Source organism: Bubalus bubalis, chromosome 20 (genome assembly GCF_019923935.1).
Source record: "Bubalus bubalis isolate 160015118507 breed Murrah chromosome 20, NDDB_SH_1, whole genome shotgun sequence".
NCBI lineage: Eukaryota > Metazoa > Chordata > Mammalia > Artiodactyla > Bovidae > Bubalus > Bubalus bubalis.
The window spans coordinates 35,882,643-35,951,983 of NC_059176.1; the positions used below are offsets into that span (position 1 = coordinate 35,882,643).

The 69,341-nt window shown below is 53.8% G+C and overlaps 2 protein-coding genes across 21 annotated transcripts; one reads left to right on the forward strand and one right to left on the reverse strand.

Moving 5' to 3' along the window:
- The first annotated feature begins 12,308 nt into the window (after nt 1-12,308).
- On the forward strand, nt 12,309-16,521 carry ISLR (immunoglobulin superfamily containing leucine rich repeat). 2 transcript variants are annotated; one of them, XM_006047366.3, is made up of 3 exons: nt 12,309-12,745; nt 13,641-13,677; nt 14,501-16,521. In XM_006047366.3, the coding sequence occupies exon 3, from the start codon at nt 14,502-14,504 to the stop codon at nt 15,786-15,788; it is 1,287 nt and encodes a 428-aa protein (XP_006047428.1). In that variant the 5' UTR covers nt 12,309-12,745; nt 13,641-13,677; nt 14,501; the 3' UTR covers nt 15,789-16,521. The 2 variants fall into 2 exon arrangements, with proteins under 2 accessions (XP_006047428.1, XP_006047429.1); XM_006047367.3 differs by lacking the exons at nt 12,309-12,745; nt 13,641-13,677 and adding an exon at nt 14,171-14,299.
- A 1,955-nt stretch (nt 16,522-18,476) lies between these two features.
- On the reverse strand, nt 18,477-44,701 carry STRA6 (signaling receptor and transporter of retinol STRA6). Of its 19 annotated transcripts, none has more exons than XM_044932922.1 (19): nt 44,556-44,700; nt 41,244-41,376; nt 36,133-36,199; nt 35,744-35,829; nt 34,405-34,544; nt 33,787-33,810; nt 33,437-33,603; nt 31,961-32,083; nt 29,565-29,632; nt 29,310-29,386; nt 29,128-29,200; nt 28,977-29,038; nt 27,896-28,058; nt 24,056-24,131; nt 22,712-22,845; nt 21,175-21,276; nt 20,355-20,539; nt 19,983-20,132; nt 18,477-19,318 (listed from the first exon to the last, which is right to left on the reverse strand). In XM_044932922.1, exons 2-19 carry the CDS (start codon nt 41,357-41,359, stop codon nt 19,149-19,151), a joined length of 1,983 nt encoding a protein of 660 aa, XP_044788857.1. In that variant the 5' UTR covers nt 41,360-41,376; nt 44,556-44,700; the 3' UTR covers nt 18,477-19,148. The 19 variants fall into 19 exon arrangements, with proteins under 19 accessions (XP_044788857.1, XP_044788860.1, XP_044788859.1 ...); XM_044932925.1 differs by lacking the exon at nt 27,896-28,058 and adding an exon at nt 21,365-21,482 and having other exon boundaries at nt 44,556-44,699; XM_044932924.1 differs by having other exon boundaries at nt 20,355-20,518; nt 44,556-44,698.
- Nucleotides 44,702-69,341: the final 24,640 nt, after the last annotated feature.

The window sequence follows — 69,341 nt, forward strand, 5'->3', positions numbered from 1 at the left end:
CCAGACCACCTGACCTGCCTCTTGAGAAATCTGTATGCAGGTCAGGAAGCAACAGTTAGAACTGGACATGGAACAACAGACTGGTTCCAAATAGGAAAAGGAGTACGTCAAGGCTGTATATTGTCACCCTGCTTATTTAACTTATATGCAGAGTACATCATGAGAAAGGCTGGGCTGGAAGAAGCACAAGCTGGAATCAAGATTGCCGGGAGAAATATCAATAACCTCAGATATGCAGATGACACCACCCTCATGGCAGAAAGTGAAGAGGAACTAAAAAGCCTCTTGATGAAAGTGAAAGAGGAGAGTGAAAAATTTGGCTTAAAACTCAATATTCAGAAAATGAAGATCATGGCATCTGGTCCCATCATTTCATGGGAAATAGATGGGAAAACAGTGGAAACAGTGTTAGACTTTATTTTTCTGGGCTCCAAAATCACTGCAGATGGTGACTGCAGCCATGAAATTAAAGGACAGTTGTTCCTTGGAAGGAAAGTTATGACCAACCTAGATAGCATATTCAAAAGCAGAGATATTACTTTGCCAACAAAGGTCCGTCTAGTCAAGGCTATGGTTTTTCCAATAGTCATGTATGGATGTGAGAGTTGGACTGTGAAGAAAGCTGAGCGCTGAAGAATTGATGCTTTTGAACTGTGGTGTTGGAGAAGACTCTTGAGAGTCCCTTGGACTGCAAGGAGATCCAACCAGTCCATTCTGAAGGAGATCAGCCCTGGGATTTCTTTAGAAGGAATGATGCTGAAGCTGAAACTCCAGTACTTTGGCCACCTCATGAGAAGAGTTGACTCACTGGAAAAGACTCTGATGCTGGGAGGGATTGGGGACAGGAGGAGAAGGGGATGACAGAGGATGAGATGGCTGGATGGCATCACTGACTCGATGGACGTGAGTCTGAGTGAACTCTGGGAGCTGGTGATGGACAGGGAGGCCTGGCGTGCTGCGATTCATGGGGTCGCAAAGAGTCAGACACGACTGAGCAACTGAACTGAACTGAACTGAGGTACAATTTTTGGTAATTTCTGCCTCAAGTAAGAAGGAAAAAAAAGGCTAAAAATGTAACAGGAGGGAAAAGGACAGGGCACAACTTTTGAAAGAATGACATAGCCCAAGACAACATAAACTGATTAGAATCAAATGGGACCAAGATGGCAGACAAGACTAGACCTTGATCCTCAGTCAGCAAGCTAAATGACACACCCAGAGGCGCCATGACAGTTCCATGGCACTATCAAAAGAGCAAGGAGTGGGCAGTGGCCCAATTCCTGAAAACCTCCACCCATTCTCCAAAATAGATGGAATAATGCATATGAAATTACCCAGTCTATAAAAACTAACCACACCACATTTGGCGGCCACATTGTCTCTCTGCCATGGCCCACACTTTGTCTGTGCTCCTCTCTAAACCTGAATAAATCCACTTCTTATCTATCACTTTGTCTCTCAATGAATTCTTTCTGCTATGAGACATCAAGAACCTGAGCTTCATTAAGTCCTGAAACCAGGTACCATGGGTTTTGGCTGGGTTCGAGTCCCAATCTGAGGTAAACAGTTTCAAAAACAGGGGTATAATTAATTTTTTTCAAATCTCCTTCCAGCCCCAAACTGGAAGATTCTTCTCTAAAATTCTTCAGAGGAACCGCCTGGAAGAGATAGGGTTTCAAGGGAGGGTGCTGCTTTTGATGCCGAGCAGTGCCCTGTGTGCTCCTGGGCATGGAGGCTTTTTTATTGTTGTTCTCCATTTCTTATGGGTAAGACTCCAGCTCCCAAGACCTTCTCTCAGTTCCAAAGGTTAGAACATCTGCCAATCAAAGGAGGAACAGCAAGGAAACCACCTGAGGTAAGATTAAAGGACCAGAGACTCCTCAAGATTAGGAGACTGGCTGGACCACCTAAGATCCCAAACACACCCTCCCCTTGTCAACAACCCCATCCTTTTGAAACTTTATGAAAGACTGTTACTGCCTTGATTCCTACTGCCTATTCCTGCCTAAGTACATGCTGCTAAGTTGCTTCAGTCATGTCCGACTCTGTGCGACCCCATAGACGGCAGCCCACCAGGCTCCCCCATCCCTGGGATTCTCCAGGCAAGAACACTGGAGTGGGTTGCCATTTCCTTCTCCAATGCATGAAAGTGAAAAGTGAAAGTGAAGTCGCTCAGTCATGTCTGACTCTTAGCGACCCCCATGGACTGCAGCCTACCAGGCTCCCCTGTCCATGGGATTTTCCAGGCAAGAGTACTGGAGTGGGTTGCCATTGCCTTCTCCAGCCTGACTATATAACCTCTCTCTACTCACTGGGGATAGGGGGTATAGTTCTTATGGCATTGGCCTACTGTGTTACCCCTTTGCCTGGCAAAGTAAAAAAGCCACTCTTTCCTTCTCGTCCATAACTCTGTCTCCTTATTTATGTTTGCCATTGGTTCACAAGGAGCCAAGATTTTGGCAACACTGCCTCTGAGTTCAATGGCCCCATCCTGGCCTTTGGGGTGTCTCCTAATGGTTCATACAACCTAAAGAGGAGTGGGTCAATCCATGTGCCCTCCCAACCCCTCTCTGCCCTCTTCCCACCAGCAACCAGCCTTCCTTCTTGGGAGAGAGGTCTCAAGTGTCCAATAGGAAGCGGTAAGGAGAAGAGCCAGAGAAGATCCCTCATTCTCTGGGATGGGCAGTTGAGTTTTTCTTCATGTGTGAGCCTCATGTAGCGGCAAGATAAACCAACAGACTGGAAGCTTCCTGAAGGCAGTCACTGAACTGGGGCTAGGCACAGGGCTCCAGAAACCATTAATAATGTTTGGAATTCTTCTAAGAAGGATACCCTCAAAATTCTCCAAAGTGATGGGCCTCTTTGGAGTAAAAACTTCCCCAGAATTGATGGTGTTCTAGAGGGAACATTATGATTGAGTATCAGGGAGGAGCTTGAGGCTTCTAAAGGGGTCTTTTGATTAGATGCCCTCTCAGTTCAGTTCAGTCGCTCAGTTGTGTCCGACTTTTGCGACCCCGTGGACTGCAGTACGCCAGGCTTCCCTGTCCATTACCAACTCCCGGAGCTTGCTCAAACTCATGTCCATCAAATCAGTGCCCTCTCAAGCCTGACCTCATTCTGGGCTCTATAACTGAACAAGGCATCAGGGTTTCAAAGGGCTTCCAGCTGCTTGAAAAGCAAAAATAAATAGAAGCTGCTCGTATATCAATAAAGCAAGTCATTAAGGAAAGTAGGGGCTTTTAATATGAGGCAATGTCAGCACAAGGAGACGTATACAAAGCGGGGTCATTTTTAGAATATGGTGAAGGCACGTTACTCTTTTGACAATAGGAATAAAGAAAGCAATTAGAAACTCCATGAAAATCAAAAGCTGTACAAAAAAAGCCATCACCCAAATATAAAGCAAATGAAAATGTGGCAAGCCTTTGAGTGCTTGATGGAGCCGAAGAAAACTGAATACATGTGACCTTGAGCAATTCTTAGCCACCCTTGAAATGGCCTGGGCATCACGACCTCAGATCAGAAGGGAAAGAAATCATCCTTGGGTACATATTCCTTCGCTCAGCAGTGAACTATACTCCTAGTAATATTGGCTTATTGATTTTTCTTAACTTTTAAAGCCAATCTAAAGACAAAATGCAACTGTCATAATTATGACTTCAACACAGCATTTGAATATCATCATTCTTTTCAATGTCACACTGTTACAGACAGGTTGAGAGGTAGATGAGTGTGGGGGAGGGGAAGAGGAGAGAAAGGAGTGGTAAATTTCTCATTTTGTTTAGTGGGAAGGCATTAGATGGTGTCTCCTTCCCTGGTGGCTCAGATGGTAAAGAATCTGCCTGCAATGCAGGAGACCTAGTGTCAGTCCCTGGGTTGGGAAGATCCCCTGGAGGAGGGCATGGCAAACCACTCTAGTATTCTTGCCTGGAGACTCCCCGTGGACAGAGGTGCCCGGCGGGCTCCAGTCCATCGGGTAGCAAAGAGTAGGACACGACTGATCTACAAAGCAAGCACACAGCACCACTCCATGGAGTAGGAAGGAAGGGGTACTATTTAGAGAACAAATGCAACCAGCAGAAGAACCAGGACTATTTTAACTAGCCCTGCACTTTAGAAGGCTCTGCTCTGACTCTAGCCTAGAGTTGCCATGTTTAGTAGAATTTCAGATAACAAATATGATTGTTGTTCTTTTTTTTTTTTTCCAGTATTAGTATGCTCCCATTTACTATTGGGGCCATACTTACACTAAAAAATTATTGCTGTTCAATGGACATCCTGTATTTTATCTAGCAATCCCATCTTGCTCATGCCTCTCAAGGGGACTTTTCCACCTAGAGCCTGCACCCACTTCTAGACCTAGGAATTCTCTGCCCAAATGAACAGCCTGAAACCTACTTCCAGGGCCTCTGTAAGTCTTCTCACCCTAACCACTCCTCCTGAGGGAGAGCTACACCAGGATGTATGTCCCCTGAGGCCTAAGTCAGTTTGAGGGAGGCAGGGGATGTGGACAGAGCTTGGGTGGGGGGACTGGGGCATTCACTTCTCTTTGCATAGGGCCCCTAGTGGTACAGGATGGAGCCTGGGGTGGGAAGAGAAACAGGACAGCTGTCAGCTGGGAGCTGTGGGAGACGGTGGGTGGGCCCTGCCTGCCTGTCTAGTTCTAGGACTCCAAAGAGTACAAGAATTCTAAATTTGAACTTGGCCTTCAAGTGGTTATGAAAGTACATTTTTCAAGGTAGGAAAATAGAACACTTTATGTAGCTTGCAGGATTTACAACTTCTAAATATTTAGACACATGCTATGTGTACCCCCAATGTGCCCTTGTCCCAGGCCCTGCAAACGTTCTGGGCAGGCCTGATGTGTGTAACCACAGCAGAACTAAAAACAGAAACCATCCCAACTTGTCGCCTCTGGGGAGGACAGGGGAGGAAAGGATGGGAGGCAGAGAACTGTAATATTTTATATTAAGCCTCTGTCCATTTGATTTGCTGTTGTACAATTTGCATTCTTTGTTATGGAAAACCATTCAGGTTCCAATCTCCTCCCTCAAATCTTCCTGATTCCCAGCTCACACCCCCTCCTCCCAACACCTACACCCCTACGTGGTACAGCATTCTGTCCTGCCTGGCTCTCTCCCAGAGTTCTCTGCAGCCGAGGCCACCTCGCCAGCTTGGCCAGCCACCTGTCTCCTCTTCTTGTCTTCCCTTGAGAGGCGGCCTTAGGCTGAGGTCAGTACAGCCCTGTGGCCCTGCTTCCCCATGGTCAGTGGCCTCAGCAGGAACTCCTGTCCTCTCTCCATCTCCAGGTGGTGCTCTCACCGGTACCCTCCAGAAAGCCTCTCAAGGTTGGCAGAAGCCTGCTGCCCTGCCCGCAACCTCTTTCTGCAGGTTTGTATGGAGCAGGATTACATGGAAACGGTGCTGCAGCCTGGCCGGTTAATGGGAAACATTAACCTGGAGGGCTTTCCGCTGCTGGCAGGATGCTCCACGCTCCTCCTGGCTGTCACCACCTTTCCCACCCTGCTCTCTCATGGCTCCAGTGCTGCCTGCTCTCTCCTCTCTTCTTTCTCTCTCTGCCCTTGTCTCCCTGTTTCTCCTTTGGTCTGTTTGCATTAGTCTGTAGTCTTCTGCCTACTGCCAAGGATTTCGCCTTCCAGTAAGGCACAGGAACCATTGCTACTCTCCCATTCTGGATCCCAGACCCTGCTTCAGACCTGGTTTTAAAATATTCCTGTCCCACCCTCTAAACCTGCACCTTCATCCAAACCTAGCCTTTCAAACTGACCCCTAACAAACAGCCTTTGGCCTGTTTCAGCACCCTAGAGCTACTTAGGGACAGGTATCCTGACCTATAACTCTGGTCCCAGTCTGGAACATTAGTTCAAAGCCTCATTCATTCACAGCACTCTCCAATCCCACCTCTAGCCTTGGAGAAGGGCTGGGGCTGAAAACTGGACATCTGCTACGTGCTCTGGGTGTGTGGCCAAGGTCTGAATTTCTGAAAATTGTGGGATTGACCTGCAGAAGAACAAAAATAATTCCAATGAAATATGTCCCAGTTGGCGCTGCTGCTGAAAATGGTCCCTGTGAACTAAGGGAAAGGTCAGGAGAGGGCAGTGAGGATGGTGCTAGGAGGTGGGGACCAGAAAGGCCAGCTAGAGAGTGCCCAGTGCCACACACAAGGGAGGGGCTGGTGAGACCATGGGCAGACAGACGAGGGCTGCGGGAAAGGCTTCCTGCTAGGAGCCTAGAGGTCTTTCTTCACTAATTCATTCAACACTATTTATTGAGCACCTACTAAGTGACTGGCCCTTGGCAGGCACTGGGGGTACTGCAGTGAACAGAACCAAGTACCCCCTCATGTGGAGCTCATATTCAGACTAGGAAGATGGAGAAGAATTAGACTCAGGTACGTCAAAGGTGTTAGGAAGAAGGACAGAGAATTCCCTCGTGGTCCAGTGGTTTAGGACTTTCACTATCATGGCCCGGGTTCAATCTGTGGTCAGGGAGCTAAAATCCAGTAAATCCCACAGCCATGCAGCAAAAAAAAAAAAAAAAAGAAGAAGAAGAAGAGGGACAAATAAGGCAAGGTGAGGGGACAGATTCAGAAATTGTAGAAAGTAGGTAAAACCTCTAGACCATTCAGGTATGACCTAAATCAAATCCCTTACGATTATACAGTGGAAGTGAGAAATAGATTTAAGGGACTAAATCTGTTAGACAGAGTGCTTGAAGAACTATGGATGGAGATTCGTGACAATATATAGGAGACAGGGATCAAGACCATCCCCAAGAAAAAGAAATGCAAAAACACAAAATAGCTGTCTGAGGAGGCCTTACAAACAGCTGTGAAAGGAAGAGAAGCAAAATGCAAAGGAGAAAAGGAAAGATATAAGCATCTGAATGCAGAGTTCCAAAGAATAGCAAGGAGGGATAAGAAAGCCTTCCTCAGTGATCACTGCAAAGAAATAAGGAAAACAACAGAATGGGAAAGACTAGAGATCTCTTCAAGAAAATTAGAGATACCAAGGGAACATTTCATGCAAAGATGGGCTCAATAAAGGACAGAAATGGTATGGACCTAAGAGAAGCAGAAGATATTAAGAAGAGGTGGCAAGAATACACAGAAGAACTGTACAAAAAAGAGCTTCACGACCCAGATAATCACAATGGTGTGATCACTGACCTAGAGCCAGACATCATGGAATGTGAAGTCAAGTGGGCCTTAGGAAGCATCACTACAAACAAAGCTAGTGGAGGTGATGGAATTCCAGTTAAGCTACTTCAAATCCTGAAAGATGATGCTGTGAAAGGGCTGTACTCAATATGCCAGCAAATTTGGAAAACTCAGCAGTGGCCACAGGACTGGAAAAGGTCAGTTTCATTCCAATCCCAAAGAAAGGCAATGCCAAAGAATGCTCAGACTAACACACAATTGCACTCGTCTCACACGCTAGTAAAGTAATGCTCAACATTCTCCAAGCCAGACTTCAGCAATATGTGAACTTCCAGATGTTCAAGCTGGTTTTAGAAAAGGCAGAGGAATCAGAGATCAAATTGCCAACATCCGCTGGATCATCAAAAAAGCAAGGGAGTTCCAGAAAAACATCTATTTCTGCTTTATTGACTATGCCAAAGCCTTTGACTGAGTAGATCACCATGATCTGTGGAAAATTCTTCAAGAGATAGGAATACCAGACCACCTGACCTGCCTCTTGAGAAACCTGTATGCAGGTTAGGAAGCAACAGTTAGAACTAGACATGGAACAATAGACCTGATCCAAATTGGGAAAGGAGTATATTGTCACCCTGCACAACTGAGTGACTGAACTAACTGAACTGAACTGAGGGGACAGAGTGACAATATGGTGACTGGGGAAGATCTGGGGAGCTGGTATCTGAAAGTCTCCAGAGATAGAAGAAGTGAGCCCTATAGAGTCCAGTTTGAGAAAAGAGCAATAGCAGGGCCCTAAGGTGGGAGCAGGTGATGTGAGAACTGAACACAGGGAGCAGGGTGGAGGGTGGGACAGATCAGGGAGACACTTTCTGGTTTTAGGGTTTGAGGAAGTGAAACCAAAGAAGAGAAGGAAGAGACCCTCAATTCAGTTCAGTCACTCAGTCGTGTCTGACTCTTTGCGACCCCATGAACCGCAGCACGCCAGGCCTCCCTGTCCATCACCAACTCCCAGAGTCCACCCAAACCCATGTCCATCGAGTCAATGATGCCATCCAACCATCTCATCCTCTGTCGTCCCCTTCTCCTCCTGCCCTCAATCTTTCCCAGCATCATGGTCTTTTCAAATGAGTTGGCTCTTTTCACCAGGTGGCCAAAGTATTGGAGTTTGAGCTTCAACATCAGTCCCTCCAATGAACACCCAGGACTGGTCTCCTTTAGGATGGACTGGTTGGATCTCCTTGCAGTCCAAGGGACTCTCAAGAGTCTTCTCCAACACCACAGTTCAAAAGCATCAATTCTTCCATGCTCAGCTTTCTTTATAGTCCAACTCTCACATCCATACATGACTATTGGAAAAACAATAGCTTTGACTAGATGGATCTTTGTTGGCAAAGTAATGTCTCTGCTTTTTAATATGCTGTCTAGGTTGGTCATAACTATCCTTCCAAGGAGCAACCGTCTTTTAATTTTATGGCTGCAGTCACCATCTGCAGTGATTTTGGAGCCCCCAAAAATAAAGTCTGACACTGTTTCCCCACCTATTTGCCATGAAATGATGGGACCAGATGCCATGATCTTGGTTTTCTGAATGTTGAGCTTTAAGCCAACTTTTACACTCTCCTCTTTCACTTTCATCAAGAGGCTCTTTAGTTTTTCTTCACTTTCTGCCATAAGGGTGGTGTCATCTGCATATCTGAGCTTATTGATATTTCTCCCAGCAATCTTGATTCCAGCTTGTGCTTCATCCAGCCCAGTGTTTCTCATGATGTACTCTGCATGTAAGTTAAATAAGCAGGGTGACAATATACTCCTTTCCCGATTTGGAACCAGTCTGTTGTTCCATGTCTAGTTCTAACTGTTGCTTCCTGACCTGCATACCGTTTTCTCAAGAGGCAAGTCAGGTGGTCTGGTATTCCTATCTCTTGAAGAATTTTCCACAGTTCATGGTGATCCACACAGTCAAAGGCTTTGGCATAGTCAATAAAACAGAAATAGATGTTTTTCTGGAACTCTCTTGCTTTTTTGATGATCCAGCGGATGTTGGCAATTTGATCTCTGATTCCTCTGCCTTTTCTAAAACCAGCTTGAACATCTGGAAGTTCACATATTGCTGAAGCCTGGCTTGGAGAATGTTGAGCATTACTTTACCAGCGTGTGAGATGAGTGCAATTGTGTGTTAGTTTGAGCAGTCTTTGGCATTGTCTTTCTTTGGGTTTGAAATGAAACTGATCTTTTCCAGTCCTGTGGCCACTGCTGAGTTTTCCAAATTTGCTGGCATATTGAGTACAGCCCTTTCACAGCATCATCTTTCAGGATTTGAAATAGCTCAACTGGAATTTCATCACCTCCACTAGCTTTGTTCATAGTGATGCTTTCAAGACCCACTGGACTTCGCATTCCAGGATGTCTGGCTCTAGGTGCGAGACCCTCACACCTGAGCAATGGGGAGGGGTGTGTGGAGAGGAAGGTGGAGGGTGGGAAAGGAAACAGGAGTAGAGTCAGCCGGGGGCCAGGCATGCTCTGTCTGGGCAGGGGCCTCTGGGTGGAGGCGAGAAGATGGGGCCTGGCCTATGCCCCCAGTTACAGCCTCGGGAGCCCCCATGAGGAGCTGACACTCGAGCTATGTACCCCTCATACCTGCAGTGTGCACGTGCCAACAAGCACACATGGAAAACCAGCACAGTGTGTGTAAATAGAAGTGATTGTGCATGAACACACATGTGCATGCAAACTCCTCATGCGAAGGAAGACGTTCATTAGAAATTCTAGAACATCAGGGCTGAAGGACATCAGACTTTCATCTGACTCCCACATGAAAAAGAGAAACTATTCTCGGTGGTCCAGGACTGACTCTCCTTCGGGGGAGACCCACAGGCTTACCCAGGTCCCTCCAGGAGCAGCTGAGCTCCCTCCCAGTTATTCCCACAAGCTGTGTGGAGAGACAGTGAGGTTGGGATCAAGACCCACCGGCCCTCTTGGCATGATGGCAAAGCCCTACCACCACGGCTGCCCACGCATCTGAGTGCCTGCTGTCTCTTCCTCTCAAAGCTGATTTCCGGGCCCACCAGACCCTCTCTCTCCATCTCCTTTGCTGTGTCTTCTTTTCTCTACCTTCACTCTAACCCTGGTTCTTGGTGATTCTGCGTTTTCTTTCACCCCTCCCCCATCTCTCTGTCTCTCTTTCCTTGGTCTCTCAGCTTCCCTCCGGTTCCCTCTCTGCTGGGCTCTATCCCTCTCACTCTATTTTCTTTCTCTCTCTCTCCAGGATCTTTCTTTGCCTTCCAGGAAAAGCTGACGTGGCTCTGGTCACTCAGCGGGAGTGAGGCCTCTTTGGGGTGGGGGCTTCAGGCGGGCTGAGCCGCTGCAGCTGGGGAGGGATTGGCCGACCTGCGGGAAGGAGAAGCTGGAGGGATGGGAGGAGAAAGGGCTGGGCTTCCAAGGAGGGCTGGAGAAGGGAGAGCAGGAAGAAAAACTCTGGGAAGAGGCGAGCACCACCTCCCCTGTTAGGGCGATCAGCTGTTCCAGCTGGCCTGGGACTGTCTGGACTTTAACACCGAAAGCCCCGCATCCCAGGACTGCCGGGCACTCTACCCTGAAGCCCGCAGGAGCCAGAATGGGGCAGGCAGGAAGGGCTTCCAGACCTGACTCCTTCCCTCCCACTCCCCACCTCCCAATTCTCCCTTCCACTGTTGAAGGGCTGCTGGGTATCCAGGGATGGTGCAGAGGTTTGGGGTCTGAGAGATGCTTTCTAGTCCTGGGTCTTTATGCCTGCATCTGTGATCTAGGGACAGTCAGGGTGTCCACACACTCACCAAGGACCCCATCTCCAGGCCCCCAGGGAGCTCCTGGCCTGGGAAGAGAAAGGGGAGCTGACTCCCAGCTGTGTCCTTACCTGCTCACATCATCTCCTGTGGGACAGGCTTTGCAGGAAGAACTTGACAAGATGATGGCATCTGGAGAGCCGAGGGGCTGCCTAGGAGGTGATAAGCCCCACCCTTGGAGGCGCACCACTGCTTCTCAGGCTCTATGGTGGGTGGCCCTACGTGGCCCACTGTGAAGCGCCTTGGAGGACATGAGATGCTTCTTAGTAGAGGCCCACTGCGTTCCAGTGGCCCTTGTCTTGTTGTCCTTCCTGGGAGAGGTGGGTCATGCTGCCCCCTTTTTACCCTCAGGAGGTGATGGGATCTGGGCAGATAGGGGAGGGTTGTCAGTGACTAATGGGTGCAGACTCGGTGGGCAGGATACTCTTGCTTCTTCTGCTATAGCCCCTGTTCCCCCCACACCCCCACCCCCAGCTGTTCTGCACGGGATTCTGAGGGTGGCCTAGCGCTGGGTTACCATCAAGGTCTTTGACAATGTGGAATGAGGTGCAAGGACCCCCAGGAAGGCCGGTAACATGCTCACACACCCAACAGAGTGCAGATCCCCCACGCACGCTCATGCTCATGCTAAGTCGCTCAGTCATGCCCAACTCTGTGCAACCCCATGGACTGTAGCCTACCAGGCTCCTCGGTCCATGGGATTCTCCAGGCAAGGGTACGGGAGTGGGCGGTCATTCCCTCCCAACCTGGGGACTGAACCCATATATCTCATGTCTCCTGCATTGGCAGGCAGGTTCTTTACCACTAGTGCCACCTGGGAAGTGGGTCCCCTACATTGTGTGAGATGGTCTTAAAATGTCCTAAGGAACCCGGTCTGGACCCAGAGTCCCTATCTGTACAAGAGGGTGTGGAGAAGGAAACCTCCAAAGTGCTTTCATTTCTGGCATCTGATGCTCACCCAACTCACCCACTCATTGAGTCAAGAGCTATTTATTGAGCATCTTCTCTTGTGCCAGGGATTAATAACAACTGGGAGAACAAGTAGTCCACCTTCAACAGGCTTCCTCCCTAGTAGAGGGATCTCCCTTTAAACACGTGAGAGTACATTTATGTTGAGTGAATGAACTGAGAAAACCTCTAAAAGGAAAGACAATTCTAAACAAGCAAAACTAACGGGGGTCGGGGGGGTGGGGGAAGCAACTTGAAGAAATAGACAATGCAGATAGAAGGACACTTTTTTAAAGGCTATTATTAGCTTCAGAGAAATAAAATATATATATACATGAAACAAGAAGTGGGTGTAAGTCTCCTCCCCCAGAAGGCACTTAGAGTTGGGACAGTGGAGTTCAGAGAGCGATGCTGCCTCTCCAGACAAGCAGCACCAACGGTGGGGTTTCAGGTCCTTTGGGAGACCCCAGAGAGAATATTACAGAAGGAGCAAGGTCCTCAACCTCACCTGGCTGCCAGGTGGACAGTCCTGGGTGATAGAACCATCTCTGTGCCTGAGTGCCTCAGAATCCCCATCAGAAAGCTGAAGCCCAGCCGAGTCCTGTCCGGAGCTTCCTTTTACCCGACTGGAGAGCAGTCACACCCCTGCCTGCCTCCGCCCTCCTCTCCCAGCTCGGCTCATCCGGAGACATCCCGGGACTTCAAGTGTTTAGGGCAGCCCAGCCTTGGAGCCAGCAGGCAGGCGTGACTTGGGACGGCGGGCTGTTGAGGAGGATGTGTTTTCTTACAAAAACAGGTCTGAAGTTTTGGCTTCTCCCTGAGACTCTGCATCACAGTGGGTGTTTTATACGCTTTGGCCTCAGCTTTTCACTGGAACACACCCACCACCCACACAGACACATGATCACAGAGATGCACATTCATTTCTACACATAAACACACACACACACGCCCAAATATACGAATTAGACTCACGCATATCCACACAAACACACGAAGACTTAACCTCACAACCTGCACGAATACACACACTCAAACATTCCCAAACACACAAATTCACACATACATGATTTCACACCCACATCCACACACACACACACACACACACACACACAAACACATCCACACACAGAGATGTCACAGCCACACTCAGACATGCACACAGTCCCTCACATGGTCCCAACTTGGAGAATGCCCTCTCCTTTTTCTCCTGTTCAAAGTGAGGTTAAAAGTGCCCACCTTCCATGGGATTCAATTTCTCACCCCTCCCTCCCATAAAGTCCTTCTGGCCCCATCTTTTCTTGGGTCCTGTCCAGCTAGTGCTGTGTCTTTAAGGAAGTTGAAGCTGCTAAAAGTGAGTGAGAGAGAGAGAGAGAAGAAAAAAACAAAAAATTTGGCATCTTTTCCCCCTCAAGTTTCTGGTGTCACTTATGAAACACGGGTCCTTGTTGCTGCAGAGAGGCAGTTTTGCTGGAAGGAGGGAGTAGACGGACTGCCTGGGTTCTCTTCCTGCAGCCTTGTCTCAACAGATGGTCTCAGGCACCCTGTCTGGATAAGGGCAGGCCCAGGTGTGCAGACTGAAGGTGGGACAGGGACCAGGCTGCCTCTTCCTCCAGCATCGTCATCTTCCCTTGGCCCTGCAGACTGTCCAGGACTAACTCTTTCTTTGTTGCTTATTGGTTCCATCTTAGAAGAAGCTCTTCTTGACTAAGAAAGAGTAGTTTTAAGGTAAGTCAGCAGCAAAAGGGCTCTAAGGGCCAGTGGGAGGAGAAAGCAGTCTACTGCGCACGGGGACTGGGCACTTTCCTGTTGGTTTGGGGTGCTCGGACAATCCCTTGCTTGGATCTGTTCAGGGGCCACAGATCCCTCTAACAACCACAGCTCTGGAAACCCCAGCAGTATTTGGGTTGAGCCACTGGCCTCCTCCAAGCCAGCTGAGAGGTCCTGGCAGGGGTTTACTTAGGCAGCTGCCTGGTGTAGTTTGGACCGAAAAGGCCAAGGGTGTGAGTCTGTAGAAAGGGTCTGGTGTGTGCTGTGGTCACGGCTGCTAGGAGCGGGAGAGCAGTGGGTGGGGTGCATGGGGGTGGTGAGCGCTGCACAAGGGGCCTTGTCTAGGCCAGGGGGCAGAGCATACCTTTGGGGGGCTCCAGGGGGAGGGGCTGTGGCCAGGATGTGGGAGGGCAGGAGGGAGGCTCTGCCAAATGCTGGGGGAGGAGGCGGCTGGAAAACAGATTTCAAGTCACAAAGTCAGCCGAGGAGCCAGCCGAGGCAGGGAGAGCTCTCGGCTCAGAGAAGGAGCTGGGGTCCTCTTCTGTCCTGTCTTCGCCCCCTCCTGACTGCGTGACCTCGGGCAAGTCCTGGACCTTCTGTGGGCCTCAGTTTCCCCTTCTGTAGAATGAGGGTGGTGAGCTAGGTGGTGTGGGGGTGTCTTATCTGGATTCTGTGGGCAGGGCCTTCTGATGGGGAAGAGCTCTGTGTCAGGGTGCTGAGAGGGACAAGTGCCTTCTGTGGGTCTTTGGGGGTCACCTTGTAGGCATGTCCTTCTCTGCAGGATGCAGGAGCTGCGTCTGCTGTGCCTGCTGGTCCTCGTGGGCCTGGCGCAGGCCTGTCCAGAGCCCTGTGAATGTGGGGAGAAGTACGGCTTCCACATTGCTGACTGTGCCTACCGTGACCTGCAGGCCGTACCATCCGGCTTTCCAGCCAACGTGACCACGCTGAGCCTATCGGCCAACCAGCTGCCAAGCCTGCCGGGGGGCGCCTTTAGGGAGGTGCCCCGGCTGCAGTCGCTGTGGCTGGCCCACAACGAGATCCGCAGTGTGGCCGCGGGTGCCCTGGCCTCTCTGAGCCAACTCAAGAGCCTGGATCTCAGCCACAATCTCATCTCCGACTTTGCCTGGAGCGACCTGCACAGCCTCAGCGCCCTTCAGTTGCTCAAGATGGACAGCAACGAACTGACCTTCATCCCCCGCGATGCCTTCCGCAGCCTTCGTGCCCTGCGCTCGCTGCAGCTCAACCATAACCGCCTGCACACGCTGGCCGAGGGCACCTTTGCCCCGCTCACTGCACTGTCTCACCTGCAGATCAATGACAACCCCTTCGACTGTACCTGTGGCATCGTGTGGTTCAAGACGTGGGCCCTGACCACGGCCGTGTCCATCCCAGAGCAGGACAACATCACCTGCACTTCGCCCCACGTGCTCAAGGGCACGCGGCTGAACCGCCTGCTGCCGCTGCCCTGCTCCGCACCCTCGGTGCAGCTTACCTACCAGCCCAGCCAGGATGGGGCCGAGCTGCGTCCAGGCTTCGTGTTGGCACTGCACTGTGACGTGGATGGGCAGCCGGCCCCTCAGCTCCACTGGCACATCCAGACGCCCGGTGGCACCGTGGAGATCGCTAGCCCCAACGTGGGTGCCGATGGGCGTGCCCTGCCTGGTGTCCTGGCAGCCAGCAGCCGCCCGCGCTTCCAAGCCTTTGCCAATGGCAGCCTGCTCATCCCTGACTTTGGCAAGCTGGAGGAGGGCACCTACAGCTGCCTGGCCACCAACGAGCTGGGCAGCGCGGAGAGCTCGGTAAATGTGGCCCTGGCCACACCAGGTGAGGGTGGTGAGGATGCGCTGGGGCGCAGGTTCCAGGGCAAAGCGGCCGAGGGGAAGGTCTGCTACACGGTCGACAACGAGGTACAGCCGTCGGGTCCGGAGGACAACGTGGTCATCATCTACCTCAGCCGCGCCAGGGGCCCCAAGGCTGCAGCAACAGCAGAAGGGGCCCCTGGGAAGCAGCCCCCTGGGCTGCTTCTGCTGGGCCAGAGCCTCCTCCTCCTCTTCCTCGCTTCCTTCTAGCCCCACCCCTACCTGGGGGCTTGCTGACTCCTGCCCTGACCGATGGCTGTCCCTCACAAGTGGTGCGGGGGCCTGGGGGTAGCAATTCTTGGAGCCTGCATCAGGGACTTCCCACCTTCCTACCTCCCCTTCTCATCCCTTCTGGGACACTCAGCAACCCCACTTCTAGACTTGCTCCAAGCTAGTGACTAGGATGGAACTGAATCCCCTAACTCACCGTCTAGGGTGCTAATTGCTGCTAACCACACTGCACATGCTCCTCTGTCTCGGGGGTAGCATGCCGACCAGGCAATGCCCTAACCACCCAGGGGGAGCCTCACTGATGGACTTCCAGGCACTGGGACTGACAAGCTCTCAAAGGCTATGGTCAGGGCCTGGGGCTTGGGGCTGGGCGGGGAAGTAGCCTGAAGCAGATTGGCACTGGAGATGTAGAATTAGGCACAGAACAAGTGGCTGGCGTGGCTTGGAGGCTCTCTGACCTGCTTGAGCTCCTGCTGACCTTCTGTGTTCTCTAATGACTTGAGGGCTGGGGAGTCTCTGCCCTCAGACAGGACTAGAAGGCCCAGGATGGTGCTCATCTCCAACTCTTCCTCCCTTGGTGTGCCCCTTCATCCTGGATTCCTGCCCTGCCTTCCTCTCCAGGTACACATCTATTGCCTGCCTTCCCCCACAACCTCGGGAGAGACTAGCCAGCCTGGGGGCGGCAGAGAAATAAATAGCATTTCTGATGCTCCCCTGCGTCTGCCTCGAGTTTTGTCTGGATCTAGGCGCCCTGCTGCCTCCGACCCTGCCCCTTTCCAGATTAAAGGGTGCTATGCTCAGGGACAAGAGCCTGTGAGAGCTCTGAAGCCCCTGACCAGAGCCCCCAGAACTGCTGAGCCCAGCAAAGTGGAGACAGGGAGGCCCAGGAACATAGGGTAGCAGCTGTGAGACTTGGAGTCTGGCCAGCCCCCCTTCCCCCTCCTCCTACACACAGTATCTCCCCATCCCCCTGTCAGCCTGCAGCTCCCGCTGAGCTGCTGTCCCCAGAGCACAGGTCGAGGATGACTGCACCTCTGATGGAAAACAGCAGGATGGAGCCAAGCCCCTCGTGCTGTGTCAGCCCCTGTGCTGACCTTGGGCGAGTCACTGCCCATCTCTGGACTTTGGTTTCCTCAGAAAACAAAGGATGGGGTAGGACATGGTAATGTCAAGAGTTCCATTGACTCTGAGTATCTAAGGCCTTATAATCCTAACCCAACATGGACCCCTTGACATCTCTGGCTCTGTTCACCACTGAGCAGGCTTGGCTTCTTGTATGATGTGGACCTAAGACCTGAGTCGGGGGCAGCTGGGGAACATTTGTACCCTGACTGAACTAGCTACTCGCTTGTTTTAAAGTCACCTGGGGCCCCCGTACCCTCAGGGTGAAGCCGGAGTCTCTGGTCAGACATTCCTGGCCCCTCTGACTGGCTCTCTGAAGTCACCCATCCCCACCCCTAGGGGAACAGCTAATTGTTCCTTGAACGCCCTGAGATGTGTAATCCTCTGTATATTTACTTACGCTGCTCCATCTCTCTGGACATCCTCCTGCTTTTCACTTGACTAAGTCAGCTTTTGAGACTCGGCTTAGGTACCACCTCCTCCAGAAATCTTACCTGGATGCTTTTCCCTCACCCCCCAAACTGGACTAGGCCCCCTCCTCTGGCTTACACAGCCCTGAGTGTCCAGTGTCCCAGCCTGATCACACTCTCATGACTCTGTTTCCATATTAAGGACAGACCCTGTCAACCACAGACACAGGGCTAGGAATACATTTTTCAGTGGGCTTCAGTGGGACCATCTCTGCCTCCCTTGCCCTCTTCCTGGGCACCCTTGAATGTGGGTTGGAGCTCCCTGGCCCCGCCTGGCTTCCTGCCAGTTTGAGGCTGTAGTTTGGGTTTGGGAATGTGGTGGGGGGTGGTCTTCACTAGCTGTACAGACATCTCTTGAGGCCCCACTGATCTGGGTGTGTGGGGTGGCCACATTTGTCCCACTCTTGGTAGCCCCAGCCCCACAGTAGTCCCCACCTCAGCCAACCCCCAGCAAGAGAGGGGGACCTCTCAGCAGAGGGGGACCCCCTCAGTGGCCCTTCCCTTTCCAGGCCAGTCTCCTCCCACCTCCGTGTGTGTCTGTGTGTGTGTGTGTATATGTGTGAGTCACTCATTCTTGTCCAACTCTTCACCACCCCATGGACTGTAGCCCACCAGCCTCCTCTGTCCATGGAATTAGAGTGGGTTGCCATTTTCTTCTCCAGGGGATCTTCCCGACCCAGGGGTTGCACCCCGGTCTTCTGCATTGTAGGCAGATTCTTTACCCTCTGAGCCACTAGGGAAGCCCCCCACCCCAACCTCCATACTCTTATTCACATTACTTCCTCCCAAAATCTCTCCTCCTCCCCAAATCCTGCCCATTCTTGAAGACCAAGAATCAGTCCTACTTCCAAAGCCCACACTCGCACAGCTCAGGGGTGGCACCCTGGGTCCCCAGTGTCTCCTCCACCCAAAGGGATGTGGCCATGGGTTCCCCTCTGCCCTCTCCACCCAGCCCAGCATGTGACCAGAATACCCCAACCCCACCCAAGCCCCACAAACACAGTTGATTCACTGAGAGTCCGGGTGGTTTTCCCCACATATCCGCCGCCCCCACCCCCCACCTCAGGAGGACTGCTTCTCAAGCACAAGTTTATTACAGAGAGCACACTAACCTCTTTCATAACCTCTAAGGGCATACCAACTACAAAAATATCAGGTTCTCAAGTGTGGCCAGCTCGGTGTGGGGTCTGGTTGAGCCATGACTTTGTTGTGGGGTAGGAGCCCATGGCTTCCTCCTGGGCTGCCTTGCAAGCCATGAGGGCCCCCAGACGGAGAGGGGCAAAGCTGCAAGAGACAGGAGGCACTGCATCTCATCACGGTGGTGAGGTCCATCTGAAGCTGAGGGGGCCAAGCTGGAAAGCTAGGCTGTCCTGGCCTGAATCGCCAACCCATCAGGAGAAGGCTTCAAGGAAGCCTGGAGGCTGGTGGCAGGGCTGGGCATCAGGAGGGACCTGGACCTGCTTCCTGGGCCAAGAGGCAAAACCACCACTCGCCTTCTCCAGAGCCCTCACTGGCTTCCCAAGGTCAAGAGGGGCAGGCCAGAGCCTTCCCGAGGCTCGAGGCTCATAGTGCTGACAGACTTCCATCCAACCAGAGCAACCCCCGGCTGGTCCCGCTAAATCCCCGGGACCTGCAGGCAGAGCTGGGGCCAAGCAGAGGGCTGCCATGGCCATGGTGATGATGCTGGGAGAGCCAGGGAGGGATGGGCTGGGAGGCAAGGACACGGCAGTGTGGCCTTCCCCCAGCCTCAGGGCTGGGCACCGTTGGGCCGGGCACCTGGCAGGGCTGTCTTCCGGAAGGCCTGCAGAGCTGGGTTGTGCAGCAGCGTGTACGCCAGACCCCAGCGAGCCCTGCCTTGGCGGGCCCTGGGCCCTGCTCCCTTGCCCACCAGGTCCTTGGTCTGTAGCAGCTGAATCCCTGAGAAGAGGCCTTCTGTGAGTCACTCAACAAACACCCAGCCAAACCCCGCCCTCCCTCTGCCACCCCAGCACCAAGATGGGGGCAGAATCTGAAAATCGCAAATGTAGAGTGGGGGAGGCTAACGAGACAGGGGCTCCGGATGCTATTTCACAGGGTGGGAAGCTAGGAGAAGTGTGGGGCTGCAGAAGGGGTTTGTTCAAGCTCAGGTGGTCATCCTCTGGATGGCCGGTAGGAGAGGGAGAGGAGGAGCTCTGTGGAGGCAGGGCTGGGACAAGGGACTGGAACCAGCTCAGTGTCCCCCTCCCTACTACACCTAGGCTGCAGGGCAGGGGGAGACAGACTGCTTAGGAGAGTAGGGGTGGCCTGGGTGGTGGGGGTGACAGAGCCCCTTGGCAAGACAGCGGTCTCATTCCCCAAGTGAGAACTAAGTGTGTGCACACACATGTGACAGACGGTGTGTATATGTTAGTATCAAGGAAAAAGTTACCCTGAGATGGACCAGGAAAATTCTCACTTCTTCTCTCCCACAGGCAGCCCAGAGAGGAAGTAAGCATTTTCCTGGCCCTCTCTCCCTTGCCTGTGTTGGAGAGGGGGGCGTGCCTTTCTCCTGGGAGAAGCCAGGTGGGTTCCACTTCCCCCCATCCCCAGTGGAAGGGCGCACCTTCCTCTTCCTCCCCCAATCTGAGGCCATCCTGGGGGGTTGCGCGGGGCAGGGGCCTCTGAGTCCGCAGGAGCAGGGCACAGAAGGCCGTCGCAGCTGGGTGTGACTGGCTGGCCTCCATCCTCAAGAAGTTGCAGTATGTGTGATAGCCTGGGTGGGGGTGCAGCGCTAGTCGGGGAGGGCCCAGACAGCCCATAATACAGACCCGGGGAGTGTCCTGCACACCCTGCATGCGAGCGCGTGGCCCTCTGCACATACCCACGGCTCAGGGTTACGGACATCCTCCAAGGAGACTAGGTCAGGGCAGAGCCCCCCTCCCTGCTTGGCCAGCCTGAGCATCCCCCACCTTCAGCTCCTGCCCAGTGACCTTACCGGGGTCAAGAGTGGCAGCTCTAAGCGGCAGCAGGCTGAGGTCCATCCGGCCAAGGTGGACGGCGTTGTAGAGGGCAGAGAGGAGCACTCGCCAGGCGGCCACCATGACGCCCACCAGCATGTTGACGGGGAAGAGAAGGAAGGTGGCTGCATAGAGTGCTCTTCTGCGGGCCGGGAGAGGAGGGCTGAGGCAGGTCCCCACACAGAGGCCCTTCCTCAGGGTCAGTGTCAGACTGAGATGACCACAGCTGCTGTGTATTTACTGAGTACACCTCTGTGCACCCGCCCTGTGCCTTATGTCTGCTCTCTTAACCCAGCTCATCCATTCCCCCAATCTGGGAGGCCCAGACAGATGGGGTGACTTAGCTAAGACTGTCTAGCTGGTCAGTGGAAGATTTGGGGCTTCACTCCAGGTCCGCATGGATCTTTCTATGATCCTGGTGTCTCCCACCTCCCTCCTCTGGGTCCCTTGTCCACAACTCTAAGCCTCTCCTGGGGCCAGGTTCTCCCACAGCCTAGCAGAAAAAATGACATGGCTATTAACCTCCTTCCTGCAAAGGGGAGAGCAGGGCTGATCCCCAAGACAGGGAAACTCAAGGGGGTATTTCTGGCCCTGTGACAGGTAAACAGAGGCATTTTGAACTAAGCTGGGCCACCGCCGCCTCTCTCTGTGGATAAGGCGAGCTCTTTCTACCACCCACTGGGGTTCCCTGTTAGAGAAAGGGGGAAGACGGCAGTGGAGGGAGAAGGGGACAGAAAGGAAGACAGGGAAGAGGTGGCTGAGGGCCTGAGGGAGCCACGAGCCCTGGAGCCAGCTCACCGGTTGGTCAGCCCCGGGCGTCCATGGTGAGTGTCCAGGAAGGCCCAGTGGGCCGCCGCGTTCTGCAGGGTCACAGCCAGGACCAAGGTCAGCCAGAAGGGCCTGTGGGAGGTGAGGGGATGGGGAGGGTGTCACTGTTAGTGGCCCTTGGGGAAGGGGTCTCAGAACCCTCAGCCCCTTCCTCACTCACCACGAGGACTTCAGGTAATGGAGGAGCAGGAGGTTCCTGCCGTGAAGCATGGGCATGAATACCAGGAAGGCCAGGGTCAAGGTCCCCAGGAAGAAGAGGATCTGCTGTACCAGGAGTCCTGCCAGCAGCGGGAGGAGGGGCACAGGCATCAGCCCACCTCCTCCATTCCCAGACACTCAAAGCTTTGGCATCGGGTAGACCTGGTTTCAGATCCCTGCTCTGCTGCTGTTTAGCTGTGCCTCCTTGAGCAAGTTACTTAACCTCTCTGAGCCTTGGTTTCTTCCTCTGTAAAAAGGAGAGAGCGGCCCCTACCCAGGAGGGCCGTGCTGAGGAGGCAGTGAGACAAAATCTGTGGCCACTCTTGGAAAACCACAAAGTGCTTTGCAAGTGTTATTTTTCCCCCAATTGCTCCTGCATCCTTGAGGACAAGACAGTATTTGAAATTAATGTTTACATTCCTACTGGCCAGAGCCTGGCCCATGGTAGGCACCTGAAAGCTGTCTATTGAAATGATGGGCTAATTGTTGACCTAGGATGTGTACAAAAGGGCTTCAGAGGCTTAAAGTTTACCAATTCAAGGACTCATGACTTTCAGTGTTAATAGTCCCTCTACCCCTTTATCATCTTTTCCCACCTTACCCAGAGAGGTGAGGACTGAAAGAAGCAGCAGGAAGGGAAATCAGGTCCTTGCTGGCTTCAGCCCACTCACATTTGAGAGGACTTTACTCACTGCAGTGCCCAAGGGAAGAATCAGAAACTTGGAGCACGGAAGGGTCCTTGAAGTCCATCTAGTCCAGTTCTCTCAGAGTAGGACCCCCTTTGCAGCCCCCAATAATGGCCACATAACCATGCTAGTGGAGGATGGGGAAGCCTGGCGTGATACAGTCCACGGGGTTGCAGAGAGTCGAATGTGACTTAGTGACTGGACAATATCAGTCTTGCTTGAATACTCCCAGTGACAGGGATCTCATTACCTACTGAGAGCCCATCATGATATAGCCCTCCCTTACAAGAGCAGGAATGTGCCTCCTTCAATTTTCCAGCCCTGGGTCACCCTCTATCCTAACACCTGGTAGCACCCAGGAGCCAACCTAGTGATGGATGTTCTTTTACCAAGGGCTCCTGCACCTATCCCCTCCCTCTTATCCCACCTGTGCGGACTCCCTGAGGGCAGGGGAGGCAAGGTGGCTCCTTCCTTTTGCTTTTACCCCAGAGCCAGCTCCAGCACAGGCAGACCCGCAGGGGCAGCCAAGACTTGCAGTGCATTCCCTCCCCTACTCGGGCCAGCGTCTGGGGTTGGATGGAGGTCAGTACTGAGGTCAGGTGGAGCAGGCGAGGGGGGCTCACCAAGGCAGGTAAAAGCAGTCTGGTAGGCGGTGAAGCTCATCCAGCAGAATATGGCCTGGCGGGAGGGGCGGGGGCTCTGGGTCAGGGGGCCTATGTCCAGGGCGCCCCCTCGGTGCAGAGCTCGCAGGTTGGTCCTAGGATGGGAGTGAGGAAGGCAGGGACCTCAGGGAGCACGCATGCTTCCTTATTCCCAGCTCTGGGCTGGCCTCTGGAAGCCCAGGGCTGTGGGAGCCCAGTGGAGCCTACTAATCTATACTGGGAGGTCAGGGAGGGCTTCCCAGAGGAGGTGATGCCTGAGTTGCGTCTTAAAGGATGAATAAGAGTAAGCTGGTAGGGGGTGGGGCAGGGATCAAGGGAGACAAATTAAAAGAGAAGACTCAACCTGAGCCAAGTCAGGAAAATGAGACACAACAGTAGGGATGGAAAATGACTTGCAGCTCAGCCACCAGGGCAGGAGGCCAGGTTCCAGGTAGGCAGAGGCTTGACAGCCTTAGCCACCTGACAGGAAGAGCCAACTCATTGGAAAAGACTCTGATGCTGGGAAAGATTGAAGGCAGGAGGAGAAGGAGGTGACAGAGGATGAGATGGTTGGAAGGCATCATTGACTCAATGGGTATGAGTTTGAGGAAACTCTGGGAGTTGATGAAGGACAGGAAAGCCTTGCGTGCTGCAGTCCCCGGGGTTGCAAAGAGTTAAACACGACTTAGCAGCTGAAAAATGACAACAAGTAGCGCCAACCCAGTAAGAAAAGATCCTGCAGCAGGAACTCTGAGGCCTGATCAATGCAAAGCACGGGGACCAGCTCCCTGCTAAGTCCCTGGCCCTCCCCTTCCCACCCACCCTACTCCCAACCAGAACCTTCTCTCCTTCTCTGCTCACACTTCTTCAGTGCTCCTTACCATTCACCATGAAAGGGCGAGGTAGGCGGCTTGGCATTCAATATCCACAAGAATCTCTCCGGTGCCCCAGGCGCCAGCCGGCCCACCCCCTCACCCACACTCACACTTGCTCTTGCTCACGCAGCTCCTCCCGCCCATGGCACCCTGCCTCCCTCGTCTCCCCATAGGATGCCAGCTCTCCCAGGTAACCCCTCCTCAGAGGACAAACTCCACACTTCAGCCCTTCATCAGCCGTGCCCTGCGTTACTCAGGGACGTTTCTCCACCCAGACAGGGACACCCCACCTTCTCCGCCCTCCGAAGGGCAGCTGGCCTCAGGGACAGCTCGGTCCTGCAGGCATTCTCCTCCTTCTAGTCCCAAGATTTTCCCCTCCTGGGTCAGGGGTCCTGCAGGCCCGACCTCGCCCCCACATCTGTATGAGGGGGTGTCAGAGCCTGCCACTGACCTGTGTGTTACCAGCGAGTGGACCAGCATGAGGAAGGTCAGCAAGCAAGACAGCACCAAGGCCGAGATGTAGCAAACTGGAAGGCCGGAAAGAGCAAAGTGGGAGGTCAGGGCCTGGGCCGGGTCTCCTGGGAATCTCCGAACTGCTGTCGAGGGACGGCTGGGTGGGAGTCACCCCCACCCCACAGCCACACTGAGCAGAGGCCTCTCGTCTCTTTCCCTGTTCTCAGATCCAGTGTAAGTCGACAACTTCGGTTGGCCCATACTGGCAGGTGACATCTGATGGCCAGGATGGGAGAGGCCAGCTCTGAGGTTGCAGACCTGGCCCTCACCCTGGTCTTGCTGCTTCCACTGCTGCATGGTCCCCAGTGAGGGACTCCACGGGGCTCTGCCTGGTGTCTGCCTCCAGCTCCATGACCTCCTGGCTGTGAGGCGTCAGGAGACCATTCCATCGCCCAGCCTCAGCTTGTCCATACCAGGCACATCGCTGGGCTGCCCATCTCCCAGCATATTGTGAACCCTAAAATCCCATCAAGGCCTGCCTCGGTGGCCTTGGTTCAGAGCACAGAAGATACGAGCACCCATCAGTGTGACCTGAGTCCATCAGAATGAGGGACATAACCACTGCTACCCATCTCCTCAACTCCCCATCCACCCTGGCCAGGAGTTCCTTGTATCAGCAGCAACTGGGAGAAATTGCATGGTGTGTTGTGAACAAGCCTGGTCTTTAAGCACAGCAGGGCCGCAACCTTTCCACCCTATATCCATAGCCAGTCTCACTCAGTACCCTCAGAACCACCCCACGGGAGAGGCCCAGGGAGACGTGGGACCCACAAAGAAGCTGAGACTCAGAGCTGGTGGGCTTGACCCACCAGCCACACCGCTTGGAAGTTATGGAGCAGGTTGTGCAATCTTTTGATCTAGGATAAGCCTGGGAGGTCTGCACCCTGATCTCATTAGTCATCTGAGGGAAGTGTTCCTGGTTCCCATCGGAGACTCAGGAGGGGAGTAAACACACGCGGGAGAGGCAAGCACTGGGTCCTTGTAGCCACAGGCACTGTGGGTCTTATCACTGACAGCATATTAGGATCACCTGGAGCTTTTCAGTTCCCATGGCCCAGGGACTTCCAGTGGTGCAGTGGTTGAGAATCTGCCTTGCAATGCAGGAGACTCGGGTTTGATTCCTGGTCGGGGAACTAGGATCCCACATGCTGCAGGGCAACTAAGCCCATGTGCCACAAGGAAAGATCCTGAATACTGCAACTAAGACCCCATGCGGCTAAAAAAATAAAAAAATTTTTAAATTCCCATAGCCCAAGCTGCGCCCCAGAGCAATTAAGTCAGAATTTCTGGGCATAGGACCCAGACCTTAGCCTTTGGGAAAGCAACCCCAGTAATTCCAACGTGTACTCAGGGTTGAGAACCACTGAACTGGGTTTTGTTTTTTTTTCCAAAGTCAGAGCCTTAATGATTTCTTTGAATCAACAGTTGATTGAAATCCATCAGGCCAACAAGCATGTGTAGAGCGCCTGCTACAAGTGGTTCTCAAACTCAGTCTTGTATTTGAATCATGGAGAAGGCTTGTCCAATCACAGAGGCTGGGCCCCACCCTCCAGGTTTCTGAAGTCTGACTAGAGCCTCAGGATTTCTTAAAAGTTACCAGGTGATTCTCAGGCACAGACAGGAGAGAGGAGGGCCGCTACAGAAACCTGGGGCCACTGTGCCTGCCCTGGTTCAGTCGTGCAAGGAGGCAGAGGGGGGCCCTTTACGGAACATAAGGCTAGAAGAAAGCCCTGGGCATGCACAGCTCTGCTCCGCTCCGTCTAGAGCCCTGCCCTCCTAGAGCCAACACGGTGCCAGCAAAGATGGACTGTCTCTGCCAGGAGGCAAGGAGTTTGCCTGCGGAGCCTGCCAAGATGAGTGAATAGGTTAACTAAGGGGAAAAGTTATCTGACCCTGACCCCCAGCCTGGCCTTTGGTCTCCAGGTGTCTACCTCTTGCTCCTCTCTCCCTCACTTGGTTCCCTCCTAATCCTGGTACTCATAAAATCTTCCTGCTCTTCGCTTCCTCTGGAACTCTGCACCTTCCCCCTTCCAGGCCCGGGTTTTGTGGATCAGTCTGTCTCACACACCCGATCAGGAGTCTTGAGGACAAAGATGCCTTTAGAGCTTCAACACCCATCTTACAGGTAGGGAGATTGAGATCCAAAGGCATAAACGGCTTGCCCAGGGCACACAGCTGGTAAGTGATGGAGCACAAATTCTAATCTAGCTGACCTGACTCAAGAGTGCGAGCTTTCTGTGAAAGATGCTGGGCTTATGGTCCAGGTGTTGGGTGGGTAGCCCTAAAACAGGCTCTCAAAGCTCAGAAGACATTAGCTTCTTAGGCAGAGAACAGACCAAAGGGCCTCAGATCTCATCTCAGTTCCACCCCTGGCTTGCCTTGTGCTTAGGGCATATCCCTAAACCTCTTGGGCCTCAGTTTGCCTTGTCTGTGAGCTAGAAAGGTAAACACTGATCTACTTAACCCCCACTTCCAGGGAGATTCAGAGTGGGAGCATTTGGGCTTGGAAACTGCAGCACATGATTATAAGTGTCAAGTGTGTTGAGTGGAAACCAAATCCCCTGTCCTAGGCATGTCTGCCTCTTGATTTCCTGCTCTGTGAGAGGAGATCAATAGTGCTGACCCAACAGGGCTGCTGTGAGCAAGGTCTGAGCTTGGATATGGACTGATAAGGGTCATGTCTGCTCCTGCCTGTGGCTCAGATTGCAACCAACTTGGAAAATCTTGGAGATGTCATTTTCAGCCCCTCCAGAGCTTGTCACCTGTGGGCTTCAGCCACAGTTCCAGGACAGATTCTGGTAGGGGAGCAGATTCACTCAGGAAAGTGGTGGTCAGGGAAGGAAGCAGTCACTGCACACACCTCTGCCCACCCCTATTCCCTCCCTGATGGTCTTGGTAAGGAAGAGCGGCCCAGCAGTCATACCTCCACCTGCAATAATGGCAGCCTAAGCTCCAACCATCACATGTTACTCCTCAAGAGCCAGGGTGCCTGTGCCAGCCAGGGACTCCCTAGCCAGAAGAGAGTGGGGGCCGCATGACATCTGACCACCAGGTCCTGTCTTAAGGTGGTGGGTAGTCCCAGCCTGGGTGTTAGGAGACTTTGTTCTTCTCTTGGCTCTATTTCTGCCTGGCTGTACAACCTCAGACCAGTTCATCCCCAAGTGAGGATGTGTCTCCGTCTCCAGCATAGGGCTGTGGAGATGAGGCAGGTGGGTAACAGGGCTAAGGGCTAGAGGAGGCATCAGACCACAGAATTGGGTGGGGGGCAGCTGGTATAGTTTCGGAGCCTAGGAGCTCATTGTCAAGGGAAGGAAGGAGAAAGGAGGTGCCTTGAGGACAGGGATTGGGAAGAGAGAGCATTCGCCCTTCCTGACCCCACCCACCTGCCATAGGATTAGCTCAGAATCCTGGCCCGCCATCCCACCACACTGCCCCCTTTTCTGCTTCCCTCAGAGCCCACGGCTGTCCCCTCAGCTCACACACACCATGCCCTCCTCCACCTCCACCCCTGCGGAGCAGGGCAAAGTTGCTGGGGGTAGGGGTGCTGGTGGGGGTGAGAGATCCCACACAAGCTGACAGGGGGCCAGTGAGATGACCCCTTCAGGTCTCAGAGACTCGGAACTGGAAGCTCCAGCCTCCCAATTTGTGGATGAGGCAGCCGAAACTCAGAGAGGGGACGCCCAAGGCACCCCACGTGTCCGTGGCTCCTGGGACAGAGCTCAAGCATCCTAGCTTGGGTCCCCACTGCGGTGCCTCGGGGGCTCCTGGGAGGCCTCACCTTCTAGAGCCCACAGGTGGTGCTTCACCAGCTCCACCACCTCCTGCCTGTCCTCTGAGAGCACGATCCCAAAGCCGGCCAGCAGGTAGGAGACGTCCGTGGTGATCCCTGCCCTCACCTTCTGGATGGTGGGTACCACGCCCACTAGCAGCAGCAGGGCCACCTGGAAGAACCCCGAAATCAGGGCAGCAGGGCCTGGCTGTGCTCACACCAGGCACTCCCATCCCAGGAGAAGTGTTTTCTGAGACTTCAGGAGATAAACTCCAGGAGCCCATGGGCTGCAGCCAGTGCCCATCACTCATCACAGTGTTCTTATCTGTCTCTTAGAGCAGCATCCTCGAGCCTCTAATCAGCATGTTACAGATACGACTTTAGCCTCATCGACCCAGACATGCTTTCAAGCAACACAAGCGCATGTGTGCATCTCTGAATCATCTATCTAAATTTAGTATGGAATTTCCAATTTTTCCACGTTGGAGAAAGCAAAGTGTCCCATAAATGAGCACAGGCATTGAAGCTAGCCAGACCTGGATTCGATTTGGCTACCCTGAGATATTGGCTGTAGGAACACGGCCAAGTCAAATTCATCTCTCAGCCCCAATTTCCTCCATCTGTGAAGGGGAGAAGACTCATACCTACCTCCCAGGATTTTCCATTTTTTTGTCTCTTTTAGGGGGAGGGGCGGTGGTGGGGGGGGGGGGATTTATCAAACATACATTATTTCACTAAATCTTCCCGACTGAAAGGAAGTATTTCTATTTCTTCCATTTCACAGCCGAACTAGTGGGTTCAGGGATGTTGAGTAATTTGTCCAACATCACTTGAGGTAAATAAAGGAGCGAGGATTTAAACCTTGGTTTACATGACTCCAAAACTCATGCTCTGACCCTGTGTGAGCCCAACAAGGGTTAGCATCCCCTCCCTTCTGGGTAGGCCAGCATTCCCAAGATGGCCAGAAGCAAGAGGATAGGATTGTGGATGGGGCTCTTGGAGACTTGAGTGGGGGAGTCTAAGTCATCTCAGGGCTGGGGGTTGGGAGCAGGGGTCCAGAGGCAAATGGCACAACAGAGGCAGGACATACCTGGTAGATGGCCGTCCCTGTCAGGGTGACTGAGAGCACCAGCTTCAGGGGGAGTCGGAATCCTGCAGTCCCCAAAAGGATGGGCATGGTGAACCCCAGCACCACCCAAGCCCCGGAGCCCCCTCCCACCCAAAGGACCCAGGAATAGGACCAGGGCTCACAGGATCCTGGACCACCAAGGCCAGTCAGGGGCTTCCCCTTGTCCCAAGCTGGGGTTGTTGCTCCTGATGACAATGAATCTAAAGGTAGGAGCTGGCTTTCTACAGCAGCTGCTCTGTGCAAAGGAAGGGTGAGGTCACCTGTCACTCCTGACCTCAGCTCCCCACCCCATACCTCGTTGTGGAATGTAGACGGAGTGTCTGAAGTAGATCCAGGCGCGGGACGCGAAGCCACGCTTGCAGGTGTGCGAGCTGAGGAAAGACCCAGGCGGGGGGCAGCTCTCAGGAGAAGCTCCTGCCCCGAGCTTGGGCCCCAGGGTCCGGTTGATTCTTCAACTCTGCCCCACCATGGGGCCCAGTGCCAACCTCCCAAACAAACCTGCCTGCCCAGGCCTGTCCCCCAGCTCAAAGGATGTGCCTGGAACCTCACCTGCTTTTCAGCTTCTTCTGGCAAAGGAGGGTCCTCAGATATTCTTCAGAGTAGCTGCTCTGCAGCCCCTGTGGGGACAGAAGGACAAGAAGATAGGACCTGTCTTGAGCCATCCCTGGGGCCCTCGCTCAGGGTACCATGGTGGGCACCCAGTAGGTGCTCCATACAAACCTCTTGGCTGTGGTAGAGTACAGAGAAAGGGCACCTTGTGGGGATAAGGGCCCCCCAAAGCTGCCCTCCCCTCCTCCTTAAATAAAAGACTAATCCGTCTCCTAGCTAAGAACTCTCAATGCTGACAAGTTTTTCCTAAGGGCTATTTCCAACCCTCCCCGGCTTTACTCAGTCTCTTCACATCACTGCTTTCCTCCTGGCTCTCTGGCCTTTGCTAGCTGAGATCGGGGCTAAAGGGAGACTATGTCCCACGAGTTTATCCCTGACCAGGAGACAGGCTGGGCCGTTTTGGGTCAGATGCCCCAGGCCTCTCCTACTCCAGGGAGATCACAAGGGTGACCTGATTTGTCTAAGCCACATTCCAGGCCTTAAGCTGCCTGCCAAGTGGCAGAGGCCCACAGTAAGATGTGGTGAGCCCCTGGCCCCTGATCATTTGGAAAATATAGGCCAAGTCACCCATTGCCATGGGAACCCTGGGATCCAGGGCAGGTGTGGATCAGCTCAAAGAATGACTGTGTCCTTTGAGGATTAAAACTCTTTGACCAAGGGCCAAAGAGGATTTTATTTCTCCTAAGACTTCCCAAGAGGAAAGGCTTGCAATGGAAGGAGAGGCTGAGAAGATCCCCAGGAGAGGAGGGAAGGGCCTGAGCAAGGCAGAGACGTGCCTGGCATATCCTGGGGAGCCGCTCCCCTCCTCTGAGCGTCTGGAGGGCAGTAGTGACAAGTACTGAGGACCCTACTGCTACCCTGTGAGCATGAAACCTGCAGTCAAGTGGGCCAGTGGGGGATCTGGGGCCACCCTGGAGATGCTGAGCCCACCTGCCTCTTCTCGCCTCTGTGGGGACCTCACTTCTTCTCTGGTTTCAGTCCCAGCCCCTTTTGAGCTCCAGGCCCAGGGTCCAGCTGCCCGCCAGACCCCTCGGCACCACACACGCACAGCTGTACATTGTCCCCCGCACACCTGCTCTCATCTAGGGCTCTGTATGTCGCCAGGAACTGGCACCACCACCCACCCGCTGTCTGTCCTGGATGCCACCCTTCAAGCCTTTCCTTCAACCTCCCCATCTGCAGAGCAACCAGCCTTTTGCATCTCTGTGGGGTACTTTCCCTCCTCCCCTTCTCTCACCAGGAAAAAACTTGACCCTTCCTCCACCCATGCTCTGGGATTGCAATTCTCACACCGCACTGTAAGTATATCTCTATATCCATTGCCCCAGCACGCTGGGAGCCTTGGAAGTCCAACACAGGTCACCCGGCTGAGTCTATAGTCCCAGCCCAGGGCCTGGCATAGTATAGGTGCTTGGAGAATGAATATGATTGCCGCATCTTGTAAGAATTCTCCACACACCCACCTACCCAAAACTTCAGAAATATTTGCTGAGTGTCTACCATCTCTACCATAATGCTGGGAAAGTTTAAAGGCAGGAGGAGAAGGAGGTGACAGAGGATGGGACAGTTGGATGTCAATGGACACGAGTCTGAGCAAACTCTGGGAAATGGTGAAGGACAGGGAAGCCTGGCGAGCTGCAGCCCATGGGGTCACAAAGAGTCAGACATGACTGAACGACTGAACAGTAACTCCTGTGCTAAGACCTGCCCGATGCTGCAAATCATGCAAGAATGAAACAGATGCACCCCATCTCTGCAACTCACACTCTTTGCTATGCCTGCAATGCCTTTCTTTTTCTCTCCCTACTCCAGATCTTCCCTGTCCTTCAGCCCCTGCAATGTCTACTTCCTCCAGGAAGCCCTCCAAGCGTGACTTAGTTCTTCCAGCCCTCCCCTTTATCCAAAGTTATCCAACCTAGGGTTGATTCATAATGCAATTCTGCCCTGGGTGCTCCCTGAATCATGTCAGCATCTGCAGAACTTCTATTAGGCCCAAGGCCCTGGCCTGTCTCATTTCTCCAGCTGGATCCTCCATGTTCCAGAAATAGAGCTACAAGTTCCCTGTCTTCCAGCCCACTTCTCCTTTGTTGAGTCCCCACTCTGCAAACAGCTCGGTGTCCCAGGCATCCTGGGTGCCAGCCGAGGGCCTGGCTTGGCCTTTGCTTGGGGAAGGAGGACTCACAAGTTCCTCAGCGACTCAGCAAATGTTTTCTGAGCACCTGTTATGTTCTAGGCCCTACACCAAGCATGACCACATGGAGGAGACCAAAAGACCTGGGTGAGTCCAGGGTGTCTTGAGTGCCGCGTACAAGCCCACCCCAGCCCTGCGCCTTTACCTTGGAACCCGTGGCTGCCCCATGACTGAAGCTTCTCACCAGCTGCACTGGGTACCAAAGGCTCAGGAATCCGAGGCCCAGAAGGAGAGGCAGCGAGGCCAACAGGGAGTAGTACTTGTAGATCTGGAGGGATGGACAAACACCAAGACACATCTACCTTCTGCTTCATTTCCCCAATCAAATCGTTTCCCTTCCCAGCTCACAGGGGCCCCTGAAGGTGATCAAGGGTGCGTGGGAAGGCTTCTGGTTCTACCCCTGTCCTACAACCTAGGCCACTTGGCACCGACTGCTACTTCTCCTTCTCTGGCCCCACAGAGGTGCTTGCCCCTCCCCAGGCCCCTAGACACCCTGGGCCCTTTCAGGAGCCAAAGGGAGGACGTTTTGTGAGCCCCTCCTACCCATCCCAGGGGACTGCCATGGGACCTGAAACAGGAGACAGCCACCTTCTACGTCCCTATGTTCCTGGGGCTTTGACACTGGCCTGTTTTTGTTTTTTTCTATTACAGTTTGCAACCTGAGCGACTGCGAAGAACATACCCTGCCTCCCGGGGCTGAGGCCCTCCTGGGGTTGAACATGGATTCATTTATTTGTTAATGCCATATGTTTTTACTGAGAGCTTAGTATGTGCCAGGTCCTGGCTGGTGAAAAAAGACCAACCAAGTCCTTACTCTCACGGGAACCACCTAAGCTTCAACTCTACCCTGAGGGATTCGTGTTATTAGCTCCATTGTGGGAGCGGGGTGGGGTGGGTGGGGGAACCTGAACCTCAGAAAGGGGATAAGGTGTTCTCAAAGAACCTGGCACCACTTGGCGTCATCGCATATATTTGCTTGTCTGACTGTGGGTCCCCTTCCTGAAAAGGCAGCTCTTGGGATGCTAGGGACTTCATCGGTCTCATTCACAGCTCTACTCAGGGCCTAGAAATGCCCCTGGGACAGAGAATATACTCAAATGTGTTTGCAGAATGAACTAAGGAAGGAAGGGATAAAGCTGGATTCAAACCCGGGTTGTCTGACTGTGCAGGCTACACCCGGACCCTTTGGGCTCTGGACCAGGCAGCTTCACACCCTAACCAAGCCCAGTGAACCAGGGTCTGAGGTTCTGGAATTCTCTTTTCAGCCCTCTGAGACCATCCCCCAACTCAGTGCTTGCATTCTGCAGCTCTCTTCACTCCCTCTCCAGCCTGGCCAAGGGAAGTCTTGGCAATTAATAATGGGGAGATTTCAGGGTTCCTCTTCCTCCTTCTCTGTCCCTTCCCTCCCTTCCCCCTCCCGGACAGGAAGCTCCTGAGGGCAGGCCCGGCTGTCTCTCCCACAGAAGGGCCGAGCTTGGAATGAGCACGTGGCTAAAGGCATGAATCCCGTGCTCAGTAGAAGGCAGCAGGGAAGCATGTAGACAGAGACGAAAGGAGCCTTTCCGGCTGACGCGGCTCCCCCATGCCTCACTGTCCCGGGCTGTCCCGAGTCCGTGGTTACCTTGGATGACTCGGGACACTCTGCCCTTTGCCAGACCTGGACCCCCAGATGAGCCCAGGACAGCAGGCTGCCGAGCAGGTGGGCGGCTCCATGCCTGACGGTGGCACAGGCAGCCAGCGGATAGTAGAGGGCAGGGTAATAGAGCAGAGCCAGTATCTTCCAAGGCCCTGGAAGGCAAGACAGGCAGAGAGATACATGATGGAGGAGCGGAGGTGGGGCCTGGGTCCTGCCCATCCCCACTTCTCTCCTGTCTCTATCTTCCCAGCCCCTCGGCTGATTCAACAGGCAAGAGCCCTGCATTCAAGCCAGGCTCTTGACCAGTATCACCTCCATGATCTTGGGCAAGTTACCTCTTGAAGTCTCAGCTTCCCCATCTGTAAAATGGAAATAAGAGAGCATATTAGCAAAGATCAAAGAAGAAGGTATATGTAGGGTGCATAGCACCACACCTGAGCTAGTACTAAATAAATTCAGCTACTATTTCATTAGTGTTCCCATCCTGACCCTTGGCCACCACTGTAGAATGGGGCTAATATCTGCACTTTGGGGAGTCGTTGCGAGGACCAGATGACCTAAAGAGGCCACGCTGGGCAGCGGTGGCTCCTCCGGATGGTGGCTGTGCTTTCTACCACCACCTCCTTAAGCCCAGATCAACGCTCCAGGAGCCCTCCCTGGTCCCCTCCCGATGCTCCTTCATGTTCACGCAGGGCTAGGCTGTCTGCGGTCTGGGGGACTCAGCCTTTGCCCCTTCACCCAGGGGAGCAGAGTTTGTACAGGAGCTGAGAGGGCAGCATTGACCCAAGGGCGGAGCGACAAGATTCCAGGCACTGTGGTGGGACAGTTGGCGAGGGTGATGGGACAGTGTCTTCTGGCCAATGGCTCATGACCGGGATCAGGAGCCCCAGTGCTCTGGATTCCTACCCGCCCCCTGCCGTCCATCCAGCCCGGGGCGTAAGCCGTCTGGGTACCTCGGCCGGGTGGTGAGGCGAGGCTCAGGAAAGGCAGCGGGTCCTCAGTGGGGAGCAGCAGGCACAGGGAGCTGAAGATGACCATGAAGACGGCGGCAGGCACGGTCCGGGGCCTGTCCGCAGTCAAGAAATCCACAGGGCTGGTATAGAGCAGGGGCAGGACAAGAGGGAGTCACTCAGGCCCTGTACGTCCATTACCACCCTGTGTTCCAAACACGGGGGAGGTGGAATCCTTCCCCTTTCCAGATGGGGAAACTGAGGCCCCTTCATGTATTCATTCCACAAATATCTGTGGAGTGCCTCCTACGGATCCAGACCCGGGCCCTATGGCAAGTGACTCAGGAAAACGCCCCCCTCCCCCCTACACACAGACGCAGAAGGAACAAGTCTAAGCGCTGCTCCCCATCCCCCGCCCCGCCCACTCTGGAAGCTTCAGGAAACGGCCGCCTCCACACTAATCGGTCTGTCTGGGCTGGCAGACCTTCAGAGAGCTGGAGAGTCACAACATCCTTATGCAACGGCCGCCGCCCTGGCCTGGGAGTGGCCCCAGGGCAGAGGGCAGACAGCGGGCACAGTTATCCCAGGCATTGCCCCTCTGAGCTCAGAGCAAGCCTCTGAGACCCTCTGCTTTGGTGCTCCAGCTTGCCTCCATGCTCAGAGGGCTCTATCCTGCTTCATTCTCCCCCGGGCCCTCCCCTAGGCAGGGCAAGCTCTTTTTCCTGGCCAGCCAGTACAGCAGAAACCCCTGGCTCATTCTCATCAAAACCAGCATGGCAGGCCCCACCTCGGTGTGCAGTTCTGAGTGCAAGGCTGTCTACACTGGGGCTCCACCTACCACCTCCCCCGATTCTTCAGTCTCTCCCACACATGCCTGCCCAGTCCCAACTCCTCAGGGTCATCCCCACCCCAGGCTCTGGGGTTGCAAGGCTGAAGGAGGTAGGGGGAGAAATTTCAGCCAGAGGGGCTGGAGGTCAGTCCATCATAAACCTGTGTCAGTAGGAAACACCCTCAGGGAAGAGGGTGAAGATGGCGTGGAGTGATCATGGCCTGTCCAGACCATGGGTTGCCTGAGGGGGTGTGTCCTGGGGCTGGGCCCTCTTGGGCTCGGTCTCCCTGGGGTCTGGAACAGGAGTAGGTGCCCCTGAGCAGGTCCCTCCCCTTCTCTCTGGGGGTCCCAAGCAAACCTGGAGATCTTGGTGGGGAGGCAGATGGGAGAGCCTCCAGACTGAGAGGGTTCTGGGTGTCACTGAGGCCCAGCTACCTAACAACTCACCACCCTTTCAGAGTGGCCCTGTCAGCTGGGCCCCCCAGAGAGGGGAGCCTGGGCCAAGGCACCAACCTGGGCAGCCCGGGCCTGCCATGCCCGCAGCGGGGCCAGAGCTGGCGGCGCCTCACCAGCATGGCCAGCAGAAACAACACGAGGATCTGAAAGAAGAGCACAGAGGTGGGGCTAGGGTGCCCAGGCCTTCCCCAGGGGCTGAGTCAGAGCCCTTGGCCCTGGGAGCCCCCTAAACCCCATGCACACTCGGGAGGCATGCTGGGGACTGGCACTTAGGTGACAGAAGTTTGAGAGGTTAGACTCCATCTGCGTCCTGGTTTGGGTCCCTACCCTGGGAGAACTCCCAGTACCACCCCGCCCCCCACCCACGTTGAGGCTCCAACTTCTCTCTTCACCACCCCAGCCTACATCCTTCTGTTCAGGCTGGCAGAAGGTCAGTTTGGACTCACCGACAGCACGGCCAGGCAGGTGTGGTAGAGGCTGGGTGGCACGTTGGGCTGGCAGGAGGGGACCAGCCTGCAGAGCAAGTGAAGGCTGGTCAGGCCGAGGTAGGGAAATCCCAGGTGTGCGGTCAGGTCTGGGGTTCCAGGCTCCCTATGCTGGGGCTCTACTCATCACCTCCCTTGACCCCTCTGATCACGCAAACACAGTTTCATCTTCTCAGAGCTGTTCTGGGCCCCATCACCCTACGGGATGCGGGTCCCATACCAAGGCTTCAGGTTACAGGGCTGAAGGAGACAGAGGGCTCCCGGGGGAAGACATGGGAGAAACAGAATGGGTCGACTCAGCCTTTCTCTCCATCCAGGCTCACTTCATTCCTCCCTCCTCCAGGAAGCCCCCTGGACTGCTCCAGGTGTCAAAGGCCTCTTCTCCAAACTGCGGCTGAGCATACCACCTGGATCCAGCAATCAAGCACTTGGTTCTGTGATCTGCCTTTCACTCACTGGTATCTGAGTTTGGTCTGACTGTGACTGGAATGATCGGCCTTGGTCTTCCAGGATTTGTCTCTACTTGTTTTACTTTTGCTAAGGGCTGAGTCATGTGTCAGAGAAAGGGATCAGGTGGAAGCCCTGAGCTCAGGATTGGACCTGAACCTAGAAGAGCAGATAGGATTGGGTTCCTGGGGGAGGGCTAGACCTCTGGGTTTGCCCAGCCAGAGCCTGGGGGCACCAGTAGGAGGTCACCAGTGTGGACGGGGCCACCAAGTTCTGGCGGACGAGGCATCAGAGGAAGCCCCTGCTGCAGCTGGGCCTGCCCAGGGGTAGGGGTAGAGGGCTCACCCACCCTGCTCGGCTTCTTTCCCTGTGTGGACAAGACGAATCTCAGGGGTGAACCTGAGGACTCTGCTTCCTGACCCAGGCTTTCTGAGCTTGGAAATCCCGGAGAGTGAGCAGCAGGAAAGAACCCAGTTGCGTGGGCTTGTCCTTCGGGTGGCAGGATACAGAACAAGTCTTTTCTGAGCAACTTCTTGGCCCCGGCAGCTCCAGCCTCTTTCCAAAGCAGAATAGAGCTCGTGGTAGAGTAGGTGCCACAGGGGATCAGGTTCCTTCTGTCTGCGCTCAGGCCTCGCACACCCCACTTACAACTCTGAGGCACCTTACTGGAGTATGTGGGGTGGGGTTTGGGTGAGGCAGGCCCCCTGACCAGCCCCAAGAGTCCAGAGCTACCACTCCTGGCCATCTCTGCTGGCATCTCATCACTTGACAAAGTGACTCAATCATGCCCCCACCCCCCGGCCCAGCCAGAGCAGGGGCTCAGCAAACTGCCCCTGGGCAGCCTGATCCTTTCCCATTCATCCTAGACCAGGAGGCACCCGGGACCCCCTCCAGGGCCCTGTCTGGGGGAATCACCGGCCTTTCTGTACCACCTGGCACCTGCCTCCATCTACCCTTTATTTAGCTCCATTTGGCTGAGACTCATGGACCCTCAAATGTTTGAGGTCTGGGCAACAGAAATTTGGTTGAGCAAGCATTTGGCTGATGGCTCGTGGACCCATGTTTCATGCTGCGGGGCAGACAAGATGGCACAGGCACAAAGAACACCACAGGGGGTGGGGGTGGGAGCCTGGTCCTTGAGGGAGCACAAGCAGATGAGGATGAAGAGGGGGAGACATTTGGGGCAAGGCTCGGGGCGGGTGGTATTTGAGTTTGGGAGATGGTTAGCATCTCTTCAGGCAAACCAGGGCCAAGGGAGCTCCATGTGGAGGACAGAACGGGAGAAAGTGCAGTGGCGGGCAGCAGCGAGTGGAGCTGGGGCCGCACAAGGCTTTCAGCTTGATTGGAGCCCAGAGGGCAGGCTGAGGGCTGGTTACAGCAGGCCTGGGAGGCACTGAGAGTGTTTAAGCAGGACAGTGTTCCAGATTCTAGGAGATTTCTGTGGCTAGATTTGAAGGACTTTCCCGGTGGTTCAGTGGTTAGGAATCCACCTCCCAACGTAGGGGACATGGGTTCAACCCCTGGTCAGAGAACTAAGATTCCACATGCTGTGGGGCAACCAAGCCCACACACTGCAACAGCTGAGCCCGAGTGCTCTGGGGCCTGTGTGCAGCAGCTAAGACCCAATGCAGCCAAATAAATAAACATTAAAAACAAAATATCAGCCTAGTACTTACTAAGCATTGAGTACTGCTTGTTCCACGTGCTAACTCAGTTATTACCTAGGAGGTGGATGCTATTAGGATCCTCCTCATGTAAACGAGGAAAACAAGGCTCAGAGAGGCTAGGGGTCTTGTCCAAATCACACAGCTAGTAAAGCACCAGAGCCAGATTTCAAGCTGAGGTAGTCTGACTCCAGTAGCTGCAAGTGAACAGGATGTGAAAGATAAGGAGTATGTGGAAACTATTAAGTTGAACCATATGAAACTGCCATTTCTTTACATCAAAGACAGCTGAGTATCAGCATTTTCAAATGGCTCAACGTAAACGGTCTCAGAGGTATTTAGGAGGAAGAATTGGCATGACTTAATGTGGAGGAGCAGAGGGAAGGGGCATTTCTGGGATGGCTGAAGGGTCCTGGGCCTTATTCCAAGATAAAGAGTGAGGACCAGAGTCAAATGGAGTCCAAGGAAGCAGAGGCCTGGTACTGGGCAATTCAGAGGTGGTGATAGGCACTTGGGGACAGAGGCCAGGCTGCCATGTGGCGAGGACAGTGGGACAAAGGAGAAGCCAGAAAACTGTTTCTAGAGTTTGGGTCTGAGTGAGAAGCTGCAGAGGGCCCCACCCAGAGCAGAGGGTAGAGCACAGCTCTGGGGGTGAGAGAGGCTGACTGTCTGGGGCAGGGGTCTGCAGGCCTGGGGTCCAGGTGGAGCCCTGCTCCCTGACCCTGTCCCCCTCCCACAGCAGAGTGACCTGCACATCACCCTGGCGTTGGCCTCGCTTGGTAGGAGGGCAGGCCATGGAGGAAGCCTCCCAGTTCCGCCTTCCAGGCAGCCCTTTGAAGTGGTGGGGAGGTGACTGACATCCTGGACAGCTGCCACAGATGTATTTGTGTCCCCAGGCTCTGGCTGGGGAGCTCAATATTGATGATGGGTGGATGACACATGAGCACATGGCAAGTAGCGCCCATAACCTGGCCGGAGGAGCCTTTGGGGGGAGGAAGGAGCCAGCCTGGCTTCTATAGATCAATCCTATGTCCAGAGAAGAACCCAGCCAGTGCATCCGATCCCCATCAGACGCACCCGCACCCCCTAACCTCTCCAGCCAGGCCCTGGTGCCAAGGGGGCACGTGGGTCAGTGTGACCAGGAGGTTGAGTCCGTCCCGAACACTGTCACCAGCGCTCACGGCCCCTACTCCAGCCCAGTGAGGCACAGGGGGAAACCCTGTCCAGGGCACAAGGGGAAACCCTGTCCAGAGCGCCTCCAAGTTTTGGGGCACCACCTCACCAGGGTGTCTGACTCACACGGGAAGAAGTGAGTCCAAATTCGCCTCCTTGGGATTCCCCTGGGCTCCCAGCTTCCTACTCCCCACCTCCAGCAATAAGCTCGATTTGGTTGGGCCAAGTACATAGAGTCAAACAAAGTTCTTCATTCTCACCTGCAGTGGGAGAAGGGAGCTACAAATATGAGATGTCACCTACCTCAGAGGTAGTGCTGCTCGTCACCCAGTCCCTGCCACGCTTCCAATTTTATTCTAAGGCCACGTCTAAATACCGGAGCCATGGAGCTGGCTGCAGGCACCTGGCCCCAGCCAATGCCTGGGCCCTGAGGTGGCTAAGGACACAGCTTCCAACTAAGGCCTTAACGGGTGGAAGTCTGTGTCCTCCTGGGGCTCCTGGGCCTCTCTCCATTCTTCTGCTTCTCTCAGCTCTCACACACACACACACACACACACACAGCAGGAACCTGGAGAGCCCTAGGCTTTCAGGCAAGGGAGGCAGGTACATTGTGCTGACCGCAGGACTGCTTCCCAGGTGGTCAGAACCCCAAGTCCTCCAAACAATACTCCTTCCCCCAGGCTGGGGTGGAGCCTCCCTCCCTGCCGGGTGACCCAGGCCTGGCCAGGCCGCAGCCCGGCCCCTGGGAAGGCACCAGAGCATTTTCCCTTCTCCAGTTTTGGTTGCTGATGGAGAACAGATGTGCACACATCTGGCTGACACCACCCACCCCCCACCCCCGGCCTACCTCACCTTTTCAGTTCCCGAAACCCTCAGACAGAGCAGGGAGGTGGGGGATGGGGCCGAGGCCAGGAACAACAATGGGAGAACTGGGCTCCGGGGCCCACGCAGGCCGGACGTCCTTGGCAGCATGGGGGCACAGGGAGGCCCAGCTCCTCTGCCAGAGTGCCCAGACTAAACAAAGATAGAGGGATCTGGGCAGAGGCCGCCTCCCTCCCCTGACCTGGCCCGAGCACTCCTGCTGAAGAGAACTGGATCTCCTATCTTCACAGAGCCTCAGACCAGCCTGCTCCAACAGGGCAGCCTGTCCCCAGGCCTCCCCCTGACCCGGGGCTGCTCGGAGAAACTGATGCTCATTAACAGTGCACCCAGGATGGTCACCTCAGAGACCAGTAACCCCTTGAAGGCAGGCCCGACTTCCCCCAGCCACTCACCCAGAACTCTCCGTCTTGGCTATAAGCCAGAGTCACCCAGCCCGGTTGGATCTGAGTTTGCAAGAGGGGCCCCAGGAGTCTGTTTTTGAAACACACCACAGGGAGTTCCCTGGTGGTCCAGTGGTTAGGACTCAGCACTTTCATTGCCAGAGCCCGGATTCAGTCCCTAGCCAGGGAACTAATATCCCACCAGCCATGTAGCATGGCACCACCATCCCCTCCCAAATAACAGTCAAAAAATAAACACACCACACAGGTGATAGTTAGGCGCCTAGCCTGACCAAGGTCCCCCACCTCAAGTATCTTAACACCAGCGCGAGGGCTGTTCTCGCAGAACAGGGGAGGAGCTGAAACCCAGAGAGGCTGTGACTTGCCAAGGGTCCACACAGCGAATGAGCAACAGAGTCCCTCTTAGCAACCCTTGCTCAGGGTCTCCCCACCCGCCCCCCAATATCAGTAACCTCTGCCACACCCCACATGCTGGCCAAGAAGAGCCAGAGAGAGTCCAACTCACCCCTCGGGCTGGAGCTCCTGGCCACCCTGGGGCTCGTCGATGTACCAGCTGTCATAGGAATCCTCGTTGTCAGTGGCCCCGGAGGAGGTCTGGTTCCCTGCCGCCTGGGTGGACATCCTCAAGCCCTTCTCCTCTGACCCCAAACAAGAGGGAAAAAGCCACTACAGATGTGAAAAGAGGCTTAGAGGGGGAAAAAAAAGAAGAAAGAAAAACCCAAACAAAGAAACGTTTCTCTTTAATCCTAAAGGTTACTTTCTTGCTTTTAGCTCTCTGGGAAAAGCCCGTTTGGGAGTGAGGGCTGCAAGAGGAGGGAAGGGCTTCTCCTGTCCCCTCCTGTCCCTTCCCGCCCAGTCTCATGTGGTCCTGCAAGAGACTATTATCCCGCGGGGTCGGTGCCCCCTGGGGGTCCCTGGGCTCTTGCTAGAGCACCTGTCTGTCTCTTTGTGACTGGCCACGGGTAGGCTTTGCCTCAAAGCACCATTTTCAAGGAAGTTTTATCCAATCCAAGCTGCCCAGAGAGACCTCCCCCCTTCCTTCCCCTCCTCCCACCCACCCAGATGGACCCACAGACACACACTCAAGGAAGGACCAGGGAGGAAGAAGCTGCAGAGATGAAAGGGTGGGCGGGCAGCGGGCGGGCTCAGCACACCCGGCTGGACTCTCCCAGCTGGGCTCCTGTCCCCTCCCGCTCTCAGGGGTCCTGCCCAATCCCCTCCTCTTTGTTCAGGTTCCCTGGAGACCATCCCCCAGCCTCAGCCTGCCCCTCGCTGGACCCTGTGGGCACCAGTGATGGGAACATACCCAGGGTCCTCGCAAGCCCCCCTCCCAGAGGTGGAGGCCCGGCTCCACTGGTGGTCCGAGCCGCGGAAGAGCGTGGCCTGGAGGGCCGGCACCTGACTGCACCCACATACCTGCCTTCCGCGCCTGCCCCAAATCGCTCACACCTTTGCCCAGCACATCTACTGGGCCCCTACTTACAAGTCAGGCATTCCGGCAACCCAGGGAGACTGCTGGGGCTGGGCCAGGGGTGGAGGCAGGGGAGGGAGCCCGTCCGTTCCTTCTCCTGGAGGAACACGTGTCCCTCGCGGGTGAAACCTTTTTGTTTCTCCAACTTGATTTCACAAGGAGATAACTCACCCCCACAAGGCATTTAAATTAGTCCTTTAAACTCGAACCAGACCCGTGGGTAGGCAAGAGCCCTGCCTGCCTCCTGTTCCTCCCAGACTGTGGGGTGTGGGTGAGGAAGGCAGGAATGGGGGCTCCTCTCCCCTTCCTGGTCCCCAACTGTGGGTGGGAGTACAGCAAGATACAGAAGAGGCAGAGAGCGGTTCTCAGGACCCTACTCCTGGGTGGGAGTTAGACCCCCTCGCTGAACTTTTGAGGGTCCCTGTCCTTTCAATACCCCACAGGTGCCTGAACCACTGCCTTACCCAGCTAAGGCATTCATTCAACAAGCTTCGGAAAAGGACATTTATCTATTTATCGTTTTAACACAAATTCACTGAACATCTACTAAGTGCCAGCACTGTTTGGGGCCCTGTGACAGGAGAGTCTACAGTTTAGGAGGATGAAGCAGTTTAGGAGCAGGCGGTAAATAAGCTAGAATCTGAAGGTTACAAAGGGAACACAGATTGCCCTGATGTACACCACAAGAAACTGAATTTGGTCTGAAAGGACGGGTTGGATGGGCTGGAGGGAAGCATGTTCCTGATAGAGGGAACAGCCTGAGTGATGCTCAGAAGGGTCAGAGCTTGAGATCCTAAAAGCTGTCCTTCCAAATTCTGTAGCCAGGCCCACCAAGCCTTCCAGAATTAGGACATGATTTTGCTCTTTTGGCCTTGGCTCCTCCCTCTCCTTCCCAATGGCCCCTCTTCCAGGAAGAGGGCTCCGGCCACCCCTCCCCTCCCCAACAGAGACGTCAGTATCTTGCTGACTCAGAGCTGAACCTGAACTTTGATGCAACACAGGAGCCCACACTGCCCATCTGATTCCAGGCATTTGGGGGTGAATCCTGCCTCCCAGGCCCCGCTACAATCTCCTAAGGACAGAGCTGGGTCTCTGCTCCTCTGCCCTCCTTCCCCCGATGCACAGTAGACTGGGGCCACACAGGCTATCTAAACTGGGTTTGGCTCGCTGCCTGCTCTGGTGACCATGACTTCTCCATGGGCCTGTCTCGTGCAGGCTGCTGTTTCTCCAGGCAGGTTTCCACAGCCCTCTGCTCCAGCACCCGCGCCCACCTTCCCTTCACTGCTCAGGAGTCTTAGACCCGTAGCTTGCATGCATGCTTGCTAGGTTGCTTCAGTAGTGTCCGACTCTTTGCAACCCTATGGACTGTAGCCCACTGTCTATGGGATTCTCCAGGTAAGAATACTGGACTGGGTTGCCATGCCCTCCTCCAGGGGATCTTTTAGGGAACAGCTAACTCTCTGATGTTAAATCCCCCTCCTGATTCCTCCAACAACTGGAATCCAATCTGTGCTGGGGAGCTCACTTGCTCTACCAGGTAGAGAAGTTCGGAGCTGGATAAATGCCCATCAGAAACTGCTTCCTACCCTGCAGGGAGCCTGAATCTGCCTTCCCAGTCTGGTTTGTTCATCCCCTCCTTCATTCAATAGCTCTAACTGCAGGCCGATTATGTGCCAGGCAAGGTTCTCCACGCTGAGATAGAGCAGTGAGCAAGACAGAGAAAGTTCTGCACCCCAGGGACCTTCATGTGTAGTAGGGGCGGGGAGAAAGAACATGTGTCACATGTGCTGAAAGGGAAAATAAAATGAGAGGAGGGAGGAGAGACAGATAGACAGAAGCAGGCTATTTTCGGCAGGATGCTGAGGACAGGCGAGGTGAGAAGGTCATGTTTGAGCAGACACCTGAATGAAGGTGGGCACTCAGATAGGCGCTGAGGAAAGGCATTCACGCTGCCTGGAGGGGCCTCCATCAGCCTCAGGGGCTGCAGCCAGACCAGCAGGGAGGGGCCCAAGCTACAAGGTCCAGGCTTAGCCCCTTCCCCATAGCACCCTTTCCTGACCCAAAGCCTGCTCTGCTTCCAAAGAGACCTCAGGTGGAGACCGTGCCTTCTCCCAGGACTAGCCCGGTGCCCATGCAGAGAATGTAGAGACCACTTTCAGGAAGGCCCTAAGCAGAGGTGAGGAAATGATGAGCTTCGCCTCTCTCCCCACATCCAGGCACAGTGGAGAGAGGGCAGCAGTTCCCCTAGTCAGGGCCAGGCTGAAAGTGGTAGGAAGCAGGTCCAGAAGAAAAGAGCTGGGTTTCCATATGGCAGGGAGGAGTGCCCTGGTTGGGCAGGCAACCTACCTGGATTTGAGCCCGGGGACAGGCTGTGTGACCGTGAGTGATTCCCTTGGCTTCTCTGAGTCTCAGCCCTGCCTCTCTTGCAGGATGGGTAGGTTATCCAGCCAGGAGATTCTTTGACTGTGGGCTCTCTCCTCTCTCCAAGGCCCGCACTCCCTCCCCTCAATGACTTCATGGCCCAGGAATGTGGAGCCAGCACACCGGGTTGTAGTAAGAAGGTCAAAGCCACAGAGCAGCGATTGCCCAGGTCCCCCATTGTCTTTCACCCACCCACCCTCTTGGCCCCCTAGTAGAGTGGCCTCCACTCTGGTGGGGGCAGGGAAGCAGGTCAGGTTGAAGATCCATGGCTACTGGGTGGTTGCAGAGCTCAGGCTAGGAAGGGGACCCCACTTCTTGAGCCCAAAGCACCACCCCAGCTTGAAGGTAGGAGAGCTCACATCTCTGAAATGGAAGGTTACCACTGAGGTGTTAGGAAGGATGCGGCCCAGGCAGATTGGGAGCTGGTGAGGAAAAGTCTTGAGAAAAGAAAGATGGTAATCACATGCTCCTGAATTCCTCCAAAGGCCTGGAGGCAGAGGACAGGGCAGGCCCTCTGGGGTTGGCTGTATAGGGGGACTCTATCCAGAAGAGTCAGAGACCGGCACCTGCCCTCAGGAGAGGAGGGGATGTCGAGTGGAGGTACTTGAAAGACAGTGAAATCTTGGAGAAGGGAGAAGAGGGGAGGAGGAATAAAGAGATGATTTGAGCAGTCTTGGAGGCTTCCTGGAGGAGGGGGCCTGGAGCGAGGCCCAGAGGCACAGAGACTCAGACTATAAAGAATCAGCCTGCAATGCAAGAGACCTGGGTTTGACCCCTGGGTCGGGAAGATCCCCTGGAGGGGAAATGGCAACCCACTCCAGTATTCTTGCCTGGAGAATCCCATGGACAAAGAAGCCTAGCAGGCTGCAGTCCACAGGGTCGCAAAGAGTTGGACACGACTGAGCGACTAACACTTGAGCAGTCTTGGAGACTTCCTGGAGGAGGGGGCCTGGAGTGAGGGCTTGAGGTCAGACAGAGTCAGCAATGGCAGCAAAGATGAGGTGTGTCATAGGAGAGTTGAGAAGGGGAATTTGAGAAGCAAGGAGAGTGCAGAGCAGGGGTCAGAGATGCCTGGCACACTCAGATGAGGCCAATGCCAATACCCAAGGAACAGCCCAGGCCAACAGGGCTCCCAACTGAATACAGATCTGGGGGTGTTCATGCTGACAGGGGGTCACTAAAAGCTTCTGGGCTTGAGCAGACAAAAGTCATCTGCCATCTGGGCTTGGCACTGAGCTGCCCAGCCCTGCCCCTTGGGCTGGAGTTGGCCCATGCAGGCCTCAGGACAGGGCTTCCTTCCTCTCCGTGTTTTTGTTCAAGTTGATTAAATCTGAGGAATTTTTGCGTCCAGGAACAGAGGCCCACGTGTGCGCCTTCAGCAGCCCATGGTTATCAAAATCCTTAAAGGGCAAAGTGCTAAGCTTAAAAGGAGCTGACAGCGGGCGGGAAGGCATGAGGAAGAACCTCAGACACACCCCCAAGGACCCCCAGTTCCTCCAGAGCCCCCCACTTAGCATCTTAGCAATATCTCCAGAACTTTAGTAACACCACAAGAACTCCCAGAACCCAGTGTCAACCCTTTATGAGCCCCCAGAACTTCAGTAACAGACCAGAACATCTACAACACCCTAGAACCCCAGCCACCTTCCGAGGACCCTCAAACTCTGGCAGATCAGGCATGGGTGGGGCAAGATGGTCAAAATCATAGTGGGTAGGTTCAAAAGGCCCAGAGACCCCTCACTGCTCACCACACTCCCACCCCAGCTTTTGCCTTAGAAGTCCAACTGCACCCCCAAAATTACTACAGCACCCAAACCTCAGTAACATCCCAGAGCCTCAGCAACACTCCAGTCTCCGGCAGGGAGACTGAAATCTCCCACAGCAGACAATAGCCAAGGAGTGCTTCAGTCCAGGAGTATGGGGACGGCCCATGCCCCTGCCTGTGCAGCCCAGCCCCCCACGAGCCTGTGGATAAGCAGCCAAGGCGGGTTCAACCCCATGTGGACCTATGAGCTCTGGGTCTGTCCCCATCTACACAGTGCACTCACACACACATACACACATATTGAACTGCCCCCTGCACACACAGGTACCTAATCCTAGCTCCAGACCCAGCCTGACCCCATTCAGTGGTTGGAAGGCAGAGTTACTGGCTGCTCAGCTTATGCGGGAAAAGTGTGGGATAAGCTCCCTACTCCTACCTCCCTTGCCACATGGGAGCATCAGTAGCATCATCTGATATGCCCTTCTTGGAATTCTCCTGCCCCCTCACCAAAAGCATCAACACAGCAAGAGAGATTGAAGCCAGAGTGCTCTGGCATGAGTATGGGCACTGGTGGGAAGGAGGGCAGCCAGCTCTTTCAGGGGAGCAGTTGTTCTTCCCCTCCCAGAGTGCTAGGCTAGAACTGGTTCAGAGGATGGAAGGCAGGGAGGCAGATTTCAGCTCAAGACAAAGGTAGGTTTCTTAATCTCACAGAGTAGTGAGCCCACCACAAGAGGCAGCAATCAAGAATCGGCTAGTAACATCAAGATGCTACAGAGGGTTTCCTGCCTTCAGAGGAGGACTGGTCAAAAGGCCATGAGGACTCCCTCAGCTTTAGAGGCCTGGATTCTCACTTCCTAACACCTCCTCCCTAGGATGGTACCACCGTGGTCTGGTCTTGAGATGTGGGCTTTGTGCTACCCTCCTTCCTCACTGAGGACACCGACTGCTGGGCAGATCCCGAGTTCTCCTTCCTCGTTGCCTGCTGACTACAGGGCAGGGCTCTCCATCAATCTCTTGCCCACTTTCAAATCCTATGTGCTCAGTCGCTTTAGTCATGTCCAACTCTTTGTGATCCTATGGACTATAGCTCACCAGGCTTCTCTGTCCACGAGATTCTCCAGGCATGAATACTAGAGTAGGTTGCCATGCCCTCCTCCAGGGATCCCAACCCAAGGATGGAACCTGCGTCTCTGGTGTCTCCTGCATTACAGGCAGATTCCACTGAGCTACCTGGGAAGCCAATGAAGACCTTATGCAGACACAACTGTTCTGATGTCCCCCTGCCTTTTGGAGCTTGCACTAGCTCCCAGGGTACCCCAAGTCCAGCCATCTCCAGGCCTCCAACTTCATCCCCCAGAATTGCTCGACCCTACCATTCCTGCCTCCTTCCTGCCCCACGCCTTCGTTTGTGCTCTGCCCCCCACCATACCTTTTCCTTGCTCCCCAACCTGTGGCAATCCTACCTGGCGCGCAGGCTTGGCTCCAGCCCCACTGCCACAGCGTTCTCTTGACCTCTCCCTTCTGTATCTCTTCCTTCTCTTTAGTGATCACCCTCAGGAGTCCTGTGCCTCCAGGCAGACAGAGTGCTCCCCACCACCTGGGACCTCCTCCTCTGAGCACCAGCCCCAGCTCTGGCTGGGATCCCAGAGGGATGACTGGCTGTACCGCCGTCTCAGCACTTGGCCCTGAGCAGAGTCCCCAGCACCTGCTTTAAAAGGTGTTTGATCTCCTCCCTCCCTCCAGGAAAGGCAGCTCCCTCCTTCCCACCAGTCCTGGCCCTGCCCCTCCTCCCGCCCCCCAGGCCTCCCCCACCCCCCAGGCTTCCCCCACCCCCCAGGCCTCCTGCCTGTGATTCCGGGGATCAAAGAAGCCCAACCCACCCCCATCTCTCCAGCTCAGCCCCACAGCCCGGCTGGGGCCCCACACAACACACAGGGCGGCTTGTTTTTGGCAGAGACTCTCCAACCCCCAAACCATTTGCCCGAAATTTGATCTCCTTGGCCCTCAGTCACCTCGGTGGAGAAGCCTGCATGGGGCTTTCTTTGATGGCTGAGTTTCCCCAGCCGTGGCCCTGGGTGGGTTCAGGAAGCCCCTACCTACCTCCGTTTGTCACCATCCATCACTCCCGGGGGCCACTGCCTGATGAATTGCACCAGGCCAGAGGGGAACCATCAGCTAATCTTTTAATAACCCGATCAGCATCCTGCTGCTGCCCAGCTGGGCTGAGGGCCCTGACCCTGGGAAGAGGGGAATCTGTCACACTTTCATGGGGCCTTGGGGCTCAAAATTCAGGTAGGATCCATTCCAGGGGGAGAGCCTAAAGCATCACTTGAAGAGCTTTCTCTCTATTCTAGAAGGCTGGGGTTTGGGGGGCTGCTATTCACCCCAAGCACAACCCCCAAGGCTGCAGGGACAGTCGCCCCATCCCTGTCCCTGAGTTGGGAAGGGGAATTGTTTGGATCAGATTTTCCCATCCTCTCCCCTCCCCCCTCCCCCTAGGAGCGGTGACCTAGAAGGGTGTGAACCAGATAGGGAAGGAAAACAGGGCTCAGAAGATGCAAACATATGGTGCTATGGTAGTCAGGGAGGGAAGGAATGAAGGTGGGGACCAGAAGCAGGGCCCTCAATTCCCAAGAGAAGGATACCAGGGGAGGTGTCTTCTGCCTCCTCAACCTGGTAAGGTGATCCAGTCAATGAAAGGGTGGGGCAGCCTAGGCACCAATTAGAATGTGAAATTGGCTTCTGGTGATGGCACAGACCCCAGAACAGGACTTCCGTGGCGGTCCAGTGGTTAAGAATCCACCTGCCAATGCAGGGAATGTGAGTTTGAACCCTGGGTGAGGGAAGATCCCACATGCCATGAAGCAACTAAGCCTGTCCCCACAACTACTGAAGCCCACGTGCTGAGCCTGTGCTCTGCAATAAGAGAGTAGCCCCCACTCACCGCAACTAGAGAAAGGCCATGCACAGCAACGAAGACCCAGCACGGCCAAATAAATAAATTAAAAAAAAAAAAAAGACCCCAGAACAGCGGGCACAGAGACGAGGATGTTGCCAGAGCTGTGCCTGCCAAACGGGAGGGAGGGCAGGAGGGCAGGAGGGAGAGGGAGCCGTCCAAGCCAGGATGGAAGGGGTCTCTGACCTGTTATCTTCCCCATGGAGAAGGATTTTCACAGAAAGGGTTAAATCCCCAACACTAGGAGAGAATTCAACTTTGGCCCATTTTTAGAAATCTGTCCTCAAGGACCACTTGTATATATATGCAGAGAAGATGCCCAAGGCTGTCAGCAATGTACTAATTTGTCAACAAGCCCCATATCCATCAATAAACTTTGATAAGTCTGTATGGTAAGGTACTGTTCAACAGTCACAGAGTGAGGTACCTCCTCGTGAGCCAACAAGGTAGAGCTCCAAGGCAGAACGCCATGCAATAACCAAAAAGGCAAGGCGCAGAACGCTACATGCATGTGCTCCTTTAAACTAGGTACACGTTGTGTGTGTGTGTGTTGTATGTGTGTCTGTAAACACACAAAATGAAATGGACAGACACACATCAAACTGTCCACAGTTATGACACTCAGGGGAAGGATGAGTTTGGGGAAATGAAGGGCGATTTTCACTAATAAAAACTATTATCTGTCTTTAGTAAACAAAGGAATCATTGTAAGGCTGTGTGGACGCTGTTGTGAGGAGCTATGACACCATCACTGAACTGTGTGAAATGGATTCTGTCCCCAGCCTAGTACGGCACATTTCACAGTATTCCTTGAAGTGAGATGCAACCCTGTGTTCTACGTATTAGCCAACAAGATGGAAAAAGAAATGCTGAGCGTGACTTCCAAAGAGCTGTTCTTTTAAAGAGGGGTGGTTTCTTTAGCCCTTCCTTCTTCCAATCGGTTGAAATGTGCTTGTGATGGCTGGCCCACAGGCAGCCTTCTTGGACTATAAGGTAAAGCTCATGAGTTAAGTAGGAAAGAGCAGTAAGTTAGCGGCAAAAACAGAGTCTGAGTTAAGACCACATCCTAGGGCTGGAGGAGACCTCAGAGACCCCTGCCTGAACCCACATCCAGAGGAAACAGAACCAGAGGGGGCACGTGATGCGTCGGGGGCAGCGACTGAGCTAGAAGCGTTGCCAGAGGTCCCCCACCCCCATCCCACCCACACATATACACAGAGCTCACGGTTCTTTCCCCAGAAACCTCCCTCCCCAGAGCTTTAATGCTGCTCCGTTCTGTGACTAGGAGACTCCCTCTGGGGCCCAGTCTTAGGGTTGAGTGAAGGCCCCCACAGTTGCTTAAGTGACGGGACTGGGACATACCTCTCAGGACTCTGACTCTGGTGAGGACATAGCAGAACCTCTGCCCACCGGTGGGTCTGTCTGTCAGTTTCTCCTACTTGCTTTCTCTCTCTCTTTCTCTGTCCTGCCTTCTTGTCTGTCCCCATCCATTAGCGCCTCTTTTCGTCCCGGTTATTGTCTCTCTAGCCCACCTGCTCTCTGTCCACCTCAGTCTGCTTGTCTGCTCTCTGCCCTGTCTGTCTCTGCCTCGTTCTCTCTTGTCGATCTCTGTCTCTCTCTGGTCTTCCTGGCTTTCCCTTTCTGTTTCGCTCCTGCTCCTGTATTGTCTGTCTTTCCATCTCCCTCTCTCCTCAACACTTTGGGCAGTACCTTTCGTTCAGTCACGCTGTGTGCTGACTCGATGCCGCCCCTGCCAGCTCCTGCCTCCTCTCTCCACCTCTACCTGCTCTGTCTGCCTATGGCCCCCAGGCAGGCTGGACGCCCTCTCGGGGGTTGAGTCCTTGAAGCCAGTGGGGCAGCTGGGCAACTGGGCACACAGAAAGCAAAGCTCAATGCTGCGGATGCTGGTGGAGAGGCTAGCAACTGCTGCCTCCTGCAACCCCAGAACTTTACCCCTTCTGACCAAGGCTGCCAGAGGGGGCTGTTGGGGTGAGCCCAGGGACCATGCGTATGACTCTAGCTCAGGCTTGGCTGAAGGCCAGAGCCAGAGGGCTTCAGGAATGACCCAAGACGTCCTTTGTTCCATGCTGGCGCCTGGAGCAAAAAGCTACCAGGGGAAGGGTATGTACACTGATGGGTTCAGAGGCTTGGGGACTGGATCAGTCACCACTCGGACAGGAGAGTTTCAAGGTAGTCATGCCCCAATCCTGACCACCACAATCAAAGGAGGGAAGAAACCAGGCTTCTAATTTTGCCTTTATCACTCACTAGCTGAGTGACCACAAATAAGGTCCTTTCCAGCCCTGGGCCTCAGTTTTCCCATCTGTGCAATGGACAGAAACAGTCCATTTTCAAAGTGTTTCACTTTGTTGCTCTGGGTGATTCTATTACCCCATGAATCCCTGGCACTGTGGATTTGAAGGGAGTAGGGTATGGGGCTCAGATGGTTTCGCTGTTGAGGAGGGGAGGCTAACTGGAGAGGGGCTGGGGGCTGAAATCCCAGTGTGAGGCAGTGATGATCACAAGATCCCACTGGCCTGGGAATGAGGAAGTCTGAGGTCTGGATCTGTCCCTTCACTCATCCACCTGGGCTCTCTGTCTCTCCATTTTCCCTTCTGTAGAAGGGGATAGTAGTCCAAGCCCCTAGGCCTCGGGAGGACCCAGTGAACTCCTCCTGGTCCCTGCCAGGAAGACTCAGCTCAGAGTGCAGAGGTGAGGAAGGGGGGAGTTGGAGGTGGGCCTTGGGAGGTGGGGGTCTTCGGGCCCACAGGAGCCATGGGGGCTGTCAGCAGGGGAGCTATTGTGGGAAACAGGAAGGGGGCTCTCTGGAGTGGGCTAATCACAGGTTGCGGCTCTTCCAGACAAAGCCAGCAGCCTCTGAATGGCCACTCTTCTGGAGAAGAAAGAACACTTGGCCCCATTAAGGCCTTGCATGCTGGAATTGTGGAAAGCAGCCTGGAAGTCAGCCCTGTTGCCTCCTCTCCTCACCCCACACCCCCTGCCCCTTCTTGGCTCCTTCTGTGGGAGTCAGGCTTCTTCCTAGAGTTTAAACCTTTTGAAAAACCACAGGAGGCTGAATCAGGGAGGTGGCTGGGAACAGAGAAAATACTAGGAAGGGAGTCAAGATCTGGTCCTGCTCTACTATCCTGGGCTCAGTTTTTTCATCAGTAAAATGGAGGTACTATCCTGTCCTGACCTGATAAAATTCATGAGGTGTCCAGACTTTCTTGGTGGAACAGAGGCTGGGCTCAGAGAAGCCTGAGAATTAGGAGCAGGCCTGCTGCCCTGCCACTTGCTCCCCTTGCTCCTGGCACCAGCCTGTCCCCTGAGATACCAGGATGCATCTCTGCATCCAAGTGGGGGTCAAAAGCCCAAAATGGTCTTCATTATCACAGATGGGTTCCAGATGAAATGGCCAAAAGAACTATTTCCTGTTCTTTCATGCACCCACGGGCTTCCCAGGTGGCTCAGTGGTAAAGAATCCCCTTACCAATGTAGGAGACAATGTAGGATTCGATCCCTGTGTTGGGAAGATTCCCTGGAATAGGAAATGGCAACCCAATCCATTATTCTTGCCTGGCAAATTCCATGGACAGAGAAGCCTGGCAGGCTACAGTCCATGGGGTCGTAAAGAGCCACACGCGACTGAGCATGCTCACATGCTTAAACGCACAAGCCAAAGCTGGGTTGGGTCTGTCCTTCAGTTCTTCCTTCTTTCCCTCCCTCCCTCCCTTTCCCCCTCCCACTCTCCCTTCCTACCTTCCTTCCTTTCTTTCTACAAGGCTTTAAGTTCTCCCAGCCACCTATCTAAGTTCTCCCAGTCACCTATCCTTTGCCCAGCCCTGTCCTGGGCACACATGATTCCTGAAAAACCTTCAGTGGAGCCTGGGCAAGACATCATTTGCAACAGGAGAGGAATATGCAGTGTGTGGCAACCGGGTGGAGTCAACAACCTGATTCCAGAGGAGAAGGCTATTAGCCAGACTGGAGGGTGAGTAGGGTGACATCGGGGGAGCCTGGGCAATCTGGCAGAGAAAACAGCCCCAGCAAAGATGGCAAGGGGAGACAGGGCAGGCCTGGCCTGGGGCAAGAGTGAGCCCTCCCCAGGACACTAAGTGGAATGAAATAAGTCGGCCACCAAAGGACAAGTACCATGTGATTCCACTTACCTGAGGTGCCTAGAGTAATCTCATTCATAGAGACAGAAAGTAGCCTGGTGCTTGCCAGAGGCTAGGGGAAGGGAAGTGGAAAGATGTTGTGTAATGGTGTAGAGTTTCAATTTTACAAGATGAAGAAAGCTCTGGAGCTTGGTTGCACAACAAAGTAAATATCCTTAACACTACTGAACTTGCACACTTAAAAACGGTCAAGATGGTCAGTTTTATCTTATGTATGTGTGCGTGTGTGCGTGCTAAGTCACTTCAGTCATGTCCGACTCTTTGCGACCCTATGGACCGTAGCCAACCAGGCTCCTCTGTCCATGGGATTCCCCAGGCAAGAATACTGCAGTGGGTTGCCATGCCCTCCTGCAGGGAATATTTCCAACCCAGGGATTATCCCAGGTCTCCTGCATTACAGGCAGATTCTTTACTGTCTGAGCCACCAGGAAAGCCCTGATATTACATATTATTTTATCACAAGTTAAAACCAAAAACAAAAAACAGTCACATATACACACCAAAACATGAGTTTTACCCAGAGACTAAGGAGGGGAGGGGAGGCTAGAAACGGGAGGGGTGGGGTGTCAGATGCAGAGGGCCCTCAAACTACACTATCGCTGACATAGTCATCTCAGATCCTCTGTGGAAAGTTGGAGGGAGGGAAAGAAGAGAGGAAGGGGAAAGAGGGAAGCACTGAGGAAGGGACTCAGGACAGTCCAAAGGACAGTGGTGTGCACGGGGCCGGCCTGCAGGAACAAGGGTCTGGGTGCAGTGCAGAGGTTTGTCCGAGGGCAGAAGAGACTGGTTCCCATCTTGTAACAGCTCTAAGGGTCACTTCAAACATGCAAGAGAAGAGGATCACTGAACCTCCAAAACTTCAGACCTAGAAGAAGCATACCATGGCTTATGGACTCAGGCTGGTTGGTCAGGCCCAGTTGTGGAGCCAAAGGTTTCTCAGTAACCTCTGCCAGCCAAAACGGCCAGACTGTGGCCTTTCCCAATATGACTTACAGAGTTTTAGACCACCAGAATTCATCTGGGAAGACTTATCCATCTGACTCCTACCCATTATACAGATTGGTTCACTGATACCCAGAGAGGGAAAGGAATCTGCCCACGATGACCTGCAAGTTAGGTGACTACATCTCTGGTCTTAGGAACCCTCTCTGTCTCAGTTTCCCCTTGGAGGAGCTGAAGAAACTGAATTTTAATCATTGCAGAGGAAGCCTACCACATACACCAGGGCCCTTAGCTGGACTGGCCAAACCATCTTTAGACTGTATGTGTTAGTCATGTCTGACTCTTTGTGACCCTCCATGGACTGTGGTCCACCAGGCTTCTCTGTCCATGGAATTCTTCAGGCAAGAATACTGGAGTGGGTTGCCATTCCCTTCTCCAGGGGATCTTCCTAACCAGGGATCAAACCCAGGTCTCCCGCATTGCAGGCAGATTCCTTACCATCTGAGCCACCAGGGAAGCCCACCTGTAGACTGGTTCTCTTATTTTTTGAGAATGATGCCTTCCAGTCAAGATGACTTCAAATGTATGCTTTTGGATGAAATCTATGCTGTCCATAAATCCACTCTTTAGTCTCAGAACTTTACTTCTAGAGTCTTAAGGTACAGAAGTCCTGAATAGTATGATTGAAATCCATGAGCCAGTCCCAGGACATGTTTAGTAGGGGGAAATGTAGATAGATTTAGAATCTCTAGGTTCAGATCTCAACTCTGCTTCTTACTAGCCACATTATCTGAGATTCTCTCAGCCTCAGATTCTTCATATGTAAGATGAGGGCAATTATATCTATCTCACAGAGCCATATAATGTCTGTACCTGTAGCTGCTCAATGAAGAACCACATAGTGTCTGGTACCCAGTAGCTGCTCAATGAAGAGCATCAGAAATGATGGGGATGATATTGGCTAAGGATGAGAATCATGATAGTGGTACCGAGGACGGTTGTACTGGTGGGGATGGTAGAGACGGTTCTTACTGAGGAGTGTTCAGAATCCCCCTCTCCCACTGGTATCAGCAAGACCCAGGGTGAGGAAGGATGGGTTCCAGCTTGACAATTCTTTGGTCAAGAATTGTGGCAAGCTCTGGGCTCTCTGTAAAGAGAAACTGTGCCCCATATTCTGTTTTGATTCAGAAGGTTAACAAACTGGTTCTAGAAACAGGTGTTAAGGGTATGTTCCCAGGGGACAGACACTTCCCTAACTCAAGATCTCCAAGGAATGAATAGGCATGTGGAAACAGGCTTTCCCGGAAATGGGAAGTCCTGATTACCCCATAGCCACATGCTCCCCACACAGGGATAAGTACTCCTTAACTCTGACCCTGCTGGAATTTTTCCATAGAACTTATCATCATCTAGCAGACATCACTGTTCACTTATTTTCTATATTTAGTGTTTACTTGGATCTGCCCCACCTCCCTCCCCAACTAGAAGATAAGCTTCAGGAGGGCAATAATCTTTGGCTCACTGCTACACTCTTGATGCTGAAAATAGTGCCTGGCACATAAGACATGCTCAATAAATATTTGTTGAATGAACAAACGGGAGGAATAATGAATGAATAAATGGGAGGAATCTACTGTTGCCTTTGTTCTCTGGGATAGGCCCAGCTTCCTAACTTGTTACCTGGGTTCTCCACAAACAAACAGAAAGGTGGGGTGTGGCCCTGAGTGCCCAGCATGTAGGTTTTTAGACTGGGCCCAGGTAGGGACTGTGGGTGGAAGGGGCCTGTGTTGAGCCCAGGGGTCAGTCCCCAGCACAGGCAAGGCCTTCAGGGGGCCTGAACCCCAGGTCCCTACATCCCTGCTGAAGAGTGAGGAAAAGACACTGGACCTGGAGTTCGAAGTCTTAAATGTGGAGTTTAATGAGGAGGGCAGGTATGACCTCCGGCTGTCAACTGAGAACCCCCTGCAGGCCTGCTCTGGGGCTGAGGTGCAGCTGCAGGCGATTGATGGGGACCCCCTCCCCACCTACTCTGCTGTCACTGATGTTGTTGAGCCGAAAGACCCTGGGCAGAACCTTACCCTCACCAGGAACAAATTAGTCTTTACTTTTCCTAAAGGTATGAAGTAAAGGTGGTGGCTGGGGAGGGACAGAGACCCTGCAAATCCTGCCCAGCCCCAGTCAGGGACTCCAGGGAGCCTCAAGGGAAACAGGAGGGGCAGGGGCAGAGCTCTAGACTGAACCCACAGCTCTGCTGGTGTGACTGATGCCAAAGCTGACCCTCTGTGAGCCCCTGCCTCCTTTAGGGTAGCCTGGGGACGCTGATGCTGGTCAGGGTCAGATCAGGAAGGAATGAAAGGAAAGGTGAGGAATGGCTTTGTGAAACTGTAAGAGCTGAGCACACAGCAGGGATGGGGCCAGTCCTGCTGGGCATCACGCTGAGTAGCCAGTGGACTGGGGCATGCGGGGTAGACAAAGAGATGGAGACCTGGGCCCCACCTTCTAGAAGATTCCAGCAATCAGGTAGAAAAGCAGAAATTCCAAATAAAGAATAGTTAAGTGATCTGGAAAGAGGAGAAAATCCATGCCTAGCTTGTGAGGCCATCCAAAGAAGCTTCCTGGAGGAGGAGGCAGTGAGGGAATGGGGAAACTAAGTTCCAGGCTTTCACGTGGTTGGAGATCAGGGTCAGGTTGATCTCCTCCCGGGGTGGCAGGACCCAGGATCATCTCACAGGCTAGGAGCCCTCGGCTCCCCACATGAGTAAAGGGAGGAGGCCACGGGTGGGGCCTGACAAAGGGTCATCCTCAAGAAACTCTTAGCCAAGCCTGGCTTCAATTCGAAGGCCAAGCCGCCCGGGTTTCTCAGGGGCCCTGCCTGTCATCCTCATCCCCTGGGGGAGGCAGAGAGAGAGATTCCAGAGTCCATCTCTGGGATCCACATTCCCTACCCAGGTTTCTGCAAGAATGATGGACAGCACGACGCATAATTGCATGTAGAGGCGCTGAGCCTGGGCAGGGCCTCGGGAAGGCGGCCCAGTGAGTGGTTGTGGCCATCTTCCCCATCTACCCACTCCAGACCAGCCCCGTATGAATCGCTCCGCGCGGGGAATTGTACTGCTACTGCGGCAACCCGGCTCTGCTCCAAGCCGGTGCAGACCCCACGGCCCGCCACTGAGGGGACCTGGCTTACAGGGTGGCCTTCTACGTGCACCCCGCCCCTCAGCCTCCTGCCACAAACTGCCATCCTGGTGCCAGCCAGCTGGAACCAATGTCACCGCACACAGAGCCCCAGCTGCCCAGGCTGCAGGTAGGTGCCCATCAGGTTCTAGCATCACTGCTCCCCTAGTTAGAAAACCCTGTGTCTCTGATGAGCCTGGCTGCCCCACAGTCCTTCACTGAGCAGAACAGCAGAACTTCCCCAGGTTGCCTCATTGGATTCTGAAGAACAAGCAGTCTGAGGGTGGAACGGGGAGTTCCAGTCTGAAGTGGGAGACAGAATGGAGCAAACAAAGGCTGCACAGATCAAGGACGTCACTGGGTGGGGTTTTTTGCCCAGTGGGTGAGTGTCCCCAGAGACACTTCATTCCTCAAACTCACTCTCCCATGTTCTCACTGGGTTTCAAGGAAGGCCTGGAGTGACCAGGAGACAGAAGTCTCTCTTTTCCCTCCCTCAGCCCCATCTAGCTTCCTCCACAACCAGGCGGGACTCAGCCCTGAACTGGGACCCTGGCAGCCTCAGGCCCAGGTGAGAGGATCTAGCTCTTGTCCAAGCTAAGGAGGATTCATTCCCCAATGTGGTAGTGTTCTGCAACCAGACAGTGTATCTGGTGGGCCTCGCAGCCAGTACAGATAGAGGCTAGTAGAGCAAGCAGCCCATTTCACAGGTGGAGAAACTGAGGCTCATCCCCCAAGGATGCTTGATTCCATCTAATGCCAGCCACATTTCCTGGGGACCTTAGTGCACACTAGCGCATGGGATCCAAAGCTGGGTCAAACCCTGAGTTCAAGTTGCCACCTGGCTTGAAGACAGCCTGGCACAATGTGGGGATCCTATGGGCCCAGAAGTTATGTGCTGGGAGGAGAGGTCTGATGAGGGAGTGTGCAGGTCTGAATCTGAAGCCTAGGAAAGGCTTTTCAAAAGAGATGTCATTCGAGGTGAATCCTTCATTCATTCAGGCTTCCCTGATAGCTTAGTTGGTAAAGAATCCACCTGCAGTGCAGGAGACCCCCGTTCGATTCCTGGGTTGGAAATATCCGCTGGAGAAGGAGGCTACCCACTCCAGTATTCTTGGGCTTCCCTTGTGGCTCAGTTGGTAAAGTATCTGCCTGCAATACCAGAGACCTGGGTTCGATCCCTGGGTTGGGAAGATCCCCTGGGAGAAGGGAAAGGCTACCCACTCCAGTATTCTGGCCTGGAGAATTCCATGGACTGTATAGTCCATGGGGTCACAAAGAGTTGGACACAACTGAGCCACTTTGACTTTCACTTTCATTCATTCATTCATTCATTCCCTCATTGATCCATTCATTCATCCATCAAACATTTGTTAAGTATTGACTCTCTCAGATTCCATGCTAGGTGAATAAGATTTAGGAATGGTAATTGTGGGCTTTGAGGAGTATATTCCAAGGAGGAGTGACCAGAATAAGCTGACTGAGAAAGAAAGGGTTTGTCTGGCAGAAGAAATGAGCTGAGGTTGAAACCAGAAGTTTACAACCAAAGGTGCCTGGCTCTCCTGCAGTGCCTCCATCCCATGATGCACTGGTCTGAAGTGGAGCCCAGGGTGGTGGGCTCAGTTGGGCTGGGAGAAGGCCGATGGATGGGAGAAAGTGGAAGGAAGAGTGACAAAAGAGCTAGATGGATATTCAGGTCAGGAGGCAATGGGGAGCCACCAGAGGGGTTTGTGCAGAAGAAAGACAATCTGATCTGTGGTTTAGCCAGAGTAATCTGGCAGAATGTGCCTGGACAACTGGAAGAATGGACCAGGGACCAGGGACCGATTTCTCTTGTCCAGGTCTCAGTTTGTTACCTGGACTGCTTTGGCCTCTGTTTGTTTATTCGTTAGTCAGTCAATCAGCAAATACTGTTGATCACCTACTGTATGCCCAGCTCTGAGCTGGGTGCTGAGGGTACTGTGGTGAGCTTGGTAATAAAATAGATAAGGCCTGGATTCCTACATGTTCTAGAGTTTGTCACAGGACAAGATAACGCAAAAGCTCAGAGCTCAGGGAGAAGCAGTCCCATGCTGTCTAGGTCCTTGTGTGCCCTGACCACCTGATCCAGGGGCCACGTGGACAGTTTTTGTGCAGGCTGCTCCTCTGAATACCTCTGAGGGAGGGTGGGACTCCTGCAGGGAAGGGGGGCTGGGAGATGGCTGAGCCAGCCGCTGCAGCTCTAATTTCTGTTATTTAATGCCATCATCTCCCTGCCGTTCTCCCTCTTAAAGTGTCAGATGTCTGCTTCTACCAAGACAAGAAAATGGCTTTCAAGGGAGAGGAAAATCACTTCCCTCCTAGGGGAGGGGTCAGCCATCACAACCCTGACAACAGGGCCAGGAAGCCAGTGGGGGGAACAGACAACGGAGAGGCGTCCTCCAGAGGAGAGAAGGGCTGTCTCAACTCAGGCAAACTCACCCAGCCATTCAGCATGAGAAAGGGGGGTACCTTTCTGGCATCTTTGGAGGCTCAGAGACACAACTGGTGGGACAGAGCATGACCAGGCACTCAGGGAGGGGTGGGCTTGCAGCCGGTCGTCTGGACCTGTGGGCAGCTCCTTGGGGAAGTGGATCAGGCCTAGAACCACAGGGAGGGAAACCATCCTCTCTCCCCTCCTTGCAGATAGGGAAAACGAAGCCCAGGAGGGAAAGACTTAACCCAGCTCTCTTTGATTCTCAGATGAAGAGGAAGAGAAAGCAATCTAGAGGGATTGAGGGTGGCAAGAAGAAAAGACAGTGAGCAGGGGGGAAGAAGAGGAGAGGAGGGAATTGCATTCTCGAATTCAGCCCAACATCAGCAATATTCAGTTCAAGGCCAGGAATGGATTTCTAGGCTCCAGATGCTCATAGATAGACCCAAGGCCATTTCCTTCAGGAAGACTTTCGTGCATTAATTTTGTTCCTTCCAAACTAGCCTCTGTCCTGTCTACTCAGTTATTTCAGTCATTCAGTCTATTCAATTGAGAACTTTATTATAAACTCACAAGTTTTTCTCCAACTTGTGTGTCAGGTTTTTTTTTTAAGCCAGAACTGATGATGGTCAGAGATTGAGAGATGGGGTAAGGGTGGAGCAAGGGGCAGAGGGCAGGGGATTAGGAATGCCAAGATCAAGAAAGAGTAAGGGGCGGGAGGCAGGGCTCACTGTGAAGCTGCAGTGACTGACTTTGAATCACTTTGCTTCTCAGCCACAGTCCACAGGTTACATAGCCCTAAATGGCCATGCCAGTGCTAGTCACAGGTTTCCAGAAATCCTGGAGACTCTGCTGGGACAATCCATTCCCCTAAAATAACACCTTTTCTTCAGTCCTCAAGTTACCTCCTCTGTGTGTGGGGAGCTGGGAAAGGGGTGGGGGTAGGGGGTGTGGGGGTTGGTGGTAGGGAGGGCTTACCTCCCTGAGTATTTCCTGTGTGTACGGCCAGGCCACAGACCCCAGACCCTCGGGGCCCGACCCACGAATTGGGGGACCAGGACGTGCAGGCAGTGGCTGCAGAGGAAAGATTACCGCGCACAGGAGGGAACCAGCTCCAGGCTTCCTGCCAGATGCAAGGGGTGCTCCGGCGGTTTCCTTTCCAGGCAGAGCTCCGCCAGACTCATCCTGTCCCTGACGCTGCCTCCTTCACCTCCTGGTTGGTTTGAGACCATGAGGCTGTACCACCCCAGCAGTCCCAAGGCCCTTTCTCCCCAGGGCAAGAGAGAGTTGATCTGAGCAGAATGCGGGTGGCCTGTCCAGTGCAGGGCAGCGTAAGGTACCCAAGGATGAGGGGAGCAGCAAGTGTTAAGCCGCTCAGTCAGTGTCTGACTCTTTGCAACTCCATGGACTGTAGTCCGCCAGGCTCCTCTGTCAGTAGAATTCTCCAGGCAAGAATACTGGAGTGGGCAGCCATTCCCTTCTCCAGGGGATCTTCCCAACCCAGGGATCGAACCTGGATCTCCTGCATTCCAGGCAGATTCTTTACCGTCTGAGCCACCAGGGAAGGACAGAAAGAGGAACAAGGTGCAAGCCAAATCTGGCTGCTGAGCCCTTGTGGGGGACTCCTGCTCAACTCCTTTAAGGGCACAAGAGGCCTCTTGGGAAATAAGGGCTGGGGGAAATGGGGTGTGGGGGATGGGGGTGGGGGTGGGGAGGAGGCCACTGCAGCTTTGGGCCGGGAGCTGCAGGGCCCTCAGGGGCCGCGGGCCCTCCTCGCACCTCACTCACCTCTCTAAGAGATCCTGAAGGTGTAAGGACAATCTCCTGAGAGCCAGGCGGAGCTATTTAAGAGGGAAACTGTGGCCTGGAAATTCCCCGTGATGAAATTTCTGGAAACATGAACTTGAAAATTCCTTGCTGCGGCTCTGTGAGCCATCCTGGGGGCTCCCGCACGCTAGGCCCTGGAGCTTCCTCCCACGCAGGGGTGGGAGCGAGAATGGGAGCGGGAGGCTGGGGAGGTGTGTTCCCTCCCCTCACTTTTACCTCTTGCAAACAATCGCAGTTTTGTTTCAAGGAAATGATTCTGTTCCCGAGGAGCCTTTTAAATGATGCTTTCAAGGGTCTTTTTTTTTTTTTAATTCTTTCCATTTAAAACTTTTTTTTTTTTTTGCCCTGGAGGGGAAAAAAAGAAAGGAGAAAAAGCTAATAAAGCAATCACCAAATGCTGAGCACCTGGCTCTAAGCCTGAGGATTCTGGTTGTAGCTTTGGCACCAACAGGCTGGGGGGCTTTCATTAAAAAGAAGCGGAGGGGAACGAGTCAGTGGCCCGATCCGCTTGCCTGCCGCCGGCTGTCCGTCTGGGCGTCTGTCTCCCTTTGTTCCCGCCGTCCTCCCCTCCCCCACCCCGTCTCGGATTCTCTCCATCCCCTTCGGCTCGCAGTTCGGGCTGGGTCTCCAGCTCCGAACACTTCCAACCCCAGGCATCCTTCTGCCTTCGGGCCAGCGCACTCCAGGCCTTCACTCTCTTTCCCTTTCTGCTCCGCTTTTCAATTTATTCTGCCTTTATTGCTCGCTATTGCAGAGACTATTGCCCTGGAGACAGGAATGGTTCCAGTAGTGAAAAGCACACTTGGTGGATTTCATTAACATTCCTGCCCGGTTCGTCTGGGGTGGGGGCGGGAAGCTGACCCGGGAGGGCAGCTGGGTGCCTCTTTGCTCCCACCCCTACACCTCAGTGCCAGGCCTTTAGGGTCAGCGGCCTCTGCCCGACTGTACCCAGTCTTGTGGTGGAAGGGGAGGGCCCATAACCCATTTCACAGGTGAGGAAACCGAGGCTTGAACTGCTACTAACAAGATGGGAAGGGTGAGAACAGGTTAGATCAGGACTGCCAGCCCCCTCCCTAGCTAATGCCCCAGTTCCTCGGTATTGGGGGCCCCATGTCACCCTCCCCTCTCCCTTCCTGTGCTCCATCACGTGACAGAGGCTGTGAGCAGGTCAGCTCCTCCTTGCAAATGAGGCAGTTTTATGGGCTTTAGAAAAACACTCCAATTGTTCCCTCAATTACCCTGAGCGGATTGAATATATTAATCTCTCTCTTAACTTGAGTGAGAGACTCGGCTGCTGCCCCTCCCCCAGCCACCAGCATCCCTTCACCGCACGTGCCAGGGAGTGACTCCCAATCCCTGCTCCCCTGGCCTGGGCCCCTGAGCAGGTCAGCCTGGGTCCAGGCAGCATACTTCTGCTGTGCCTAACACACACACACACACACACACACACACGTGTGCACATGTGCACACTCACACATGCACACACTCATAAGACACACACACACACTCATACACAGACACACGCGGCTGCTTTACATTTCTCTCTCAATTCGTATTGATTTTCTCCTTTGCCGCTATTTGGAAGAATCTTTTCCTTGTGTAAAGTTGATCAAGGGGCCGAGGGGGGCGAGAGGGGAATGTGGGCAGCTCCCCCTTCTGCTCCTGTGACAACTGCCTCCAGCTTAAACACACTCTGCCCCAGGCAGCCGAGCTCCGTTAAAAGCTACCTGAGGTTTCCCTTTGTAGCTCGATTTTCTTTTATTTCTGGGGAACAAAGACTCTGTCAAGGCGTTCCCAGAGAGCGCTGTCACCCATGCAGGGAAGGGTGTAGACCCATCACCAGTCACCCAGGTGGAGAGGCCAGGCTGGTAGGAGAGGCGGGGCTGGCCCTGGCCGGCCCCAGGGAGGATGGGGGTGAGGGACATGGCCAGTCCCCCCTCAGGAAGAGAAAGGCTCTTGGCTATTTGTACCACAATGACCCTGCCAGCTGCCTTCTGTCCCCTCGTGCTCCTGGGTGGCACTGAAAGATTTTCTGCCCATGGGGGTCTCTGAAGGGCCTCAAATGTCCCTGAATAAGACCTAAAAATATGTTACCGGGGTGGGGGGGGGGTTGGGGGTGGGTCCCATATTTAGGTCCTTGCCCAAGCTGGTCTCTTCTCTCCCCTGGCTGATTTCCATGTCTCTGTATATGCCTCTGGAGTCGGTGCCTGAAGCTCAGAGGAGTGGGGTACAGGAGAGGTTTGGGGTCCAGCCACCTTGCAGTGAGAGGCAGGCATAGTGGGGTCAGGTGGATCTGCGTTCAGGTCAGTCTCTGGCATTTATGTAGTAGCTGGGTGACCCTGTGCAGGTTGTATAACTTCCCTCAGCCTCCATTTTCACATCTGTAAAACGGGGTGGGGCCATTCCAGTGCCCTCTATTGCTGGGAAATTAAATGACCTAGTATATGGTCAGCTTTGCCATGCAGGCAGGGTTTAATAAATGCTCTCCTAGTCACGAGTTAGGATGTCTGGGCAAAGCAGATGGGTCTGAAATGGCCTCAGTTTCTGCATCTAGGAAAGCGGGTAGCTCTTTCATGCCTAGCTGGTCTTCCAAGGGGAGGGCATTGGGATCTTGTGAACCCCACTGTCTATGGGACCCGGGTACCAAGTTTCCAGGTGGAGGAGGCTGGATCAGCCTGGGTGCTGGTCTGCGAAGAAACTCCATTAGCAGACTGCTGTATCCGAGCACACCAGATGGCCCTGCTGCCCAGCCCCCATCACTGCCTTCCCTCACCCCAGCCAGGGGCTGTCGCTGACTCACACCTCCTAGAAGCTGTGTGTGTGTGTGTGTGTGTGTGTGTGTGTGTGTGTGTGAATGTGTGAAATATGTGGGGTGAGGGGGAGATGGAGGGGAAGGGAGTACCTGGCTCTGATGTCCTCCCAGCCAGCCCAGGCCCAGCTGCTGATGGGTTCCAGAGTGGGAGTGAGGGGGGCTGTGATTGCCTTCTCATCTCCAGAAATTGCCTTCATGGGAAAGGAGGAAGGAGGGGCAGGAGGGCGCAGTTGTCGTGACCTTTTAAGGTCATCTTCCTCTTCTCTCCTTCACTCACACCCTTGGAAAGTGGAGGCTCCCCCAACAGACACTCTGGAACACAGCCACTCTCACAGATGAGCAGACACACAAGGACATGCACATGTTGAATATTCACGGACCCACCACATCCTGGACATGAAGAGACCCCACCCCCACCCCGACATCACAATGATAAACTCACACCAGCTCACTGATGGACGTATTTGGGGCACACCCCCTCCCACACAAACTCAGGCCCACGCCTCCTTGAGGACCTTCTGGCTTTATCTTGGTAGGAATTCTCCAAGTGTAGCCGCTACCAGATGAGAAAGAGGCTTTGGGGATACAACATGTGTGATGTAGGAGGTGAAATTAAAACCCTGTGTGAAACCATCTTTAACAACTGGTCTTTGATGAAACAGCGGGTTGAGGAGGGCAGGAGAGAAAGAAAGCTGACAGTGCCCAGTTGGCCTGCCCTGGCCCTGGTGAGGGCCTGGCCCGTCAGGAGTCAGCCAAGAAACCCCAACCTGGATTCCGAGCTGGTACTGCAGAGTCCCTGGGCTAGGAGCAGCTGAGGCCAGCAGGATGGATGGAGGATGAGTGGAGGACATCCTTTCTCCCATCCTTTCTCCCATCCCTGTCCTTGGATCCAATGGTCCAACCTCCTTTAGCCCACAGTGGTCCTCTGTCCATCCAGCCATCCATCCATCCACTCCCCCAGCAGTAAGCAAGGTAGCTGATCTCTCAGCCCTTAGGGAGCTGCCAGGCTATGTGGGGAGAAGAGATAGGAGAAGTTGGAAGATCATGACCTAAGAAGCACACTCTGAGGGCTGCTGGAGCTTGGGGAAGAAGGGATGGGCTTGAGTTGGGTGGTCATCATGGACTCAGTCTGCTGTAGGAAAGCCAGTTCTGACTGGGAATCAAAAGACCTTGGTTTAGGATTCCATTTTGAGGTTGCTTAAGAGCTGTATTGTTGTTCTGTCGCTAAGTCATGTCTGACTCTTTGCAACCCCATGGACTGCAGGCATGCCAGGCTTCCCTGTCCTTCACCATCGCCCGGAGCTTGCTCAGACTCATGTCCATTGAGTCAGTGATGCCATCCAACCATCTCATACTCTGTCATCCCTTTCTCCTCCTGCCTTCAATCTTTCCCAGCATCAGGGTCTTTTCCAATGAGTCAGCTTTTCGCATCAGGTGGCCAAAGTATTGGAGCTTCAGCTTCAGCATCACTCCTTCCAGTGAATATTCATGGTTGATTTCCTTTAGGATTGACTGGTTTGATCTCCTTGCTGTCCAAGGGACTCTCAAGAGTCTTCTCCAGCACCACAGTTTGAAAGCATAAATTCTTCGTCACTCAGCCTTCTTTATGGTCCACCTCTCATATCTCTACATGACTACTGGAAAAACCATATCTATAAGAGCTGTATGACTTCAAGCAAATCACTTACTTCCCTGGGCCTCAAGTTCTTCATCTTAGATGAGGAAGAAGGTGGGAAATTTCTTGGTTCATTATAATCCACCTCACAAATGTCAGGGGGTGGGGCATCTAATCCCTGCCTCAAAGAATGGGTGATTCCAGTAGGGACTGAGGAAAGTGGTTTTCAAGTGGAGAGGACAGGGTGAGCAAAAGTGTGGGAGCCAGAACACGGAGGTGTGTGAAGGAACAGCAAGCAGGGGGAAAGGATGGAGCGGAGTGACCATGCGTGTGGGAATGAGGAGTGGCAGGGCATACCGAGGCAAGGGAGGGTGGGCACCGACTCCAGGCCTCTGAGCCCTCTGCTGTCACATTTGCCCAGGCTGCTTGGAGCCAGGCTGGCAAATGCAAAGGGCTCAAAGTCCATTAGAGCATTGCATGGATCTTGGGAGGTGGGCAGGGTAGCCTTGATAATGTTCATTTCCTGGAGCAAGAAACTGAGTCCTTAGGAAGTAAGCCACTTAGCCAAGGCTTCCTACTGACTCAAAAGTAAAGTCAGGCTGGAATCGCAGTCTCCACGATATGTTTTGTTTTTTCTGATACAGTAATAGCACAGAGGTGGGAATGAGCTCCTGTGTTCTTTCCCAGGGAGACTCATTCTTCAGTGGGCTTTCTAGACAACGTGACGGGATCATGGGCAAGCATTTGGAGGAAGAGATTTCTTCCCTGTCGCCCCATATCCTACCACAACCAGTCAAGACAGATTACTCAGGGTTATGCTGACCCTGACAGCAAGTGCTCATTGTGCCGGATGGTTTGGGAGCCGGACTGGGGAGGAGGTTGGGGCAGTCAGTGACTCAGAGTCCCCAGGCAAACTCCCTAGACTGCAGGAGTTGGCTGAGGACACTTAGAAAAAAGTGTTGCATAAATAGCCCCAGCACAGAATTAAGCCCTTTCCCACCCTATCTGAGGAGTGAGAGTGAGTTACAGCCAAGAAGATGCTGTGCATAAACATCAACTTTGGGTTCCCATATGAATTCAGATCCCTGCTCTGTCTTGTATTACATGTTTCTGATGAAGTCACTTCACTTCTCTGACTCTCTGTTTTCTCCTCTGTAATATGGGGATAATAATGTCTACTTTGCAGTGTAACTATGAAGATTAAATAATATGTTAGCCTGACTGCAGTCCAGGAGTCCTCCCTGGAGGAGAGGGGCTTCCACATAGATTCCAGTTCCAATACAGATAAACTGGAATACACCCCTGGAAGGATACAGCCTCGGAGGCAGGAGTGGGCCACACATCAGCACCCCTACTGTCCCTGTAGGGAGGTGCATCAACTCTCATGCAAGAATTATCTGTTAAGCCCTGATTCTGCTCTAGGCCTGGCCTCTCAGAGCTCTCAGGGAGATGAGACCCCACAGAGACCAGAGCAGTCATGGGGATGGGAGGGGAAGCTGCTGGGCCTACCCTAGGTGTGGGGTGAATGTTCTTTAATCCCTGCACTGCCACTTTCCAGCTATGGGAAGCTGCCCCCTCTTTCTACATCTATAAAATGGGAATAATGACGATAGTTCCTGGACAGAATCATTGAATTGAATAAGTAGTAAATTTAATTGGGAGACTAGGTTTAACATGAATACACACCATGTGTAAACTATTTAGTGGGAAGCTGGTATACAGCACAGGGAGCTCAGCTCAGTGCTCTGGATGACCTAGAGGGGTGGGATGGGGGTATGGGAGATCCAAGAGGGAGGGGGTATGTGTATACATCTGTGTATGTGGACAGCTGATTCACTTCATTGTACAGCAGAAACTAACACAACATTGTAAAGCAATTATACTCCAATTTCTAAAACTATGGACAAGAAAATAAATATACTAAATGCTTAGAAAACTTAACTGATGATTATTATGCCAAGTGAATGGCAACTTGCCAGATAAGCAGGGGTTGGATGGCTACATTCTAGGCAGAGGGAACAGCCTCTGCAAAAGCCCAGAGGCTGGAGAGGGCATGGGTTCTTTGAGGATCTCAGGGAGGTAAGTGGTGGTGGATGGGGACAGGTAAGGGACCAGGCCTTGCGAACACACGTAGGAGGGAGCGAATTGAGTCGGCCCCACCCCACACCCCAGCAGCAAGCCTGCCCTTGTCACTGTTGGGAGGTGGTGGAGGCTGGGTAGAGCTGAGACCCTCGGGTGGGGCTAGGGGGTGGATATTATTTTAATCTTCCTCTTAAAGCATAATTGCTTTTTGTCAGTGGGTGTTCTGGGAGGCGCCTCCCCACGAGATTGCTTTCCAGGCTCCTCTCCTCCAGGAGACAGGCAGGGCTGGGCCAGCTCTGCGCTACTTTAATACGCTGCAAATGCGATTTCATGGCCGCAAATGAGATTAGGGCCAGAGGCTCTGCTTTCTGGTAGAGACAGTGGGCAGGCAGTGTGGGTCAGGGGCTGGTGCTGAGCACGGAATGAGGTGGAGGGAACCAAGGGATCCAAGCAGTTGAAGCCTGAATAAGCAGTTTCTTGTAACTGGAGCTCCCTGGACCTGCTGGCTCGTTCCAGCTGCAGAGTAGGCCCTGAAGCCCTGTCCTGGGAGTGGGGGTGCTCTGGGCTGTCTCCCCCAAACTCTCCACAAGCGCTGCATTAAGGTAGAGGGCTGTGATGACAAATGCTGGCTTTACAGCTATATGGCTTGGGTCTAAGCTTGGCTCCTCAGCACCTGCTACTGCCTCTGTTTTTTCATCTGCAAAAGGGGTTTACAGTTGTACTGACCTCACACCAGCTGTGAGCACTGAGTGAACGTGTACAAAATGCGTAGACAAGCGCCTGGCACACGCATCTTGTGAGGTGTGTGCTAAGTCGCTTCAGTTGTGTTTGACTGTTTGCAACCCCATGGGCTGTAGCCCACCAGGCTCCTTGGTCCATGGAGTTCTCCAGGCAAGAATACTGAAGTGGAT

Excerpts from the sequence above, each read along its gene's own strand:
- STRA6 (XM_006047354.3), bottom strand. The coding sequence starts at position 41,359 with ATGTCCACCCAGGCGGCAGGGAACCAGACCTCCTCCGGGGCCACTGAC. Across the intron at positions 33,811-34,404 it reads CGCCTCACCACCCGGCCGAG|ATGGGGAAGCTGAGACTTCA; the intron begins GTACCCAGACGG and ends TCCATTTTACAG. Across the intron at positions 24,132-27,895 it reads CCACCTGTGGGCTCTAGAAG|TTTGCTACATCTCGGCCTTG; the intron begins GTGAGGCCTCCC and ends CCGGCCTTCCAG.
- ISLR (XM_006047366.3), top strand. The coding sequence starts at position 14,502 with ATGCAGGAGCTGCGTCTGCTGTGCCTGCTGGTCCTCGTGGGCCTGGCG.